We start from the raw sequence: 55,390 nt of genomic DNA, 5'->3' as shown, positions 1-55,390 counted from the left end.
TCTCCATGTGTCAGTCTCTAAATGTTTTAATTATTCAAAAAATTAAAAGATATAATTATCATAATATTTTATCTTTGTTGAGAGACTCAACCATTATACACCACTGCTGATGCTCTAAGTATAAGCATTTGAGATACTTTAAATTGGATTTCTCATAATTTTTAGATATCCAACGCAATAGTTGTATTTTGAAAACCTTTGTTAGATACCCTGAACTAATCATTGTTTCATGTGTAAATAGTCCAGCTTAAAAGTTCACTATAGTCTGAATGCTTAAAAGTTCACTATAGTCTGAAACAAAAAAAATGCTCTTATTCCGAAAATTTTAAACTAGGAATGATTTAATTAACTTCCAAAGCAAGAAAGGTGAAAAGAGGCCAAGGCCATCAAGTCTGAGACACTAAAAAAAAAACTCAAAAGAGAGTCAAGTCTGAACCAAAACAAGAAACAGAAGAACCAAAATCTGCCTAAAATCCAAAAGAAATGAAAACAAATCCCACCCACCCTGCTGTTATGTCTTTTTCTCTAATTCTTCCCACTATTTAGTAGGTCCTATAAGCATTTTTACAGGGTAGGAGGATCAACAGAAAATGAAAAAAAAAAAAGAAACTGAAAATTGTAAAAACAGGGAAAAATGAGAAAATGAAGAGATTGAAAAAACTAGGATTTTAACTTCTAAGGGAAAAGAAACGGATCTATCTCAGGTACCAAAGCTCGTTCCCCACCATGCTTCAAAGCTCACGGCACTTGTTGTTCTCAAGAGAAAGTGTAAATAGGAATGCTCATATCTTCTGCTCTTTTGTTGCCTCTAATGCTCTAGCCGTGAGCTACATGGACTAATCTAGCAACCATTTGCCACCACACCAACTGGTTTAGCAACTGACCCATTCTCATCGACCTTGGTAACATCACCATCACCAGTAGTTTGACCAGCTGGAGCAGTTGAGGATTCCTTTTTCTCATCTGTTGCAGTCTTCTCCTCGCTTAGCTGTTGATTTAGTTCATTTAGATGTTAGACGAAACACTCAAAGTTGTAAAACTATGACCACAAAGATTTATAGAATCGTTATCTTGTTCTTGCCTGTTTCTGAGTCTGCTGCTGCTTGGCTTTCTTCTCCAAGATGGTCTTTTGCCGAACCTCATAGAAGGAAAAGTCATCCAAAATGCAAGTCTTGCTAGTATGCTCCTTGAAAATTTTCACAATCTTCAAACCTTGCTCCAACTTAACCTAAAACACGAATCACAAAAAAAGAAACTTCAACACCGGAAAAACAAAATCAAGGACATGACTTAAAAGATATAAAAACGCTTTACAGGTCTATTACCTCTTGTGTATCTCTGCTGTTGGTTACAGGCTTGTTCTCATTGTTCTCAAGGGTAATATGTTTCAGCAAGCTGTTTGGAACATCCTTCACAATATGCCACTTGAGAGGGAAAGAGCCAGTCCACTTGTCTTGCTGCCAGTACTCCACATTCGTATCAAAATCAACTGGTCCAGTCATTTCAGCAAGCCCAACAAATTGTCCACTTGCATTGACCTGGAAGACCAAAAAAGGTTAATATTGCTCAATATTATCAAACAAAGTGTAATTGATTTTAGGATTATATACACACCGAGAAAAAGAGGAAGATTGGACAGCCTCCAGGCTTCTGCTGAGCTTCCTGGTATGCTGCAGCAAGCTTCTTGTTTCCATTTGGTGTGCTAGCCCAAACATTGTACTTGATGCTCTTGTGCACATCATCCTCACTGTAGGACTTGATGACAAAGAACATAGCGTTCTCATAATCCACTGGGAAATCTTCTTTGTTGTACTGTTCTCTGTCAGGAACAATACAGGTGTTCTCCGTCTCCACAGTCTCAGCTACATCTGAGGCACCAGTCTGCTCCTTAACCTCTAAGCTTTCTTCTGAATTATCCTTCTGGTTCTTTGTGCCCTTTGCTCTAGGTCCCCTGTTGAGTTCATTCAAACCATCTCCGTTGTTCTCATTTCCATAGAAGTAACCGTTACCCCTTCCCCAGCTTCTGTATCGGTTGTCTGTTGTGTTTACCCATCCTCTTCCATTTGTTCTTGAATCATACCCGGAAGAGCCATATCTCCCCGAGCTACCATAGTTGTTGCCATATAACTTGTTTGGATAAATCCTGTTGTACAATCCCTGAGTTGTACCGTAGCCTGCCATTGATGCAGCCTGGTGCACACCCTGCATAGAGGAAACATTGATTGAAGGCCACAAAACACAATAGCGCTTTGTTTACACAAAGAAATTTAGAAAGATATCATACCGTGTAATGGGAATTTGAGCGGTAGTTTTGATTCCTCGATGAAGGCACACTTGTTGCCTTCGAATAGGAGGATGCAACTCCACTACCAGCAGCAGGCCTCTGCACATCTGAATACTTAGGGGCGTCGTAAGACGACACATTGCCATAATACGCATCATAGCTGTATCTAGGATCCTGATAACCAGCAGCAAAACCGCTTCCGGGACCACCATTACCATAGAAATTGCTCGAGGTGTTAAGTGCGGTCTGGCTATTTGGTTTCCCCGGAGCTCCTTTTGCAATACCAGCAGCAGATGCAACATTCTTGCTCTCTGCAGGTAGCGTCTTCACGCCACCAGCTTTGCTTGCAGTGACATCTCCCTGGGCAGGGGTAGCAACAGGTCCAGTGGGGAAAAAGGCAGGGTACTGGTACTGCTGAGCACCATACAACTGCCCATCTCCGCCAACCTGTGGAGCAGGGCTAGTCGCTGGCGAGTAAGGATATGCAGCGTACCCGTATCCAGGATACACAAGAGATCCATTCTCTCCATAAACTCCCTGATAAAAAACATCAAACACGTTAAGAAGAGCATAAATGAAGAGAACGAAATGACCTATTAATCACACACTTACAGCACTCATGTCCACACCCTCGAGATTAGGGTTGTAGCCTGTGAACTCGCTCCAATCTTGACCACTCGCCCCATATCCTGAAAAAATAATAAAAAAAAAAGAGAAACTTGTTAAGCATTCGTGACAAATAAGTAATGATTGTAAATCATATAGGGCTTGGGGATGAAGCTAGTACCATAGTAAAAGGGCTGCTGGTAAGCATTTGGAACATAGCAAACCGAAGGATCCGCAGCATCACTGGGAAGCAATGGCGTCAAAGATCGGTCATAGGAAGGAACTTGACCGTGTACATCCACTCCTCCATACTGGTAAACAGCAGCCTGCACAAAACAAAATCACAAAAGAACACTTCTTGTTAAAAAAAAAAAAGCTTGTAAGTGTAAATGTAAGACCACAAACAAAGCTGATGCACACCTTCTTTGGCTCAGGAATCTCTGAACCTTTTGGTTGTGAATCCAAAGTAAGCTTCTGCAACATATCCGCAGATTCTAAAAAAAAACAATGCGAGTCAAGGAAGCAATAGACCTTTGAGTTAGAAATCAACCGTTAGAATAGTGCAAATCAATCAATCAATCGATTACTTTCCCCACGCCACATGAGAGAATCGATTTTCATCAATTAGTCCGGCGAGAGGGCAGAGAAACCCTAAATCTACGGAATATAATATAAATCTGACGAAAATCGAATCGCGTCACTGAGGGAGTGAGAGAGAAAACGAAAAAAAAGAATCGAGATCCAATTTAAATTAAAAAAAAAAACAGATCGAGAAACGTAAAAGCGAAAGGATACGATCAGCAGATTGAGCGACGGTAGTAGCCATGGTGTAAGAGATTCGGCAACGGAGATTGATAGATCCTTCTCGGGATGCGACCAAAAGAGCGGGGGAAGAAGATAGATAGAAACCTAGATCGAATCTTAGGGTTTAAGGGATTTAGAAGAAGGAGAAGGTGAAGGTGAAGGTGGTGGGGGGTGGTGAGATTGGCCGCAGCCGCCAAGCAAAGGAGACGGGTTTTTCTTACGGGTGGGGGAAGAGGAGAGAAAAAAGGGTTTTTGTGTCTGTGCACCTTCGAGTGATTCAAATAGATCCACGAGCGTCCTCTCTTTTTTTTTAATATTTATTTCTTCCACTTTAAGATATTTCCTTTTTTTGTCACAAAGACAAAGACTTGACCCTCTCCGGTTCTAGTAATTGCCATGAAATTTCACATCCTATATCAATTGGTAATCTTGTAAATAGATACAAATCTTAAATATATTGGAAAATAGAGCGAAATTGGGTAAAGGTTCCCCTATAATTGTCAAGATATTATATTATGGGGACTTTTATACGTCCAGTCAAAACCTTATATACGTAAATAACTAGGGTCGGTCCGCCCTACCGGCGAGAAGTTAAAAAAATAACTATTTTAAATGAATTTACCTTAATTTTATGAAGCATTTAAAAACAAAAATTATAGATTAAAAACGATATTATAAACAAAAATAAATAAATAGAATTCGGATATCATGTTGTTATTTTTAATAAATATAATTATGCAATAATCATGCCCACAGAAATATGTTAAGGAAAAGCTTATATTATATAAGCCAAACAACATTTTGTTAGTGTGAGTAGCTTGGACTGTGTATGTTTTAATTAAAATGTGTATGGTTTTTTCCTAATGAAAGTCATACTTCAACTTCCATGTTACTCTTTAAATTGAATACGGTATATCGTTATTAAATAAGTTTAGAATTTATTAGATATGTTTTACTATTAATTTAGAAGTTATTAATACTGTGAAAACTTGTGTTATGATTTAACAATATACTTAAACTAAATGATACTATTGCATGAACGTTTTTTTATAGAATCCATGTTCGTATGTAATAAAGAGCTTATGCTGCAGATACGTGTAATTATCTTGCAAAATATATTTTTGCATTGGTCTATTAATACTTTGAAATAATGTTTACCGTACAAAGGGAATCGTTCAAAAATTTCAAATAATAGAGTGTTCGTTTATTCAAATAGCTACGTAGGAGTAATATATAATAATATGTTTGCGATATTGTACGAAAAAAGAAGTTAGGAGCACTATTTATCTTGAAATCACGGACTTTAAAAAATAAATTGATATAAATGGGTAAAGCAAATAATTATAGGGGCACTATTTATCATGAAATCATGGACCTTGAAAAATAAATTGATGTAAATAGGTAAAGCAAATAATTATTCCTAAGTTTTTTTTTTGCTAAAACATTATTCATATGTTAAATGCTCAGTATATGTATATCAAATTAGTAAATTCAATTTTGCATTCAATATATAATATTATAAATTTTATATGTGTGTTCACTAATATACTATAAACCTATTAGTTCATCTAGTTTTTGGTTTTTACGGACTATTTTACACATTAAAATAAATAAAACATTTTATTGTATTTTCGACACATGTAAATCCAATTAAAATCATTGTACTCGGTTCTGTTGATTTACATTAATTTGTCATACCGGTATGATCGGATTGAATATCAACAATATTATAAGAGTTGTTTTTATGATGTATTCATAAGACGAAGAACACAACATTATTTATTTACTAAAATTTAAAAGTATACTGCTAAAAGTATTATTTTATTTGATCTAAAACCCACATGATAATATTTTCGCATGTTTATGAGTTATACCAAATGCCTATACGATCTCGAACTCCAAATTAGTGAAACGTCGCGTTTTGGACATGGATATGTATTGGACTCGAATTAGTGACGTGTCCGCCCACGTGGACAGTCTGGGAGGAAATCAAACTCAACTTTGTATATAAAGATTTGTCAGAGAGGACGTTACCGAGTAACCGATAACATACAATTGTAGAAATAAAACATTTACCTTTTAACTCGAAGTTAATGGGCCAATTCTGAAGATTTTAAAGGCTATCACAATTGGGCCTATTTTACTAAGTTATGGATTATTATTTATTAGTGGCCTTCTAATGTCACAACAAATCAACAATGCATGCTCTCAAATTGGGCCTCTTCATGAGAGTCTCATTACTCAGAACCAACGTCCCAAGCAAGACTATGAAAAGCTCTCATTACTCAGAACCATGTCTGAATGTTTCAGGATATGGATACTGAGATAGAACAACCGGGTTTGCTCTTAAAGAGGAGTGTGGTAGATGAACATTCCTAAACGAGAGTAGCTCACCGGATTACTTTAGCTTGCAAATAAAATTTATGTGCAAGTGTAGTGACATTTGAACCAGAGAATAATGTGTTCAACCAATATACACTAGCCTTACCTGAAACATATTCAGTATTAGAGATCTAGAGAGTCTACAAAGCTTGGATTTTTTCTCAAAAACAGTATTGTGGCCAAGAGGAAGGCGGCTCTGCCTTAGGAAGGAGATGGTTTATGGATCCAGTGACAAGGGATTTCTATATGTGATAATAAGACCATAAGTTAAGCAGTTGTAGTTGAATATGGTCTAAGTTATACATTACATGATCAAGACAACCATATGCTAAAATGCTGACGAACTCGGAACAGTGCATATAACTAGATTCAACATTTGAATCTGAATGAGAAAGAGATTCACTAACTGGTCAAAGAAACAATTGTAACAGAAAGCAATTCTTTCCACAATCCTAAAACCATACCAAAATGCTGCCGTGTTATATATAGAAACTTCATATAACCTCAGACAAGCAAATGTAGATTCTACTATATGTACTACTACTTCAATGTATATGGACTCCATAGCCAAGGCCACAAAACCAACAGGGATCAACATTAATCTCCAGCAAGCTTCTTCACCTTTCACCATTGCCTTATCTCCGAGTAAAAAAAAAAACTAAACTGAGTTGATCACAGAATAACGCAAACACAGCTCTGATCTCCATCATATCTGACATCATCTTCTTCACTGCAAAGAAAAAGAGTAATCAAACAAATGCAACTGATTTAAAGATTCAATTTTTAAATCAAGACAAACCTAGACTCGAACTCACGGATCTCAGCAAGTTCTTTCCCCATCAAATCCACCCACTGTACCTTCTTCTTCTTCTTCTTCTCCCTTGGTGAATCCAAAACCGCCTTCTTCAGACTGCTTTTCAAGATCTCACCTTCTTGTTTCTTCTCCTCTACAGCACAAGCTTCTTCCTTTTCCTCTATAGCATGATCTCCATCAACACATTCTGCGGCATGTGCATCAACATAATGATCATCATCATAATCATTGTCATCAACAACCGTATTAGTGATGGAAGGAGAAGACACTTGAGGAGGCGTGTTCTCTACTTTAAGCGAGCCTGATGCCGCGTAGATGTGAGGAGAAGGCTTGCAGAAGCAGAAGAAAGAAGGGCACTGGATCTTACACAGCAAAACCCTCATCAAAACATATGTTTGGTCTTTGAAACACACCCAATCACCAATCAATTAGACAAGAAGACCTCTTTTGTCTTTTTGATAAAGTTTCAAACTTTATGTGCCCAGATTGAAAAAAACCTTAAAACAATCTTTAATTTCTGAAAACAAAAACAGAGCAAAAGGGTTTCCAAAGAAGAGTTAATAACCACAATATATAAATATCCTCTCTGAGAGAATCCAAAGAACATAAATTAAGAGTTGATCAGATGAGGAAAGAGACAAAAGAATAGCAATTGGAAAAGAATAGATTCCAGTTGATAACAATCAGCCATGGGAAAAAGCAGAGGAATTTGAAAATTTCAAACCCTTTTGTTCTTCTCACTCACTCACATCAGAAGAAGAATATAAAGTTTGTCCTCCAATTTGCTTTTTTCAAGTGCATCTAAAGGTGAAGTCTTTTTTTTTTTTAATTTTAACTTATAAACTAGTCTTCCCTTGCTAAATCTCTGTCATGGATAGTATATCGAAAAATTTATGTCTAATAAATATTCTAGAATACAAATAATAACTAACTTTTTGGTAGTTAAAAACGAATGTAAACTGTATATAACTGCATATATATTTTGTTTATATAGTTAATTTTTTCTATCATTTGTACTTTTAGATTCCTGCAAAGGTAGGCATTTATCCATGTATTTTCAATTTTTATAATCTTGATGATAAATGATTTCACAGCCGTTTCTGATTAAATATTCAACAACCTTAGTCCGATATTTCCATTATTTTTTTCAAAATATATAAGAATTAAAATTTTAATAAACCATATTTTGAATGCGATTGTGATGTGTATGTCGACACAACTTTTCGAACTCTAGCAAGGGAAAAAAAAGTCGAGTATTATTTCGTATCCATTACGAAATGAGAAATGCATTTTTACTACATATTCCATTTTATTTTATTTTTTAAGAAAAAATAGAATTTTACATTGAAGATGATTTTCTCAGGCTGCTTAGCTAACTCAAATATCAGATATTTTGTGTGCTTATATACTTTTATCAAGAGAATACATTAAGTGATAATCCGCGCCCTGCGCGGAGTAAATAGATTTCAAAATATTATCAACTTTAATTTGTAGACATAATAAAAGTTAAAATCATAGCAAGAAATATTATATGTTATAAAGTAAGAGTTAGACGAAATTTAGTATATCAATCTAAATTAAGCTGCGGAATTTTTGTTTAAAAATTGTATATTTGCTTGCATAAAATAAATTATAAATATAAAATAAAATGAAACATAAGCAATAAACTAATAAAATATAAAAGAAACAATGTCTTGAATGGTATAAAAATCGGAAACAGAGTTAAAGCTAGCCATTTGATTGCTTGAGAGAATGTTTTGATATGAGCAAAATCGAGAAGAAAAGTGTGGTGAGTTTTCTGAATTATAGAAGCCGTATATTTATACTAAAAAGGAATCGCCATGGGGTCGATCATATGGATTCAAAATAATGGCCGTAACTAAATCGAATATTACACATAACTTGCGCTCCAATCTTAGTCGAGAATTACTTTAATATTGTAAATAGTTAATGCAAACTTCCTTTTATCAATCGCAATTGAACAAATTCAAGAAAGTTCACGATTATTAATTGATTACAATAATTTGAACCTTAATCTACGTTCCTTATATACAAAAGTCAAGTCCTCACAAATCACATATTATTACCATCAATTTACCAAATTTGTAATTTAAAAATATATCAAAGTTATTAGAAGTTTCCTTTTTCCCAATCATCAATCAATTTCGCCTTGCAAATCACGTTTAAATCATGGGCAATTTGCTCCGCCATTATTTGCATTATGCAAGCTGGCGTTAAAATCTTAATTACGAAAGATCACCTAAGGTAAGTTTTTATAATTGTATACCAGAAAATCGTATTGTACCTTAGTTTTTACAATCGCAAGGCGGGGATCATCTAACAATTTAATGAAACGGGGCAAGTATATGCCATATGCATGGTTCTTCTGTTTCACTATTTTAAAACAAAGTTTTCCTCTTGATATATTTTTAAGAGAACAAATATTTTTTCGCATTTTTAAGAAAATCAATCACTTGAACACGTATTGATCATCAAATACTTTTTAGGATTTTTCAGAAAACAAATTTTGATTGATAATCGCACATTAATTTTTTCGCATCTATATTCATTTTGAATAAAAAATTAGACCATTACGTATGTCAGTAATGTTTTTGTATTGAAACAAATTAATGAAAAAACTTCAGTCAAGGTAATTAACATAATTTTAAAATCTTTGATGTAATACGTAGAACTTCGGTTAAGGTAACTAACGCAAGAAATAAATGATAAGGTTTGATGTAATACGTATCAACGTATATATGTGACAAATGTAGACAAAACTAAGGTAATTATAATGTTTTGATCAATGGCATGTTGTATAATTACTCTAGTTAACAAAGGGGTTTTAAATAGAATAAGTGAGGAAGCTTGTGGAGTTGCCACATAAGAAATGACACACTTGTAATAAACACATGAACTAAAGATTATTTATTTTTAATGCTCCTCAAATAATAAAAAAGGGATAACTATTATTTTGTTGGTTAAAATGAAAATTATTATATAATTCTCATTTTTTTTAGTTTTGATAATAACTATGTTGGTTATAATTTCTCAATAGTTTTCTGAATTCAGAATATTATTCTGATGCAAATGTGGAGAGGAAATTAGTACAAATCAGTAGATTAAAATTTTTGCTTGCAGAACATTAGATTATGCAATAAAATAATATGTATCTTGCAACTCTTAGATATATATTAATATTGGATAACTCATGCCAAACTAAATGATTAATGCTTAATGGAATAAGTCATTCCATGTGTTCAGTTCAAAAATAGTTTATATATAAGTTCTATAATTGACAAATCCAGATATGATCTAAATTATATATCTTCACGATGTCATGTAGGTCTACCAAATTTATGCAAATCACTCATATGTATATTCAAATACCCAAGTGTGTAGATGCATATAATGCATGTGCCAATATAGAGAATAATGATGCGACATTGGATGCTTCTGAGTTCTGACATTAGATCTCGAGATCAATCAAACTCAAAAGTCATTCAACTTGTCCCACACATGAGTGAGATTTACTTATTATTGTGTAGGCTCAGTCATTTTATAATTGGTTGGATACATTCCACAAGTAACCTCATCAACCTCTAAGATAGACCCTAAAAGCATTATTATCCCCAAAATAGCGAATCTTCTTATAATCCATGTTTAGACTTTATAAATATTGGCGTTAGCTTGTCATTTTCCAACAAAAATATAAAGTATATCATAGTAATTTAATTAAACAAGTAAACAACATTCGAATCAATTAATGTAGGATAATGATTAAAGTTCCTTTTGTTTTTAGCTTTGTCCCTAACCTAAACAACAGGAGATCAAAAAAAAAAAAAAACAACAACAGGAGATCATGTTTTGTCCACACAGAATCATTTAGAAAATCAGCTAAATCTAAGAGAAGAGAGGGTGAAGCTTCTTCTTCTAACGAGAAAATATAACGAGTGGTTTCTCCACTACCCTCGACACGTGTCTAATACATACATCTACATGCTTGATAAGCATCATCTATTCATCTTCTATGGAGAAGATACACATGACATTTACTGGTGTCAAGTTTATGATGATAAGAAGCTAGAGGCAACATAATGGTTCTACACTTGTGACAAAAGTTGCATCACCATCCACTGTATGATAAACTGGACGAGCGAAACACAAATAACATGATAAAACTGTTTTATTTATTTATTTTGTATGTATTATTGTCTATCTGTTTTGATTTCAAGCACTGATCAAGAATAGAATCATTTACACATGCTTCTTCCAACTTCCTCGGCTTGAGAAATAACCAAAACAATACACACGAATCCTAAAGCTACAACAATGTATTACCATTTACCACGTTGGGCATAAGTGTTACTGCTGAACTTACAGAACAGGAAACGCAATGACGTCTCTTATACTCGCAGAGTTTGTCAACAGCATTACCAGCCTGTCAATACCAAGCCCTTACGAGAAACAAAAAAAAAACAGTAAGAGTGAACTAATATAAGTACCTGAGCATACAAGTTTGGTCATGCTTTTGAACTTGCTCAAATTCACCAACGTCAATACTAATAATCAAATCGTACAGAAGAAAGAACGAATAAATATATAAGTACCATTCCAGAAGCTGGAGGCATTACTTATTCCAAGGCAGTGAGAAAGTCTTCATCATTATCTTTCTTTCAGAAGTGTCAGGTGCAGTCGCTACTCGCTTTGCGTTATGCTGCCTTAGGTGCTCTTCCAACCGCGCCTTCTACCAAAGTTTAAATCAATAGTTAATATTTTATGGTCCAGTGTACACAAAGTTAACTAGTAGATCATTTACGATGTAGAATGTTAGTCAAAAAGACACAAACATGTGGAAGAGTGCATACCTGGTCCACGGGATCAGTCAGTTCAGAGAATGCGTTTGCCATTTTACAGCCACGGATGAAGAGCTCAAATCATTCAGTCAAACCTGCATTTCTGTTACAAAAGAAACGCCATCTAAACTTAGAAAACTTTTCATAACAATTGGTGAACGGTCTAGAAGATGGTGGCAGAATATCGAGCCATCGCCAGGAAACAGAGCTCTAGAAACAACTTTACCCACCGCGATGTGGCTTTGCATGGAAGAAATCAGAAGAAATTAGATTAACTAAGAGTGAACATCATAGTAATTGCATCAAGTTTAAGAGGCTTGCTGAATCAGTTTTTGTTTTTATATAACATGAATAATAAGATTTGTCTCTTCTGTTACTTGAAGGCTGAATCTGCTGAGTTAGGATGTGATCAGTTAGTTTATAACTCCCTCTCTTTTCAAAACCCTTGTAGAGTTGGAACCAGGTTCAAGTGGTTATGAATATGTCTGCTTCTTGTTGATTCTCTTGGTTAATATAAATATATGGGCCGGCCTTTACTAGGCTGCAATAGTGGACTGCTTGGATGTAGCTAGCAAAATTTTATCATATATTTTCGTGGTTACATTTATGTGGGATTGGTTTCACATTTAGACTTCGTTCATTAGTAAGAGCATGTTTAATAGAGGGTTATTGGGATCAAGTACTTAGCGGAATATAAAAATCCGTTTTTTAATTTTTAACTTAAAAAACTAGAAACCGGTTCTTAACTCGAGACGGGTTTTTATATTCCATTAAAAACCTCACTATAAAAACCTTCCATTAAACATGCTCTTACTAAATTGGATTCAAATTTCACCAACGTTCAATTTCCAAAGTAAAAGGCAGTCGAAAAAAGCAATCCAATTCAAACTCCACTAACGTTCAATCTCCAAAGTAAAAGTGAACCAAAACATTTTAGTGTACTGGTCACCAAAATTTTTATATGTGAAACTTTACAAATAAAAAAGATTTTAATTCACGTAATTTTCTTGTGGAATCATATATTAGAAAAGCATTTGGAGGTCTAGTTTTATTCTAACTATAAAAGTATAGAGGACTGATATTTCCACAATCTTAAAAGCATCTAATGATTCGAAATTTCTAACCATTTTTTTTTAGACTCTATATGTACGTTTCGATTGTTTGCTCCCCAAGACTAATCCAAATATAAATTGACTAATTAATATGACGTATGTAAATAAAATTATAAATATAGAAGATCTTTCGCCATAAAAAAATAAAATCTAGAAAATCAACATTCATGAAATGGTTTTAGCAAAAAAAAAAACATTCATGAAATGGTGAAAGTAAATATGTCTATATAGTTTGCATGAGTATTTTTATATTATAAATTTGTTCATAAAAAGGGAAAAGAACAACTCATGTTGGTTTGGAATTGATGAAGAAACAACAATTAGTTTCATTGGTTGGGGCCACATTCTAGTGAGACCTCATGCTTGTAATGATTCATGTTTGGTATTCAAGCTTTACGGCTAGTTTTCTTAATTGTATAACGAAAACAAATAGTATAACATATAATATTGTGGGCTGAATAATTCATTAGATAACTTACGTACAATATTTATAGTGATACATAGCTAACCTAACTATTACATATTGACAAATATAACCTTATTAGGCATATACTCTACACTCTCCCTCAAGATGGAGGGAGTTTGCTCACACCAATCTTGTCCATAAGTTCTTTGAATCTTGCTCGTGGTAACGGCTTCGTAAGGGCATCGGCAAGTTGATCTTTAGTGGAGACATGCGAAACGCGAAGAGCGCCAGACTGAACATTGCCACGAACAAAATGGAAATCAAGTGCTAGATGCTTCATCCTAGAGTGGAACACAGGGTTGGCGCTAAGATACGTCGCTCCAACATTATCACAATATATAGTCGGAGTGTTGGTGAGAGTAACTCCAAGTTCAGTAAGGAGAGAACAAACCCAACGCAGCTCAGCTGCTGTGTTTGCCACCGATCGATACTCCGCTTCTGTGGAGGAACGCGCGACTCCAGTCTGCTTGCGAGAAGACCATGCTATCGGCGTAGAACCCATATAGACAATGAATGCGTTGGTGGAGACATAGTCGTCGCTGTCTCCAGCCCAGTCCGCATCCGAATACGCATGCAATGTGTGAGGCGAGTGTTTCCGTATGTAGATACCATTTGAGAGAGTACCAGCAAGATATCGGAGAATGCGTTTTGCGGCCTTCCAGTGTTCATCCGTGGGACGATGCATGAACTGAGAGAGACGGTTAACACTGTAGGCGATGTCTGGTCGTGTAAAAGCCAAGTATTGCAGACTATCGATCACCATGCGATACTCCTTCGGATTGTCGAGCACTTGACCCGAGGTAAGCGAGAGCTTCGGAGAGGTTGCCAGAGGCGTGGAAACATGCTGAGCTTCCTGCATATTCACTTTGGCGAGCAGGTCAATAATGTACTTCCGTTGCATTATGTGAAGTCCATTTGACGTGCGTGTGACCTCAAGACCTAAAAAGTAGGTCAAGTCCGTCGGTTTCTTCAAGGAAAAACGCTGGGACAGAACATGTATGCAAGCATAGACAAGCTGGGAACTACTACCGGTGACGATAATATCATCGACGTAGACAAGAATGTAGATGATGTTGATTCCGTCTATGTAGATGAACACCGATGTGTCCGCAGTGGAGTTAGTGCATCCCAGCTGACATAGGAACGTCTTGAGTTCTTGGTACCAAGCCCGGGGGGCTTGTTTGAGACCATAGAGAGCCTTCCGGAGACGACACACATGATGAGGACGATCTGGATCCACAAAGCCCAGAGGTTGCGTGACATAGACCTCGTCTGAAAGTGTTCCCTGGAGAAAGGCATTGTTGACATCGAGCTGTTTGATTGGCCAAGACCGAGTGACCGCAAGATGAAGGACGAGACGAATTGTGATAGACTTGACCACCGGCCTAAATGTCTCTGCATAGTCAATGCCATACTCCTGCGTATATCCTCGAGCAACCCAGCGAGATTTGTACCTGTCAACATCACCACTAGGCAAAAATTTAACAGTGTGAACCCATCTCGTATGAATAACATGTTGATCTCGTTCGCGGGGAACAAGTTCAAATGTTTTATTAGCAATTTGAGCATCATACTCGGCACTCATTGAGCGCCTCCAGTTTTCATCTCACATAGCCTGATTCAGGGTCGTAGGAATGGTGGGTTTGAGTTGTGAAGTAGTGGCTACGAGGGTAAGCTTTTTAGTAGGTTTGGTGATCATGTTTTTGGCTCGGGTTTGCATGGGATGATGATTGTCAAGAATTTTTGTGGATTCAACAGAGGTGGTTGCAGGAATGGAGGAGGCAGTAGTGGTAGTGTTTACTGGGTGGGTTTGAGGAACAGGTGGTAGAGGGTTTAAAGAATTACCTGCTGAAGACCGCGGAGAAGTACTTGATGATGTAGCCATTGAATCAATTCCCACAGCAGGCTCGTTACCCGATTCTGCTGGGACAGAACCAGTGGGCAACGGAGCTTGTTGATGTTGCAGGTGAGGACTTCCGCTCGGGGGAGGCAGAGAGGTGGGTTGTACGAGTGATGTCGGGTCGAGAGGAACCAAGGTGGGTGGTGAGAACGACGGTTGAGACGGTTCCACTGCAGGAGCCGGGGAGGATTTATGAGCAGCGTAAGGAAACTGATTCTCCACAAACTGAACGTGGCGCGAGACATAAAGTCGGCCAGTAGGTAGATGGAGACACATGTAGGCACTCTGTGTGAGTGAATACCCCATGAAGATACACGGCAGTGATCGAGGTTGAAGCTTGTGGGTATTATACGGTCTGAGCCACGGGAAACAAAGGCACCCGAAGACTCGTAGCTTCAAGTAGTTAGGAGGTCGTCCAAAGAGCTTAGCGTATGGTGAGATCGCATCTGTAACTTGAGAGGGTAAGCGGTTGATGAGATACACCGCGACAGCAAAGGCATAGGTCCAATATTTGGTCGGGAGTGATGCTTGATGAAGAAGAGTTAATCCCGTTTCAACTATATGGCGATGCTTGCGCTCGGCGATCCCGTTGTGTTCGGGTGTATGAGGAGGTGACGTGAAGTGGGAGATGCCATGTTCGGAGAGAAAGCTCCTTAGCGCCACGAACTCGCCACCATTATCAGCGAAGAGGTTTCTTATCTTGCTGGCAAAATGAACCTCAACCAAGGCTTTGAACGCGATGAATGTTTCTCGGACCTGTGACTTTTGCTTGAGCGGATAACACCATGTGTAACGCGTATAGTGGTCGACCAAGACCAAGTAGTACTTGTACTGATCGACGGATATGATAGGCGAGCTCCACACGTCTGTGTAGATGTATTGAAGCGGTTGTGTGGATGTGATAGAGTTTGTATAAAACGGTAGTTTATGACTTTTATTAATGAAACAATGAGAACATGGGTTTGTTTTTCTGAAGAAGACAAAGGCAAAGAAAACTTAGAAACAAGAGTTTGCAAAATAGGTAAAGAAGGGTGGCCCAATCTGGAGTGCCAGGAAGAGTAGGTTGTTTTTGGTGATGGTGAAGCAAAGAGGGAAATGATGTTTTGGTTTGTAACCGGCCACTCGTACAACTCGTCTCTAGTTCTGCCTTGGAGTGATCTGTCCCCCGTGCTGAGATCCTTCACCTGAAAGTGTGCAGGAAAGAATTCAACGGACACATTATTAGTATTGTATAAGCGGTAAACAGAGATAAGATTCTTGTGTAAATTAGGAACATATAAAACATCATTCAAGGTGAAAGAATTTGAGGGCGTTTTGAGATAAGTAGAACCAGTATGCGAGATGGGAAGACCGGAGCCGTCTGCGATAGTGACCTCTTCGCCGCCGGTATAGGGCTGATGCAGCGCTAAGTTGTTGAGGTCAGTGGTGAGATGGTGCGTGGCTCCACTGTCCAAGATCCAATTATTTGGATTGTATTGTTGAGCAGCGACAAAGTTAGCTCTCGGCTGCCAGAAGTGGGGCTGAGGAGAGGAGTTGCGCGTAGTGGGGTTGAACTGATTTTGCGAGCTCTGGAGTTGGGAGCATCGACGTGCACTGTGACCGTGAACCCCACAAAGCTGGCAACGGCCTTGATAGCCACGAGTTGGCTGATCGGAGCGAGGAAAACTACTGTTGGTTTGCCACGATTGAGTGTTGCGGTTGTTGTTGTTGCGGTTGCCATTGGAGTTGTGGCGATTGTTGCTGTGGCCAGAGGATGAGCGGTGCGAGACAACATTAGCAGTTATCTGTACTGTGGGAGGGGTCTTGCTTTGGAGTTTAGCTTCATAGTTTAAGAGTTTCTCGTGAAGTTCAGCAACGGTGGGAGTGGAGTCACGACTTTCGATTTGATCTACAAGTTGCTTGTACTCCTCGGTTAAGCCCTCCAAGATATGTTCAATTTGATCCTCCAGATCGTAAGGTTTTCCCAGTAACGCAACTTGATCAAATCGGGTAGTGAAACCTTGTACATACTCATCAATGGTTTTGGTACCTTTCTCCCAATGTTTGATCTGCTCCCGGAGTTGTTTGACGTGTCCTCTGCTGGGCTTTGCGTACGTAGCCGACAGTATTTCCCAAATCTGCGAGGAAGTGGTCGTGGTGGAGAGTATCGGTTGAATCGATACAGTGATGGCGCCAAGTAAAGCGCTGTAAACGAGCTTGTCCTGACGTTTCCAGATCGTATACGCCGGATTTGCTGTGAGAACACCATTGGTGTTGATGGTTTCTGGTGGGATGATGACAGAGCCATCGAGATAGCCCGCAAGATCGTAGCCATCAAGCAAGGCTGAGACCTGGCGAGACCACATCAGGAAGTTTGAAGCCGTAAGCTTTGTAACGTTTGTCATGTTAACGTTGAGAAGGGTCTTTGTTTCAGAGACCACAATGGTTTCAGTGGAGGAAGCCGGTGACTGCGACATGAATGGCGGTTGGGGAAGAAGAAGTTTTGAAAAAGGGAGTGGCGGCTTAAAAAATTTCAGATCCCTAGGGATGTTACTCTGATACCATATAATATTGTGGGCTGAATAATTCATTAGATAACTTACGTACAATATTTATAGTGATACATAGCTAACCTAGCTATTACATATTGACAAATATGACTTTATTCGGCATATACTCTACATAACACTTCTGTTTTATAATGATTTTAAACAAAAAAATGGCCGACATTAGAAGACATATTAAACAAGTGTGAAAACAAAGATCTTAGGATCTTGGGAAAAAGGGTGGTTGGTCATTTTCATAGTATGATATGATATGAAAGTTGGGTTAAAGGATTATCATTAGTTCAATGAAAATCTAAAGGCTAAACGGCTATTGATCATTTAGTTACGCTATCACTTTTACAGTTAAGTTCTATGACATTACAAAATTGACAAAGAATAAAAAAGACTATAACTAATTAAGTTAAAGTCCCAATCCCTGACTCCGAGTTCTTGAAATTCATCTCAACCTACGTTTTGAGTGTTCACACGTTATCTTTAGATTACCGAATCATGAGTCGACAATAAGGATACGCAATCTTGATTGAGCTTAATTTTTCCAGAACAAGCCAATTGTTAAACGTGGTGATCATACATAATTATACAAATCATACATTATAATCTAAAGCTCGATACATCGAATACGAAAGGATAGAAGTCATAACTAAAAATAGACAAAGCATATTATATATTTTTCTAACGTAGAGTTTACCATCTGTACTAAACCATGTTGTAAAAAGAATCACATCTGAATCAAGATGAATGCCAAAGACATTTTCTAGAATCTAAATCCTTTAAATAAAATATCTCCGCGAATGTTCAATACTTACGTATGTTGAAAGCAACATTTTTTCTAATCTACCGTATGAATTAGAACAAGATGATTACTATAACCAAACTAATAATATAAATTAATAGTACAATACGGTATGAATTAGAATATGAAACTTTAGTAATGAATGAGTGGTGAGGTTGTAAAGAAAGACCAGAGTGGTTGAGAAAAACAACAATATAGTTTAGGCCAAGAGACAGCCAATCTCTGCCAGCTGTTAAAACTCTTTGGACAACATGTTTTGTTTCTTTCTTGTTCACGAATAATATATACCCCAATTTATATTCACATTTACAAAGTTACATTTCAAAATATTTTATGCTAACTTGCTAAGTGCTTCCTTTGCTAAATAAATTAGGTAAAAAATGAAATAAACTATTTTATAGAGCTGTCTTTATAAACCAACATTCCCACTATTGGCTTATAAATACCCTTTCAAAACCACAAGGCCACCACAAACTCATCACCGCACCAAAACCAAAACCACACAAATAATCCATCTGACTAAATTTCTTCCAAGTGAAAAAAGAGGAGAGATGGAGTCAATGAAGATGAAGCTTATGGTGGTGTTGACGGTGGCTATTGTGGCTTTCTCAGCCGTAGGAAAGGTGGCGGCTCAGACATCAGAGTCTCCAGCTCCAAGTCCTACTTCCGATGCTGCAGCGATGTTCGTCCCAGCATTGTTTGCATCTGTTGCTGCTTTGGCATCTGGCTTTCTCTTCTAAAACCAATCTCTACATACCATAGGGTTTGTTACTTGTTTTGCCTTTACCTCTGTTTATTTTATTTTTTATCGCATGAGCTTTTTTTATTGTTTCCAATATTTGGACTACTTTATATTATATTTCTTTTAATTTAAACTTTGAATATTAATGAAATTGCATGAGAGTGTTTCTGTTTATATGTTTCATAGTTAATACTACAAAATATGCTTATGGGGTTATTCATTAAGTCCGTACAAATGATAATAATAACCGACCTGATCACATCTTCGAGTAGTATGATCAATAATGCGATGAGCTGTGAAATTTTGGAGGGTCTTGGTGTCGTTGAATTATGTGTGGCCACTGGTATCATCATTGTTCTTATCGACATATCACGTTATGGCCTTGGAGTTTACCGAATAAAATCATAGTGGAATAAATTCTCACAGTATATAGAATATAATAAACCGAAGAAAAATTGTGGGTACAAGAAACTCCAAAAGGAGAGACATCTCTTGCAAACTTAAGTGTATCAAACTTGCATTTAAACTCAATCGTGTCAATCGTACCCTAATACACTATTCAAATACTGATTAACTGATATTTATGTAACTAGCTAAGAGTTGAAACGTAAACTAAATTTAGTGTCAAAGACATATCAAATTAATTTTACACAGACCAACTTAAGTTATAGAATAAACAAAAGGTATATATATTCGGAGTATGGGATGATGGTATGCAGACAGTAGCATGTTAAGCCATGTGAGATGCACAAAAGCAATGATGGGACCATGCCTTTAGTTTTTTTTTTTCTCTCAGTTTCATGCTTGTGTACTTCCTAGGAATACCCGGGAAAGCTTTTGTAAGTGGCTGCCACTTTTTTATGGTTTTAATAGTATTTTGCTTTTGTGTTCTTGATGAGACACAGTGTTGATGGAAAGAATCCAATCCTCTTAAGCAAAAGCTAAAGATGAGTACATTCATTCAAAAAAATGAATACAACTTTTCTTTTGATTGGCTGAATATAACTTACCACATAAGAAATTCGGAGCAGCTGTGTGGATGTTGAATATAGAACGCTTTGCTTACAAAATAGCTTCTCCATTCATTTTAAAATATATCACAAATCAAAATCTTTTAAACATACTAATTACTTCAATATATTTCCCCCCAAAAAAAACCCAGAAGCGTTGGCATCTCTAGGTACTAAAACTCTCCAAGAGTGCAACACAAGTTAACAGTTTAAAGTTTTCATTCGCCACCACCTTCAGGTGAAATCATTTTGTAAATGAAGAAGAAGATATACACACTTAAGGGGGTGAACTAGTCTTCCAAAAAAATGGGAGTGAATGTACAGTCCCAAGGGATAATAACTCACAAGACTGTGTTGATGTATAGTGCTTTAAGCAGAGAGGTTGCCATCTGCTTCACCAGAACTTGCCCTCCTGAACTTTGTCCAGCACGTCGTTCTCCTATCAGATTCTGCAGCTTTTGAGGCAGGTCATTCTCTACTATCAGTTGCTTTGGCTTTGGATGGTGCTCGTACACAGCCTGAGAGTCAAAACAAAAAAAAAACACTCAACACACAAGCAAGAACTTAGATAATTAATATCTGATGGTTAATATTAACCTTGATGAGTTTCAGGAGATTAAGTCTAACAATCGCATCTTGGTGGTCTAGCCTTGAAACAAGCAACGAAGTCAATCCATTCACAGCTAGTGTCTTGTTGATCCTATACGATTTCCTGTATTCAAAAATCACAAGAATGAGACTAAAGAAAGCTGCAACATCACAATGTAATCCTAATTACTTACGTTATAATCTTCAAGAACGGTTCCAATATGTGCACAAAGTGTCTCTCAGGACAGCTCTTGAAGAACCTAACTAACTTCTGAACCGCATCCTTCTTGAGCAACGCCTGCTCCACCTTGTGGTTGCTGTCATTGTCATGCGCCAAGCAAACAGCAAGCGAATCCAACGCTATTACAGACCAAGACTCATCATCGAGCAAACTCATGTACACGTCAAGACCGCCGTGAGCTCTCAACTGCTCTCTTGAGTAATGAGATGCATGTGCCATGTCACATAGGAGTGGCAGTGCATATTGTTTTAGAGAAGAGGCTGACATGATGAAATGCATCAGGTGCGGTATGATTCCGTGTTCAGCTGCTTGTTCTTGCCTCCTCTTGTTGATCTTGCACAGGTTGAATAAGGCACTTAGCACCTACATCAATTTTAAACTATTAGTAATCCAAACTATTAAGTTTAATTTTTTTAGTTAATCTATATGCAAATTCTAGGGAGGTAACCTCGTGATGGATCTGATAAACAAGATTCCCTTCCTTAAGGTCAAGGTTAGGGATCAAATGTTTGATTGCATTTGCACGCTGAAGAGTCTCTAAGCAGTCTGGATCAGTGGATAAATGATTGATGCACTCCAGTATCTGCAAAAGGAAGTGTAAGTATGTGACATGAAGATTATTTTAAGGATCTTCACAAGTACCTTTAACAGAATAGGAGATTCTACACGGTTGAACATCTGGAAAAGTAGTATGAGTAAGCTTTGGCTGCACATGTGTGATTTGACTGTTGTATCAGCTCGAGCAAATACAAGAAGCAGATCAGCTACTTTCTCCAAGTATTCACTTGCAACATCTCCAGAGACCATATGGGCAAGTGAACAAATTGATGTGGTACTTCCAGGTCTAGCTTTTTCTGTGGCAAGTGCTGCAACACTGCTCAATCTAGGCCTATCACCATCTGGTTGATGGATATCTGTTCTTTGAGAATCTGAAGTTGAAGGATCATGAGAAGGCTCTTCACCACAACCATGACTTGTTGTCAACACATCAGGCTGATCAATCACACTGAGTGAAGACTCAAGCTGGCCAAGTTGACCAGAGTGTGCTTGTGGAGCTTGACCATCTACACTCAGTGGACCCCCTGATGTAGAAGCAAGCCGGGTTGCTTCATTCAAGCTAACAAGAGTGTTGATCAGCCTAGGAAGAATTCCACTCTTTGCAGCTATTCGGCAGAAGTCATTTATGGGGGTGGACTTTTTGAGTTTGAATACTTGCCACATCCCATCAATAGCTAAGTGAACCATCTCCCTGAAAAAAGAAAAAATCTCAAATCATTAGAAAATTAGTAGCACATAATAGAGCTAAATCAAGAATTTGGTCAGCTACTGAGCAATGTATCCACCATTTTCAATAGAACAAGCACAGACCACAAGTTAGGTAGTAGACAGGTTCAAATTACAAAAACAGATGCTGATGGTATGTTCAACAAATCGTTTTTTTTTTTTTAAAAAATTGTTTCCTTTATTACTGATTTGCCGACTAAACCGATTTTTAGAACACTGAACATGATTTCTACACTTACTATATTGAAACTTGAAAGGATTTAAAACACCACAAGAAGATGGTAGAGAGTACACACCTGTGTTTGGCATAATCTGCTTCAATAAATCCCACCAAAACTGGTATTCCACCACAGGCTATGAACATTTGCAACGTTGAGCTGTTAAAGAAGGTACCAAATCAACTCTATAACTTATAGAAAAAAATGAGGAAGCAAGTAATAAAAATTTAATTAACTATTGTAACCTAGATTGACAAAGCTGCTGCAAGAAGTAAGCTGCTTCCATGCGAATTTCTTGAGAATGATCATCCCTCTCAGGACCGGAACCAGCAAAATTCATTACCACAGGAATCTGCCATATCACTTGGAATAATCAACAAATAAAATAACAGACTCGACTATTTGAGCACTCTGCAACCAAATAGAAGAACTTACAAGACCAACAAGACAAGCATTTTCCTTGAACTCAGTGTTATCTTTAACAGTCTCATTTATTAGCTGCAGCACCGCATATATTACCTAAAACACACAAGAAAAGATTTAATAAATCATAAGCCAGTAAGTATTCATTCACATCAAGCACTGTAAACTGATGACTACTAATGATGGAAGACAACAAGTAAACATACTGGAGATTTAGGAGCATCGAGTAGATCCATCAGAGGGAGGAAACCGTGCTGTGTCACAAATACTGCCTTTTGTACAGGTCTCTGACGAAAAATGACAACAAGTTTCTCAGAGGAAGATACTATTGCATCTTCTGATTCATCTGGCCTTAAGAAGCTCACCAATCTGCTGAACTCCACTGCCTACAAAAAAAAAAATACTCAAACCGATTTATACTAAGGTTTGGAACCACTGAAACATGGAAACAACTAAAAGGAAGCTGAGAGGCAATTTCATTCTCAGAGGATGAAGTGTACCTGCAAAGGGTAAAGATTTTCTGCGGGTACATTTTCATTAAATACCTGTAAAACAAGATAGAAAATGTGTCACCAGTATATATTACTTGTAGTACCAAACCTGTATTCTCTGGAAAAAGCATACCAAACCATCAATGCCAACAACATCATCTTTCAAGACACCCATCATTAAAAGGAAAGGGTCACCACCATCATTCTTTCCACCATCTGCGACAGGAGAATAACCCTTGATGGCATGTGATGGAGGCATTGATGTTGAGGCTTCATTCCCAGGAGTATTACTAAATCCACTCAGTTCATTCCCACCAACTCTAGATGGAGTTTCCACAGCCTTTAAGATAGAAACAAAAAAAAAAAAAAAACCTAGTCAGTTTCCAAGTCTTCAACTCTGTACAAGGCAGCAATGAAAACAATTTTCTTCAAATACAGCTTTTAGTCTGAGCACACCATTCAACAAAGTAAAGAAAATTATTGAAATAACACCATAATTTTGTAAAGAAAAAGACAACAACAACAAACAATACCTGTCTCAATATAGAGGTGTGAAATTTTCCAAAAAAAAAACAAATGTAACTCAGTAGAACTTAAGAGTCAAGAACAAGAAACTTATCAATCAGCTCAAAACATAGTATACTTCCCTGTGACTAGCCATATTATCTAAGAAGAAAGCACTAGAATGAGAATGACACAACACAACTGACCTTTCTAAGCATGTGGTCTTCATCTTTTTGGACAAGACTATGTGATGGCTGGTCCACCTGGATGGAAGCTTCGGTTTCAGGATTTCCAGGTGCTTCATAATGTTCAGATGCCTTCTGCTGTTCATCTCTAAATTATTTATTTGCATCTTAAAAAAGAATGGCTAATGGTAATTGCAGCTGAGGAATCTTACAGTTTTTGACATCCCAACTTTTTCTGCTGAAAGGCTTTCAGTTACATTTTGACTTCCTTCATCATCTTTCTCTGAACTTGCAGCTGCTTCTTTCATATATCTGCAAAGGACATAGTAGTACACAAGGACATCATTAAAGATGAACACTAGTGCGTTACCTAACATGAGATAGATAGTAATCTTCTTCCAGAATTCAAAAGTTAAAGATAACACAGGTTCTCACTTGATAGCTTCACTATTCCTAAGTGAGGACTGCAATGCCCGTCTAGAGTTCCTTATCCAAGGGTGAGAGAGCAATGTTTTTGCATCAGGCCTCTGCCTTGAATCCTGTAATGTGCACAATACAAATCAGATGTACATACCAGTGCAGAGGGACTAAACATGGTTGCATTAAAACTGTACCTTCTTGAAGCACTGTCGTAGGAAGTCTGTAATATCTGGAGAAAGACTATCAGGAATAGGAGGGCTATCATCCTGAATACCATAGAAAGGCCATAGTTTATCACTATTGCCTAAATTTTATCGACTTAACTAAATGCAAACTCATAAAACATTGTCAAAAACCTGAACAATACGATAGAGAGCTGCACTGGGTTGCATATCAAAGTAAGGAGGTACACAAGTAAGAAGTTCAATAACAGTGCATCCAACGCTCCAAATGTCAGAAGCAGCACAAACTCCGATCAATTCAATAACCTGAAAACAATCAGGTAAAAAGTGTTGCAAAAAAAATTAACGTAATACAGAGAATATGGTGGTGATGACGAAGGTCAAAGGTGTACCTCAGGAGCCATCCAGTAAGGAGATCCAACCACTGAGTTAGTGTCAAACTCAGACTCGTTTAGTTTAGTGGCAACTCCAAAGTCAGCAAGCTTAACAAGACCCTGAAGTATCAAACAAGTATTAAGTATCTTGAAACCAAAATAATAATAATAAAAAAAATGGACACATGCCTCCTTTGTGGTCAAAATATTTGCACCCTTGATATCACGGTGTATGACACCTTGCTCATGTAGATATACTAAACCTTCCAAGACCTGTATTCACTAGTGAGTACACAGTGTCATAGAGAAACTTAAGTAGAATATAGACACTGAACCTGAGCAATGTAAACAGCCACCAATGATTCTGGGAAAGGTCCAAATTTATTTGGTTTAACATTGTTTGCAAGAGAGCCATTCTCAACATACCTGCAGAAATATGATTTGAACTTGAGCTCCAGCATAGACCAACAAAACAAACACACGAAAAACAACTTACTCAAGAATGATGTGAAGGTGAGTCTTTGTCTTCCATGACCCAAGATACTTGACAATGTTTTTATGGTTCAAATTCTACAATAAAATTCAAAAAAAAAAAAAACAGTATCTCAGAAGGTGGTTGTAATGATTTTAAGTTCACAGATACTTAACACTATGACCTCAACTTTGTAAACCAGTGAGAAACAGAGTCATTGTTAAAGCTAAAGAAGGTACCTTCAAGAGATCAATTTCTTGCTGGTGTATACGTTCCACATGTAACATCACCAAGATTCAAGTCAATACAGAAGTTGGTAAATGCGAAATACAATGGTCACACTTTAGATAAAAGTAACAAACCATAATAGTGTTGAGATCATCATCTTGAACAACATTCTCCAACGAGACTTGTTTAATGGCAACAAAGTCTCCATTCTTCAAGTCTAATCCTTTATACACTCGAGCATAAGCTCCTTTACCAATTTCATCTCCAAGCATCTATGTACGTTCAGAAAATCATATTTCAACTTTTAATAATTATAACAGAACAAGCTGAAAGCAAAAGCTTACGTATTTGTTGTCGGGAGACTTTGATTTGTTGAACGGAGATGACGTCATCTCTTCTCGTTGCAGATAGAAGGAGAAAGAGAGATATTCTGAGGTTGGTAGTCAGCCAGCTCTGAGATCGCAGTGGTGAAAACAAATAATACTATTGGTAAATTTTTAAATAAACAACAAAATAAAATAAAAAAGGAAAGAATACAAATCAGGTTTTTTAGTTGGAAAGTGACTGTCGTTCCTATCTTTTTTTATGGGGTCCATTCTTTTTTTTCTTTCTTTACGTAATTACCCCACTGTTTCCTCATTTGTGAAAAAAATATCTGGCATTCTGTCCAATTACTGAGATTTTTGTGGTTTTAAAAGTCGTGTAAATATTAAATGCTTATTTCATTAGTTTATGTCATTGTTAATAAATTGTATATATTAAAAATCAAAGTGGTTAGTATTCATTAAAGTAATATCAACAATTAATGTTATATCAAAGTGGTTGATGTAAAAAAAAATCAAAATTAAAGTGGTTTGTATTCATTAATGTAATATCAACAATGTTAAACACTTTGTCTTAATTCAACTTTTTCATTTGGAGGAGTTGGGATAAGCGGATGTAAGACCATGCGCATCAGGGAATGATAAGAGGAGTTCACACGCGTTCCAAAAAGAAAAAAAAATTATAATATGCTACAGTTATGACTCTGTCTCGCCACGCTCTTTCCGAATGAACTCGGATCATTACTGTTCAGCGGGCTCCACGCCACGTGGCGGCCCGCTATTGGTCAATTTTTTTTTTTTTTAAACCAAAAAAATCAAACGAAAAAAAAAAAAAAATCAAATTATGAATCCCAACCGGGGTTCATTAATGCCGGTGCTTTTATATGGCCACTCAAACTATGATTTCATAGAATGTGATCTTTAATTCTAATAATTAAGAAACCATCTTACCTGCGTTGTCAGTTTTGAGCATATTGAGATGAAACATTTGTTTCGGTTGTATGGTTAACATGAATACATCATTTAACATCTAAATTGATTAAAAATATATACATCCCCGTTTTAAAAAGATATATGTTTTCGAGTTCTTACATATATTAAAAAATAAAAATACATCATTTTATGATTAACTTAGATTTAGATATTGGTGGTGAATTGACGGATCACTCATGGCGAAGGGTTGTAACTTGTAAGTTGTATTACCATCTTGAATGGTCTTTTACAAATCTTAAGAAAAAATAAACAGAATTGAAACTAGAAGCGCGTGATCATCAGACACTAAAACTAGAGAGTGAGCAAAAGGTCGGTAGGTTCATTGGTAACATCACTAGACTAAGGAAAAGAGGGAGAGAGAAAAGCTAACCAATCAAGAAACTCAAGAGCGATCACCAAACCCTAGAGAGAACTCTGTTGAAGACGGCGAACATGACGTCATCCGGAGGAAAGAAGCAGGTCGTGAAGAAGATGATCCCGTGCTGCATGAAGATGGGGATGAAGAGAGGACCATGGACGGCGGAGGAGGATGAGATTCTTGTTAGCTTCATCAAGAAAGAAGGCGAAGGAAGGTGGAGATCGCTTCCCAAGAGAGCTGGTTTACTCCGATGTGGAAAGAGCTGCCGCCTACGGTGGATGAACTATCTCCGGCCGTCTGTAAAACGCGGCGGTATCACTCCCGACGAGGAAGATCTCATCCTCCGCCTTCATCGCCTCCTTGGCAACCGGTGCGAAACATACCTATGTAACGTATATACATATAATTATTCATAAAAAAATAATTTTTTCAATAGTTTTCATATATTTAATCAAACGATTAATCTTTTATATACGTACGTGGATGTGTACTACGAATAAGCTAGTTTTTTAAACTAGGGTTTCATTTTTTCTACATAAACATCAAGAATCTGTTGTTCAAAAAAGAAACATCAAGAATCTTTCATTTTATCACATTTTACTTGGGGTCAATTTACCAATATATACATATGGATCTAATCTTCTTCTTTTAGACATGTTAACTGTCAAAACTATATATATGTTGACTGAATTTTGAACAAAAATAATAACCCATTCTTCAGATTCTTATTATTTAATTGAAAATACTTCTACTTTGCTGGTTATAAGGTTATAGTGTCCTAATGACTGAGTTGTATTTTCTATAAGAATATAAATTATGAAAATGTTACAACAATGAGCTATATATAAGATTGTATTACAGGATTAGTTCGCATACATGATCATGCTAATTCAATATAATGTGTGTTGTAAGGTGGTCACTGATCGCGGGAAGGATACCGGGAAGGACTGATAATGAGATTAAGAACTATTGGAACACTCATCTTCGTAAGAAACTCTTAAGTGAAGGCATTGATCCTCGAACCCACAAGCCTCTTGATGCAAACAATGCTCATCATAAACCCGGAGAAGAAGTTTCCGGTGGACAGAATCTTCTAGAGCCTAATTCTAGTTCTCACACTGATGACACCACCGTTAATAGCGGAAATGAAGCTACCAAGATCACTTTCAGTGTCTTTGGTGGTGAAGACAACGAAGACTTTGGTTTCTGTTACGATGATAAGTTTTCTTCGTTTCTAAATGCGCTTATCAATGATGATCCTTTTGATAGTAATATTCCATTGTCCCAGCCGTTACGGACGCAAGATTGTACTGGTGCGATTGCTGGAACGTCGTCTAGCTTAGAACATGGCCAGAGATTAGAAGATATATGATTTGATCGGTCGTGATGTCTTCTATATCTACCATGCTTCAAGAAGTGTGTAGTCATGTGATTTCAAAGGTCGGTATATATATATGTGTGCTAAGTTGTTTTGTGGCGATCTGTGTGATTACAAAATAAATATATACCTCATGTGTAAACATACTCATATAAGTCGGTATATATATATGTGTGCTAAGTTGTTTTGCAGCAAGGTTTGAGTTTTGATTCTTGTTTAGTTTTTAATCAAGTGCAATGTGAAAACAAAATTATGATAGAAGATATTTTATTTGTTTAATCTCCATAATAATTGCATCCGTTTGTATAACGTATCTAAAAGGCTACTTAACCCTATTCGGGAAAAGTTTACATACAAAGAGGATGCACTCCACTTTCATGTAATTCTAAATTTGAATCAAAACTCAAACCTTGCCATTCTTAATTTTGTTAATCACGTGTATGTACTTGCATGTATAGATGAAGTCATATGGGTTGTATAATAAGTTGAATACTCTCATTTCTTAAGTGCTTTACATTATCACATATATCTCTATATATGTTTCTACTTTCTAGTCCAGTGTTTTGATTGATGATTATATATAATTTTATGTTACTAAGATAGTAAGATGTACGTATATACAGACATTTCAATCACACGAATGTATGTAGTTGCATGTATAGATAAATTCACTTAAAAAAAGATGAATTCTCATGTATATATATGGCTTGGTTTGTGTAATAAGTTGAATTCATAGATTATGTAATTCGCATTTAGCTTTATATATGTTTCTACTTTCTAGACTAGTGTTAATTGGTGATTATATTTTCATGTAACTAAAATGCACATATATGCGTAATGCAATGCATTTTATTATGCAGATTCACTGTTTATGTCTACTTCTTCATTATCTCGTTGGTGACTGGTGGTCCATGCGTTATCATTCCGTTAAATCGAAACGAACACCATGCCGTTTACACACTGAGCCTTTACACGTTTCCTCATTTACGGATTCACAAAAACGCCAGGAGACTAGCGTAAGCAAAAGTAGGCCCACATAATCCGTATTGGGCCTAAGTGGCGTTTACTAACCTACTAAAGCCTACGAAACTAGAATATAGACTAAGCTTAATATAATACCACTACATCCAATCGTTACAAGCGTTAGATTAATTGACGTTTACATAAGTTGACCTAAGCGAACTTCGCATGCGAGTGATCTTCTCTTTGACCCTTCGGTCCACATCACAGCAGCAAAATTAAATAACTGTATAACTGAAATCCTCTGGCATAACCAAACGATCTAGACCAAGAAACAATGATATCTTATTGAATAATTTCTTATTATAAGCTGCATTTTTAAAGATCTTTTGATTTATTGCTAGATATAGTCATTTGTAGATTGGATACTGGATTTATCTCCTAGATCTCTCGTTGTACCATTAAACGAAAAAAAGTTATGAAGTTGTGACTAGAAAACTCAAGAACAAGATTTCAACGAAGAACATTATAACTGACAAATAAACCGAGTATATCCGTATATGCATCAGATACATAACATGCATGAAACATATACATTCTCATCTGCATATACACAGTCACATCTAGTACATGCAACTATGTCAATAATCAAAATAAAATAACAAACAAAATGGATGAGCATTGCGTACCGATATGAAGATGCAGACTCATGCCACTCTTCTTGAAGATTTGAACCTTATTATTCAATGTCTCTTCTTGTTGTTTTTGTTAAGGATATTTCAGTTTTTTTTTTAAATGATATGATATATTGATGGATATGTCTTGATTCTTGAGGATTTGTAATATTAAATAAGAAATTAGGTTAAAAGAAATGCAAGAATTGACCGGTAGCTTTGGCCATCCGTTCGTGTGTTTCAACGGAAAGTTTGATCTTATTATTTAGAGATAAATCAAATCATAAATGTTATAAAAATTTGTTAGGTAGCAACTATGCCAACAAATAGTCTTCATCAGTTTAATTATCTCATATGTGAACGTCCATCTCTTTCTCTCTTGAAAGTTATCGCCAATGCATGTGTCTTTCTACGTCCTTGTCACCTTTCTTTTTTCTTGTTTACAAATGAAAACGAACTCGTTTTCTTTTTCTCCTGGAAGAAACAATTTATCAGTTAAGTTAAGACCATATATGGTCTTTGGTTATGGATAAAGAAAAAGTTTTTACACTAAATTGTATAAACTTGAAGTTATTGATGAGGATAGGTCCTACCTCACATTGTTGTGTATTCCCTGAGCAAAAAAATTTTCTTGGTCATTTAACAATGCAGTTCCATTTTAGTGGATATATTGATGATTACAATAACTATGGTGTACCTACAATAATCTATCATCTGTTGTTACCTTTCCTCGTTTCAAAAGATCGCAAGTATGTCCATTTATTTGATACCTCATGCTTTTCTCAATTCGAAAAGTATGATCTCTGTTTCAAAATGTCAAGCAGTTCAAGCCTTAATCCAAAGACCCACAGATAGAAGTTGAAGTTGAATAACTTAATAATCTCTGCAGAAAATAGCTTGAAAGTGCAATTAGGCCTATTGAAAACCAGTGGGTGACAGTGGATGAGAACTAAAGAGATAAGATGACAAAAACACATATGCAACTACATTGTCATGTCTTAACATCATCCACGGATTAAACATAAAACAAAGAAGTATCAAGAGAACCGTCTTTAAACAAAGAAATAAAGCAAGAGGTTCCAACCTAGTTGCAAACAAATATCTGATAACGCATAGCTAACAAACAAGACTGCATAAACTGATGGATAGATAGAATCACTGGCTTGGAGAACGATCTACATTCCTTTCTCCACGAGGGCTTGGGCTCCTGCTCTGCCTAGGAACCGGGCTCCTGGCTTGTTCAGGAGTGTAGCTCCTGTTCCTTCTCGGGCTCACGCTTCTTCTTGGGCTCCTGCTCCCGCTGTAGCTTTTCTTCGCCTTCTCATGACTTCCACTGCGAGCCCTTGAGCCATTGCGTGGTGGTGAACGAGAGTATGACCTCTCCTTCTCGTATCGTCTCTCCTGTGGTGAGACAGACCTGTAAAAAACCAGAGTTGGATCTAAGAGAATGGTTTTTAATCCATGTAAAGACATTCCGACAGAATGAAGTTCAGACAGGCATATACCTAGACTGATGTCTTTTAGGGGGAGGAGAATTATATTCGCGGCTACGTGATCGCGTTCTACCGCCACGTCGAGGGGGTGGAGAACGAGAGTAGCGAGGAGGAGAACGTCTTCTGTCATTGAATCTGTTGCTCCTACCACCTCGATCCCTTGTCCTCATTTCAGTTGGCTTCTTCCTGTTCTCTTCTGCAAATACAACAGTCAGCTCACGACCAAGAAGAAGATAGCCTTCCATGTGATGTTTTGCCTCCGCAGCATCAGCAGGGTCCACATACTGAATGAAACCAAACCCCCTTGGATCTCTGCAACAAATCAAAAAAAAAAAAATCTCAAGACTATGAAGCAAAAACAAAGTGACCATGGAAAATTTATCACTATGACTAGAAAACTTTGGCATTACAATCTCCTGCAATGGAAGCCATCATGAAAAAAGCAATCACTTGCCTGCAAATTTTCAGAATAAAGAAGACTTCTCCAAGACTTGATATATCTTGAAATTGAACTCAAACTCAACTTCCTTCAAAACCTTCACTACCATAACATCTTCCCAAAGAACTCTAATTACTTCATTGGTCTCTTCACTGTTAAACCTCAACAACTTCAATAAACACACTTTAAGAGTGATCGAACACGGAACATATCGCTACATTATTCCCCTAAAATGACTAGAAGACTGTGAAGTTTTAAGGATACTATAAGACTAAGGAAGGATACTATACTTACTAACGCTGAATATTCAAATGTGGACAAAAAGGCTTTTCAAAGCTCCCAAAGAAAAAAAAATGATATAAAAAGGGAGATTTACAAATCAAGGCAATCAAGAACTGCAAATGTGAAGAAGTAGGAATAGCTATGAACAAGCAGGAATCAGAAAAGGTGGTCTATGAAGTAAAAGAAAACGATAAGAAGAGACAAGATCTAGTTGAAGCAAAAGCAAAATAACGCCTTGGGTGTTTTAACATATAATGTACTAACTACTGACTGAGCATGCTCACCCGGTATAATAATCCCTTGGAAGGTAGATGTCCTTGACAGGACCGAACTGCTCAAATGGCCTCCTAAGATCCTCTTGCCTGGAGAAAAAGAGAGAAGGGCAAGCACAAGTTAATAAATACTAATAGCCAAGAAGAAAAAAAAGAGTCAACCTATTGCAAAGAAATCTGAAAACAAAAATCTGAAAACAGTACATCTAATGAGCCACAAAACAAGCATAAACAGAGCCAAACACATCTATCAAACCTATTATGATTAGTCATACAACAGCTTTTTCTTAATCAGACAAGCCTAAATAAGGAGACACAGAATCATTACAAGGCCATGAAAGCATTGCATAGATATCATATAAATAATCTCATTATCAGCGAGAAGAAGAGGAAGAATAAAGAACATACCTGCAATCATGACGAAGGTTGCGAACCAAAAGACTGGTTGGGAGATCCCTGTCACGACCCCCACCGTAACGGCCACGGGGACTAGGGCTCCGTCCCCTCCTCCCATAGCCCCTTGGTGGTGATGGTGTGTAGCTCCTTCCCCTCATTGATTCTAGACTTGAATCTCTTTAAACATCAAGCAAACAAACATAAACTAAGTTAGACAATGTACCACACATGATTGGATGCTTAAGAAATAGAAGACAAAATAAAAGCTAACCAACTTCAAATTCACCAATCCTAACCCGTAAAAACAATAATCCAGACGAAGAACTCAGGAATTACAGAACATGAAAAAACAACTAACATATGCTTACTCAGCTAAAGCCAATATAGTTTTTCCCCAATTGAATTGCAATTAACATTAAAGATTCAACCTTTCAGCTAACATTCAACGAAGATTACAAAATCTGAGAAAAATTTGATAAATTTCGAAAGTTTTTTTACATATGATAAACGTTGCAATCGTTAATCTACGATAAGAAGAAGCAGGAGAGCCTATACAGCATCTTACCAAAGCTAAGAAAGTATTGGACGAACGACGAATGGCGAAGAAACCCACAGAGGAAGCGGCGCGGAAGGAAGTGGAGAAGAGAGACGATGAGAGATTAGGGTTTTCTTCAATCTTTATTTATTTGTTTTTCTTTTCATTATGTTTTGCTCTCAAGTCCTTTCTTTTGTTATCTTTATCAACTTTTGCCTCCAAATCTTTCCGAGACTTTAGTTTTACACCCATACTTTATAACTCTACTTTCCGAGATCCATTATAACAATTGGTAATCTTCCCAATTTTGTTATTAATATTTTGTTATTAATCCAATAGTTTGAGAATAATATTTTAAACGGTTGTGTACAATTTGTCAATCTAGTTATGGTGGGAGTAATTTAGAAGATCTTAATGGTGTTAGTGAAAGTTGGATTTATTTAATGTTAAATAAGTTATCGTAATACATATGTTTCATTTTAATTGTCATTTTAGATTTGTGCAAACATATTATTTTTAATTTTTATATTTTCCACATCATTACCTATACACCTTACTACATTTCAACCAATAGAAAAATATAGAATAGCATGGCCTGGGGCTAAAATAACTATTTGTATCAGCTGTTCTATCATTCCTTACTGAAAGTCCGGAATAAAGAAAGCGGTTACTGGCGCTGTTACTACTCTTCCTAAAAGCCCTGTTGGCGCAAGGAGAATATAAAGAATCATATAATATATAAAACTAATAATTTTTGTATCGAAATTCTAAAACGACACTTGTTTAAAAAAACGGTTGTTCTACAACGACAATTAGAATAAAAGGAAAGGAGTATTGACTATTGATTTATGGATTTTTTTCATGTTCTTACTATAATATAGTGTTTGTTCTGATGATTATAAAATTTTATACGAAACTTATTGTTATTAAAAATGTTCATATTTTAATGATTATCTAAATATATTAAAATTAATATCATTAGAATTTTATTTTAACAACTTAATTCATAAGATAGTATTTTTAAAATACTTCATACATCTCTAAGATTCTTAAAATGGCCATACCAAATTATTTTCATTAAAAATAATATTTTCATAAAAAAATTTAATATACAAAAATTTTGCAAGCTCTTTCCAAATTTAACAATATCTCAACCTTTAAAATTAACCAAATATATATAAATTCAATCCCCACTAACTAAGTATTAATTAAAACTGATTTGATAAATTTTATTTATATAAAATGGAACTTAGATATTTAAATATAAAATGTTATGATTATGTTTTGTTATATTCAAAATCATATGACTATATTATTTATATATGTTATTTGTTATAATCTTTATCCATTGATAAAAAACTGTTCATCTTTGTTTTATGAAATACTCTTCAAATTTAAAATTAATAAAATAATTTTTTGTTTAAAATAAAAAATAATATTAAAAATAAAATGATATTAAATATTGTGACTCAAGGGGTAAAAGAGAAATACTAAAAACATAACAAAAACTCTAGGAACAACCATATCAGTAAATTTCTAAGCTAGAGGTTCTGAACTAATTTATATTAATATTTTGATGTAATTTAGTTATTTGATGAAATTTAAATGTTTTTTAATAGAACCATTTAAAATATGCATGTGTTGCTAGAGCTTTTCTTTCTAACATTTTCTAGTTTTTCTTTCTCACATGCTCTAGTTTTTCTTTATTTTATTACTTAGATATCATATTAAAAACTACATATGGAAAGCTAAAATGTGAAGGATAAAAATTCAAGATCTGATACAAATATTCAAAATTTGACTACAATTTTGAATCGAAAAGATCTTTATAATGAAAAACAGTTAAACTAAAATATTTTATTTAGCACATTTTTATTAGAAGATTTAACTTGTATGAATCACTATTGGTTTAATATTACTAACGAAAATAATTTCAATACGATAAGATTATATGTGTATACATGATTTCAAATTTATTAATTATATATAATATAAGTTAATGTTTATGAAAACAATTGTATTCACAAATATGAGTAGTGTTTTAGATTCAGTATTTATACATGAGAGTTGTTTAATTAATAACATAGATACCAATTACGAGCAAACACATAAATTAATTAATGAGATATCAGGATCTGTATATTTTGTGCACAAATATGGTACTAGTTATAGATGGGATATCTCTCTCCAATGATATGTTATGTATTTTCAGATGGCATATTTTCAAATCAAATATGGCACTCCTAAATGTAGACCCATGATGGGTTGCATGGATGAAACGAATACACTGAGATATTTGAACATTGTTTATAGGGATTTTTGCAAAATTGACCTATAACTTAAAGTCAAACACAAAACTAACCTCCTTTTTTTTTTGAAAATTGGTTTTGCCCTATTCACCCCACAAGTTCATATAATTTACGAAAATGCCATCAATTTTTTTTTTTTTTTTTTTTTTTTTCCGAAAATGACATTTTTACTCTCTCACCCTCATCATCTTCAAGTAATTACAAGATTGTCATTGTCATCAATACCACAACCACCATGAACAACCAATTTGAAACTCTTAATGCTCCCAAAATCGATTTACCCTTCTTCTTTTTCCATTCTTGTGAACTAAACACAACATATCTCTCACTTTCTCTCCACAATGAGCTAAAAAAACCCAAGATTTTGATTCTAAATTTTTTATGGTTCATAGAGTCATATAAGCTAACGATTCTGGGTGGGTTACTTTCGTTTGTGATTATGTGTGCTTGGAGAAGCCTTATGTATGCTAAGGAACTTATCTCACCAATTTAAGGTATGACATCGAGTTTTTTTCCAGATCTGTTCGTCAGACGACTTACTTGGGAAGTCGTCTGGCTGTAGACAACTTACCTGGAAGTCGTCTGGTCAACGCAGATGTTATTTTTGCAATTGACTTTGAAATCTGTAACCTGAGACGACTGAAAGTTAAGTCGTCTGTTTTTGTTTGGTTTCAAAAAAATTTCCAAAGAACCTAGACGACTTACATTTCAGTCGTCTGGCGAAAATTAAAATAATAATATTTTTTTAAAAGTAGACGACTTAAAGTTAAGTCGTCATAGGTTAGTTTTGCAATTGAAAAAAAAAACTTCAAAATTTAATTATACACAGACGACTTATAATTCAGTCGTCCACGAGACGACTTACTTGTAAGTCGTCCAGGATTTTTTTTCCGAGATTCTGGTCAAACCTCGTAAATCCTGGACAACTTACATTTCAGTCGTCTCGTGGACGACTGAATTATAAGTCGTCTGTATATAATTAAATCTTGAAGTTTTTTTTTTCAATTGCAAAACTAACCTATGACGACTTAACTGTAAGTCGTCTACTTTAAAAAAATATTATTATTTTAATTTTCACTAAACGACTGAAATGTAAGTCGTCCAGAAAAGTCAAACTTCTGAAATAATCCAGTCAAATGCAAAACTAACCTATGACGACTGAAATGTAAGTCGTCTAGCTTTTTTGGAGTTTTATTTTTAGCCAAACAATAGTAGACGACTTATTTTTCAGTCGTCCGAAATAACAGATTTCAAAGTCAATTGCAAAAATAACCTCTGCGTTGACCAGACGACGTATAGTTTAGTCGTCTGGACAACTTAGATTGAAGTCGTCCGCGTCTTCTCCGCTAGTTTTTAAGTCTTCTACGTTAGTTTTTGAATAACTTGTATTTTTAAGAGTGATAAATAACTTCAAGATATGTAAAACTCATATTTACAAAATATGTTCTCTCCCTTAGTTTTACTAAATTTGACTAAGTTTTTCAACGCAAACTTATAATAAAATATGATATGCTTTGACTAGTTACTATTGTTTGTTTCCATCTCTTAAGTATTATTGTTATAGACAATAATGATGACTATTGTTATGAGTTGGAAGAAGGGTTAAAATGCTTCTTAAAATGTTGTATCAATATAAAGCTACCGACATTCTTGTTTATTAAGATGAGAAAAAGGTCATTGGAGTTTATTATTGCATATGAGAGATCCAAAGATAAGAAAAAGGCTACTGAAGTCTATTATTTCATTGATTTGTAAATGTGTAAACACATTGTTAGCACATTTAATACATCTTGGAAAACATTATTACTGATTTTACAAAAAATTCACAACTAAAAGAGTAGACATGCAATTCACAAAACAGACCACAAACAAAACTATTATAGATCATTCCTCTACAAAGACAAGCTTGGATTCCACTTGAGTAGACAAGACCACACGACTTTTAAGAAGTCCAAACAACTTCTAAGAAGTCCAGACGACTTCCAGGAAGTTCAGACGACTTTGTCAGAAGACTTTTAGGAAGTTCAGACGACTTCCAGATGACTTTACACAGACGACTTTACAAGAAGTCCAGACGACTTTGTCAGAAGACTTCCAAGAAGTCCAGACGACTTCCAGACGACTAACAGGTAAGTCGTCCCAGAAGTCTTCCAGATCTGAAAAACCTGCATATTAAATCCAGATCTGAAAAACCTGCATATCCAAAAACGTTCAAATGGCTTAAAAACAGAAAAAATGAGTGAAAGATTAGATAAATCTACCTTTACAGAACACACAAAAATACATACACTACAAGAAAAACGCGTTTTTATAGCGGACGAATAACGCTATCTAACGATAGGATAGCGGTTTGTTAAGCGTTGTATCATCGCCCGTCATAATAGGTCGAGGACATTAAATAGCGGTATTTCGTTGTGCTATCTTTTCTTCCGCTACGATAACGCTTTTATTTCTGCAATTAAATACTATTTAATAGCGTCTTTTTACTGCTATTACTAATTTTATAAATAGCATTTTCTGTTTGTTTTAGTTAATTCTACTATAGCACTTAAAATAAAAAATTAAAAAATTAAAATATAAATTGAAATTGGAACTTATAATTAAATTTTATTTATAAATCAAAATTTATTTATAAATTATAAAATTGTATTACAGAAGACTACACCAAAAAAAATTTAAAAAGCCTAAACCCAAATTAAAAAAAAACCCTAGATCTAATTTTCTCAGCCGCCTGTTTGTCTTCTCCGTCAAAGCTGGCGAGGTGAGCAGCGGAAGCGTCGGAGGCGTGACTGGAGTCGCAGTGGAGAGAGCTCGGATCTGCCAACAATGTCTTCCTCTTCCTCTGTCTTCTCCGTGTCAGCGGAGAGAAGCTCGGGATTGTCCTTTACCTCAGGCGCTGCTCTGCTACGGCTACTGGATCTGTTTACCATACAAGCAAATTGACAAAGGCCATTTTGTAGAAACCATATGTTATTTATAGAGTCCGTCGAAGTACCATACCTTCAATCCACCGTCCTCGGCTCAGCCCACAATTGTCATATATCGTCATCCTCCTCAAGAACCGTCTGATTTGACTTTCCCTTAAAGAGGATGAGGTCTGACCTCGATTGGATCATTTAATCGATTCGCTTGTTGATGTCGTCGCCGGAAGGGTGAGATTCATCGCCGCAGGTAGAAGAGGAGGAGTAAGAGCAAGGCTTGATAAGCGTGGAGGGAGTAGCCGTGGCGGAGGAGAAGTCGGAATCGTTGTGAGTGGTGAAGAAGGAGAAAACGTCGTAGAGAGGATCTGGAAAGACTTGATCTGTTTCGTAAAGGAGAAGATAAATGAGAAAGAGAGAGATTGAATTGTGGCCATTTGATTATATTTCATCAATGGCTAAAAATTGCGATCCTCGAAAAAAAAGTCAACCAATAAAAGAGAAGGTTGAAAATTGATAAAAAAAATAATTTTAACCTTTAGACTATACTCAATCAATGGCCATAAAAAAAGGCAAAAAAAATTGTTTTACATTTCCTTTTAATTCTTTTAAAATTTGCCTAAATTTAAAGATTATGTAAATTAGATTTGAATTTTGTGGATTTATGATTTTTAAAATTTTCATGATAGGGTTTGAATAAATAGAGTTATGTTAAGTATTTTTTATATACAAACTTAAGAGTTATATTTTTGATTTTGAATTTATTATTTTGTTATATGCTTTAGAGTATATATGTTTATGATTTAGAAGTTGGTGATTTAAAATTTTTACTGTTTGAAAGTTAAGATTTATGTTTATGATTTAAGGTTTAGTATTGAGATTTTTTTATTACTTGTAGAGTTTAAAATAAATGTATGAGTATAGGGTTTAAAACTTAATGGTTTGGGATATTGATTTTAAGATTTGAGATAAATTTTTGGAAAAAGATTAATTTTTGAATTTATATCTAACATTTGAAGTTAAATTTATGATTTGATGTTAAAATAGAGTTTAAAGTTTGTATTTAGAGTTTAGGGCTTAAAAACTTGTTTTAGGGTTTAGGGATTCAAAAACCAAACATAGCATTTTTAATCATGTTTTGCTATTAAACACGAATGTTATATAAAAACCATATGTTATCATAGCGTTTCCAAATATACCACTTTATCATAGCGTTTCTAAATATACAAACGCTATCTAAGACTAATGGGTATGTCAAACATAGCACAATCGTAAAAAACGCTATTTCGGTCTGCTATTAAAACCCATTTTTCTTGTAGTGATATCTAAAAATAATAGATCTACCTTTAAATTAGTGGAAGATGAGTACCATCTAATTAAAAACCTGCAAAAAAGATAGATTAGTAAGAAAGACATGAGACAAACTGGAAAATTCATATAAAGTTTGGTGTTTTCAAGTCAAAGAGATTAGAGTGGGTTTGGAGAGTTTTAGTTTGGGAAAAAAGTAAGAACTTTATACAACAAGAAGTTACCAAATGAAGAAAAATCAGACATAAGAACTTACCAAAACACTCAGATCTATTATGAAAGGGAGACTTCGTCAGAAGACTTCCATGAAGTCCAGACGACTTCATGGAAGTCCAGACGACTTCCTGGAAGTCCAGACGACTTCCTGGAAGTCCAGACGACTTCCTGGAAGTCCAGACGACTTCCTGGAAGTCCAGACGACTTCCTGGAAGTCCAGACGACTTTGTCAGAAGACTTCCAAGAAGTCCAGACGACTTCCAGACGACTAATAGGTAAGTCGTCCAAGAAGTCTTCCAGATCTGAAAAACCTGCATATCAAATCCAGATCTGAAAAACCTGCATATCCAAAAACGTTCAAATGACTTAAAAATAGAGAAAATGAGTGGAAGATTAGATAAATCTACATTTATCGAACACACAAAATACATATCTAAAATTAATAGATTTACCTTTAAATTAGTGGAAGATGAGTACCATTTGATTAAAAACCTGCAAAAGAGATAGATTAGTAAGAAATACATGAGACAAAACTGAAAAATTCATATAAAGTTTGGTGTTTTCAAGTCAAAGAGATTAGAGAGAGGTTGGAGAGTTTTAGAATGATGAACATTACATTTTTTGTTGCAGCCATTTGAGAGGAGGAGAGAGAATGTGTAAATTTTTCTTTATATAGGGAGACAAAAAATCCAATTAGGTTAAATATTTTTGACTCAGACGACTTCCTGGACGACTTACATTTCAGTCGTCTGGTGAAGAAATTAAAACAGACGACTTACATGTAAGTCATCCAGAAGAGTTTAATATTTTTAGCGGGAATTTAAATATTTTTAGCGGGAAACTAAAATAGAAGACTTTCCAGACGACTTACAAGTAAGTCGTCTGGTTTAAATTATTTAAGCGGGAAAATAATTTTTTAAAAACATTTTAGGCGGAAATATTTGGACGACTTACATGTAAGTCGTCTGTTTTAATTTCTTCACCAGACAACTGAAATGTAAGTCGTCCGAGTAAAATGATCCGGTTAGTTAAAACGTACATTGGTAAAATTAAAGGTTCGGTACGATGTGAACGACTGAAATATACGTCGTCCGAGTAAATTATTCAACAGACGACTGAAATATAAGTCGTCCACACCCTAAACATAACCCCTAAACTTAATTATCTAATTAAAGACTTCGTAAAATCAAATCAAACTTGAAAAGTGTTTACTATACACATAAATAAACACATATAGGTGAAAACTAATTTTTGAAAAAAACATTTTAGTTTTCCAAAATCTAACCCTAACAATACATACAATACTACAACATATGTTTGCCAAACTCCTAAACCAAAGTTTTTCATGATTCACTACTTCCACTCGTATATCTTCAAAACAAATCAATTTTATCATATCTTAATTTATATCACTTAAAACTGTTTATAATTACTTGATTTTTATTTTTCACGCATCAAAATATTTTTTTACAAGATTTATAAATTATTTTTAAAATAAACCGGTACCAGACGACTTACACTTCAGTCGTCCAGACGACTTTCAACATCTCAGACGACTCAGACGATTTACTAGGGCTATATTCGTAAAAATGGCTTCTGTTTTTTTGTTTGGCCACAAGGGGCTGAGCTGTAATTTCACTAGGCTTTTAGGTTAGTTTTGCATTTGATTCAAGTTTGGGTATATGTTTGGGGTTAAAATCAAGTCGTGGGTTAGTTTTGGCAAAAACCCCTTGTTTATATTGGCCAAATATCAATCTCATGCCAGAATCTGGTCTCAAACGAGATAGATTCCAAGTCACCAAAAAAGCCACCCAACATCATAGAATTGTTGTTGCTGCGAAGAGTATGTGCTTGCATATAAAATGATGTTTGCGTGCTTAAAAACTATTAAGGTCGATGATCTGGATCATATGACTGATTGAAACCAAAAGAATATTACTCTCATGAAGAGGAATTTTGATAGGAAGAGACTCTCTTACAACTAGAAGGAAAATGGAAGACAATTGAGAAATCTCTTTGGAACCCCCAATAGTTCAAAAGATTCTTCGGAAACACTCGAAAATTTTCATATTCGGCTGGGCCATGGATTGAAAAAGTAAGGTTTCCACCAAGGAAGCCGGAGCAAGCGAGAGTATTATAAGGCAGAGCAAACGAGAGTAATAGATCCGGCTTAGATATAGCAGGAGCCACAAAGGAGGATGTGATGCGTCTTCAAAAAGAACGGCGAGCCGTTATAATATATCCTTAAGTTTAGCTTCTATTAATCAATATAAAACATTAAATATCATAAGATATGAGAGAACTCTAATAGATCACTCTACTTGAAATGAACCATTTTATCTTAGGGAATGATGCTATGGACCTGGTCATTGGCTACACCTAAGATGACTTAAAAGGGTTCAACCTTTCATATTCTCTTTTTTATTTGTGAGCAACTGTATTAAGGAGGGCGTCAAAAGATTCACGAACGAATCCACTACACGTCAGTAAGCTACATGCGTAACATACTGAAGATATCCTCCTGTCCCAGCATGCGTGTGAATCCCAATTATTGCCACATTCTTATCACGTAAAGATCACCATATATACATGAAATACTTGAAGCTTATCTAACGTTTTCATCGGTTAATCACACTATTTCACTTTCAATTCTGTGTTAGTTAGCTCATATGTTCTAATGCCTACGGGATTCATAAACCACAAACACTATGCTTAAATAACACGGAATTGATTCTGAAAGACACTTATACGGAGTAGCGGAGGCAGAAATTATTTTTGTTGGGAGCATCTATATTAAACTAAAATATTTAGAGTGGGGCATATAGATTGAGCTTAATAACTTTACAGAAATTTTGTTGGGTCCAATGGCCCCCATCTTGTTCTATGTGGCTCCACACTGCTTATACCACACTCTCCAAACTCAAAACCTAAATCTTAAGTATATATTAGTTATTCGGGTATAAGTGTCATTTATTTTTTTTAATTAAATGAATTTTGGTCATTTGACCCTTATATAATATATTTGTGATAAAAATTATTTTTGGGACTATCCTATGATATTTCTTTAGTTGTAATAAGTAGGGTATACTTGCTTTATGAATTATGAAACTAATGTTTTCAAGTTGTTTTTTTTCTTGAAGACATTTCAAAGTTGGTTAATATCTTATTAATGTAGGTTTCTAAATAATAGGAATTTCTCTAGCAACTGATGTTAGGAGTTTTCAAGGCTCCTAAGACAAATGTTGTAGTATAAATGGTTGTCGAACCAATTCTAAGGGATTTCAAGCACTGAGAATGCAAGTACTTACTTAATCTAAGTGCAACTGATGATTTAAAGGGTTTTCTAAACTAATGATTAATACTAATGCAGTTTCATAATAATAAAAACGGTAGATGAGTTGACTTTCTTAACTAAGGAAAATGAGAAGTCATGGGCATAGGAATTAGACCTTGGGTGATCAAGTTTCGAACTAAGGATGACAGACGAACAATCAAACTATCAACCTTAAGCTTAGACACGATCCTAAACAAACTCTATGTCTAGATGAATGTTCATTTACTAACACATTTCAAACAACAAATGTCTTTGGTTAAATAATATGGAAGCAATCATTACTAACAAGTCTAAGACTATCTTAGCACTTCTAACAACAAATGTCTTTGGCAAAATATGCTAAAACCTTAGAAGAGTTGTTTCAGGCATTTCATCGAACACCTTTTGGATGAAAAATGCCTAAAGATCAACTTTTGAGAAGCTAACTGAGAAGATGCATTATGATTACTCTACTAGCAAGGTTTTGGAATGATCTACTCTAAAACATCCTAGCTCTAACCTAATCACCCTTAATCTTCCTAACTCATGAACTCAAATGGTGATTACTCACTACTCTTCATGATTCCTCTTAAACCCATTTTGGATTTCAGATTAATCATACAGAGGGATACAACAACGAATTGGAAACACATAATTGCAATAACTAGATGAACAAAGATGATTCAAGAGATGAACTTCCCAAATATTTTTCTTTAGAACAAAAGATAATCTGTTTGGTGGCTGCTAAAGGTACTTAAAACATAGGTTTTCAAAAGTAAAAACGTGCATAATGAAATGACCAAAAGGCCCTTAGAAAATATGAATTCGGCCAAACAAATAGACGCAGAGCGACCTCGGCACGTCGCTCCGACAAGTCGCTTCGGGCTTCGGGAGCGACCTCAGTGGATCGCTCTGAGAGGTCGCTCCGGCTCCATTGTGTTGTCGTCACGCGATAGACATGCAAGCGACCTCGGGGTGTCACTCTCGCCAAGTCGCTCTGGGTCGGGAGCGACCTGGAGTGGTCGCTCTGATAGGTCGCTCCGGGTCAGTTCTCGGCTTCCACCGGGATGAGATGGCGAGCGACTTCTCGGGGTCGCTCCAGCGAGGTCGCTCTGAGAGGTAGTTTGGAGCGACCTCATGGCGTCGCTCCGTGATGTCGCTCCCATGCTCTGCTCGTTCAATGCTCACCTAGAACACTTCTTTTGAGCTCAAAATGCACCTAAATGCCTCCAAGAACTCCATGTGGTACTCCAACACCTGATAAAGACTCATGTATGCAAAATGCAACCTAAACGTGGCTAAATCCTAGTCTATATGATCAAAATGCACATGGGTGAATGGATAAGACAATGGAAATATGCAAGACATCAACTCCCCCAAACTTGTTCTTTTACTTGTCCACAATTGAACTTTCTAGAACTCATAGGGAGAGAGGTTTGAAGGTGGGAGCTCATAGCCAAAAGAAACACAACTAGCACTCGATTCAACATCTAATCCAACATGAGCACACTCTCTTATTACACTCTAGCTTCTCTAGGCCTATCTCAACTCCTTTTGCCCTTATACTCATCATCAAGCATCCACACATTCAAATCAACCAACTCTCACATTCATTAAGCATAAAACATCAAGTGAATTCTTGCAAATGGTCAATTGGTCCAAATCATTTGGTTGAGTAAGGGAAGGCTTTTATTCAAGTGGGTCAAGAGGTTCAAAATCCATGATCTTTTAAAGTGGTTTACTCTCAAAACAAGTAGCCTTGACTTTGCACATAATATATCTAAGAAATGGACCAACTCATGCATACAATGCTCAATCTCCATTGTTCTACCCTTTTTCCAAACATACAAGTTACACAATCGCTTCATAATGTCAAACCCAACTCACATCTCTCACCAAAAGATCCCAAGAACACTTTGCACATAAAACTCATTTTCTTTGAAATCTATAAAGAATTTTCTCAACTTCTAAGCAAATCTTAGCTCTAAACAACTTTGCTAGCCATTTTTTTATATATATATATATATATATTTTTTTTCTCCTTTATATTCTTTTTTCTTTTTTTTTCGGGGGCCAAGACTTTTCATAAACTCGAGCTAGACGTTTATCTATTAATTCCAATAAGATTATTCATTTAAACACAAAGAGTCTATTCTTTTCCTTCGAACTTTTCATGCTTCCAAACCATAGTCACAACACTCACCCCCACCTATAGCTAGACAATAGAGTGCCTAATCTAGCAAGAATGAAGACCAAGCATTGTCGTTCCCGATACTCTCAACATTATGCACATGTAAGGCTTTCCGAAAAAGGCTTCACTCATCAAATAATGAAAGCTCAAAAGGAGGGAAGGGTTTTGGGAATGGTGTACCACTCGAGTTTGTCAAAAAGATTGGCATAAAGGATGTGACAACTCAAGTGTGTATATCCATGACTCAGTACACAAGGGACCATAAGCAAGAAGCATTAAGTTCGTTCAGTTCAAACAAGGTTGTAGTTGGCTTCAAAGGTTGAGTTTCAGCAATCAACAAGTTTCAGGAAGAGTTTTCAAGGCTCGAAGCATACAAGTCTTTTTGAGAGGTGCATAAGCTACTCAGGTGCAAAGTAATGTTCTTTACAAGGCATTTCAAATCATTGCTCCCAATGCAAGTAGATGCAACCTATATGCTCTAGACTCTCCTAAAAATGCAAATGATGCAAACTAAATGATATATATATATATATATTTTTTTTATGCAAATAGGTATGCAATGCATGACTCAATGAAACAACATCGAAGCAAACATGATCAAATACTTGGTACATCCCCCAAACTTAAATGACACAGTCTCTGTGTTGTCAAGGAGAGAGAGATACCCAAAAAGAGAAAACTAATATGCAAAAACGAAATGGTATATACAAGGGAAAGTAGAGAAGTACCTTCAAGGATAGTAAGTGGGGGCAGATGCCCCAGCATCGTCGTCGTCCGGTGGGAACGTGGTGTAGTAACCTCCATGTTCTGAGCTGTAGTCTCCATACCATTGTTGGCTCTGAACTTCTTCAATCTCAGCTTCACTTTCTGAAGAGGCTAGGGATGGAGACTTGTTTCCAGAGGCGGAAGGCTGAGTGGGTGGGTTCCTCCATTGTCGCTGGAGCTGTCTATCAGTGAGTGGGAAACCAAGATCAGTGGGCTGAGGTGGGGGCTGGGGGACTAATGTGTTCGCGAAGGTGAAGTCCGCTGAGCTACATCCAGCTATTCCTCCTCTGGTCAAGACATCGGCCACCTTCTTCATGAACTTGACTGAAGTCTTTGCTTGCTTCTTCACCGGCTTGCTCAGCGCCTTGCACTTGTCCTTCAGCTTTTCGATTGTTTTGTCTTGTGCCTTGTTCCATCGCTGAAGTCGGCCAATGTGGTCATGAACGTCACGAAGCGCACCAGGGGGAAGGACTCCATCATGTGGCTTGAAGTAGTAGCGTGGAGGTCCATAGATGGGTACAGATTCTTCCCTAGAAGGTTCCGTGAAGTCGTGTCTCGTCGGAACACTCCTTTTCCTTGGTGCAGCAATGGGACCGAGAGACCCGTGTTCTCCAAGAAAGTCTTCTTGGGATAAGTTGAAGCTGATAGCTCCAGGTCTCTCCAAGCTCGTCAGTCTCTGGTTTGGAAGAACCACTTCGACCGGCTTGCCCTGCAAGTAGTAGTGGTAGACGTAGTCCTTCCCATACATCCCACTAAAATAGGTGGCAATCCTCAAGTAAGTGCCATCGATGAACTTAGGCCCTACTGCGTCCTTTCCCAAGGGAACATTCAGAAATTGGAGCAGTGGTGTGATCATCCCGCCTATCCCAACCTTTGGTTGCCAATCAGTTGTGTACCATGCCCAGTCTCTGTAGTGCTCGAGACGATTCACGAAGAAGCTGACCATCCCGAAGGAAGCATAGATGTCGTTGCTTGGAAGGGGCAACATTCCAGGTGGGGCGTAGGGGCGGATAGCCGGGCAGAGCAGTCGCATGTCTTCCTCGGTGACATTACCAGCTTGCTTCCGTGGGTAGAATGCATGGACGAGCATCCTATGGAGGTAGTGTCCAGACGGGTGCCGGATATGTGAGTTCTTGTCAGCCCCGGTAGAGTGCTTGTTTCCAGTGATTAACTTCCAAAGCTGAGCGGGGAGGTTTTCACACTTGGGAAGGGAGTAGTCTGCCAAGTCTTGGAAACCCATGACTCTCCCAATGTCTTTGAAGTTCATGTTGTACTCTCTCCCATTGACCTTGAACTTTATTTTGCCCCATCCTTGCCTCACGTGCGGAGCGTCATGGTAAGTGAACTCAAGGGAAGACAAGAACTGACAGGAGACATCCCGGTAGGCAGGGTAGGCCATGGTGAGGAGTTTGGGCATCTTCAGGTGCCCCAGCATTGCCTCAATATCAGAATCGAGACCCACCTCCTTCAGCAAATCAAGGTCAGAGAATCTGGTTGGAGTCCAAGTTACCCCATTCAGCAAATGATGATACAGCTCTTCCTCAGATGGAGTTTTCGCCCTGTCTCTATCATCAGCAATCTCCTCTTCCTTGGACATCTTGGCCCTCTTTGTAGGAGCCTGCTCATCTGCACTTTCATCGCCACTCTCCTCATCTGTGGCAACTGCTATACTCTTTCCTGCCCTCTTCTCTTGCTCCTTTGCCTTCTTTGCAGCCACAGTTTGCTGTCGAAAAGTCCTTTGTGTCCTAGAACCAGCTCGTTCCGAGGCTAAAGCCTTTCCTCTCAACGAAGACTCTTGACTTTCAGGTTCTTGCCTCTCAGCATCCGACTTTCCCTTAGTTTTCCTAACCATTGTACCTGAGAAATACAAAACTTGGAAAGGGATAAGTCGATTGACTTTGCAAATGTAAACTCAAGAAGCAACATAAAGAATCACAATTCTCAATCTTTTCATCATGTGAAAATTACAAGACAAGTAAAATTTAATAATCAAAGTAATTCTAGAATGAGAGGATTCTCTAATCAAACCTTTCAACACCTTAACATACTAACTCACCCACTAACACACTCAATTAGGATCAATTTCGAAAAGCCCCAAATCCATGAACCCTAATTTTGCCAAAGTTCAAATTAAGCTCAATTCCACCATCAATTCAACAACCCAACTTGATATATAAGCTTTCCCTAGTCTATTTTACCACAATCAAGCAAGAAAATGACCAAATTTCGATTTTCAAATTCTAGGGTTCATGGACCTACGAATTTGAATTTAAAAACACAATACCTTGCTTTGGATGAAAGGAAATGGGGAATGGGTGGTGAGGAATAGACTGTTGGGGCGAAAGCTTGGATTTAGAAACAAGAACTAGGAGACTTGGGTGAAAATTGAGAAAGTTAGGAGATTTTTGGTGTGGGTTTGTTTGAGAGAGTATGAATGTTTGTGAGAGGAAGGGAGAGTGAAAGAGATGAAGGTCGTGGGTATGGGTAGGTCTAGGGTCGTCCGGTTAGGTTTAGGGCTGGTTAACTCGAATTAAACCGGACAAAATCGAAGAGGTACTTACCTGGACCGGCTCGGGAGCGACCTCACGTGGTCGCTACGAGACGTCGCTCCAGTCACAGAAAACGCGAGCGACCTCACGTGGTCTCTGCGAGACGTCGCTCTGATCGACAGAAAATGCGAGCGACCTCACGTGGTCGCTGCAAGACGTCGCTCCGAGAGCGATTCTCGAGCCCCGGAGACCGAAATGTGAGCGACTTAGCCGAGTCGCTCTGATCACGTCGCTCCCAGTCACAGAAAAACGCGAGCGACCTCACGTGGTCGCTGCGAGACGTCGCTCCGAGAGCGACTCTCGAGCTCCGGACACCGAAAATGCGAGCGACTTGGACCAGTCGCTCTGATCACGTCGCTCCAGCTGGAGCGACCTCGTGGCGTCGCTGTGGAACCTCACTCCCACGCTCGATTCTTTGCATTGACCGGATCGATGAACCACCTGAACACTACTTCAACACTTTTCCTTTTTTTTTTTATGAAATATGATGAAAATGAAAATACCAATGCAATATGTACAAGGATACGCATGAGACTTCCTCCCAAGTGAGCTTGTTTTAAGTCTCTAGCTTGACTTTGCCTCTTTTTGGATTAGGCTGGGGTAGGATCAGACAGTGGAGTCTCCATCTTCCTCAGGTGCATCTGCCATGTAGAGCTTAACCCTTTGCCCATTGACTGTGAAGTCTCTTCCATCAGTACTCCACAAAACTATTGCTCCATATGGCTTAACCTCTTTGACCTTGAAAGGGCCAGACCACCTTGACTTAAGCTTTCCTAAAAACAACTTCAGTCTTGAGTTGTAGAGAAGAACTTGATCTCCTTCTTTAAACTCTCTCGTTAGGATATTCTTGTCATGGAAAGCTTTAGTCTTCTCCTTGTAGATCCTTGAGTTTTCATAGGCATCCATTCTTATCTCATCAAGCTCATGTAGCTGAAAAAGCCTTTTCTCCTTGGCACTCTTGATGTCAAAGTTCAGCAACTTTACTGCCCAAAGTGCCTTGTACTCAAGCTCCACTGGTAGATGGCAAGCTTTCCCGTACACTAGGTTGAAAGGTGTGGTCCCCAGAGGTGTCTTGTAAGCTGTCCTATAAGCCCAAAGCGCATCATCACGCTTAACTGACCAATCCTTCCTTGTAATCCCCACAATCTTCTCCAGAATGGACTTGATCTCTCTGTTAGAAATCTCAACTTGACCACTTGTTTGAGGATGGTAAGGAGTTGCAACCTTGTGCTTAACACCGTTCTTCCTGAGAAGTCCCTCAAGCAGTTTGTTGATGAAATGAGACCCTCCATCACTGATTACAACTCTTGGAACTCCGAACCTTGGAAAGATGGTGCTCTTGAACATCTTGATTATCACTCTTGCATCATTGGTGGGACTTGCAATAGCTTCCACCCATTTTGAGACATAATCAACAGCTACCAGGATGTACTTGTTGCCATGTGATGATGGAAATGGCCCCATGAAGTCAATACCCCACATATCAAACACTTCAACTTCAAGGATTGGATTCTGAGGCATCTCATTCCTCTTGGTGATGTTTCCCCTCCTTTGGCATGAATCACACCTTAAAACAAAGTCTTGTGTGTCCTTAAACATGTGTGGCCACCAGAATCCAGCTTGTAACACCTTAGCAACAGTCTTGAAGGTAGCAAAGTGGCCTCCATAAGATGATCCATGACAATGTGTAAGGATCCCATCAATCTCCTCATTAGCAACCACTCTCCTATAAAGTTGATCTTTGCAGAGAATGTAGAGGTAGGGCTCATCCCAGTAGTATCTCTTTACATCCTTGTAGAACTTCTTCTTGGCATAACCCACAAGATTCAAAGGCTCTTTTCCTGTGGCTAGGTAATTCACCAAATCAGCATACCAAGGTTCTTTCTCTTCTGTTGCCTTGACTTCTTCAAGCTTCCTTCCAGTCTCACAAACTGCTATCACTGCTCCAATAGCCATGATCTATTCCTCAGGGAGTACTTCATCAATTGGACTGCCACACTCCACTCTCAGCCTGGACAAGTGATCAGCTACACCATTCTTAACTCCTGGCTTGTCCTTGATCTCTAAATCAAACTCTTGCAGCAAAAGAATTCATCTCAAGAGCCTGGGCTTTGCATCCTTCTTCGCCAAAAGGTGTCTCAACGCAGCATGATATGTGTAGACAATGACTTTAGATCCCACCAAGTAGCTTATGAACTTCTCAAAGGCAAAGACAATGGCTAGCATCTCCTTCTCTGTTGTGGCATATCTCATCTGAGCATCATTCAGGGTTTGGCTCGCGTAGTAGATCACATGGGTCTTGCCATCTTTTTTCTGCCCCAAAATAGCTCCCACAGCATAATCACTAGCATCACACATGATCTCAAAGGGGAGATCCCAATTAGGTGGCTGGACAATTGGAGCACTGATGAGTTCACCTTTCAGCTTCTTGAAGGCTTCTAGACACTCCACATCAAAGCTGAAGGTGGCTTCTTTGCACAGCAGCCTGGTCAATGGTCTAGTGATCATGGATAAGTCCTTTATGAATCTCCTGTAAAACCCAGCATGACCAAGAAAACTTCGGATGTCTTTCAATGTCTTTGGTGGGGGCAAACCAACCATAACATCGATTTTGGCCTTATCCACCTCAATCCTCTTCTATGAAATCTTGTGCCCCAGCACAATCCCTTCTTTGACCATGAAGTGACACTTCTCCCAGTTCAGCACAAGGTTTGATCTCAAAGTTGTTGGCTGCTACAGTTGGTGCTCGGATTCCCAATCTATGACCATGAATGTTAGGGCGGTCATAAGTGCCAATGGGTCGAGCTGCTCGCTGTTGGTTTTGTGGAACGTTGTTGGCATCATTTTGAGGTATGTCTCCCATATCAGTATCCAATCTCTGCAAGTGAGACTGTTGCTCTTCTTCTCTTCTCTTCCTAGCACACTCTCTCTCTCTAAAGCTCTGATGTTTGCGGCTCTTGGAACTAGGTTTGATGGACCGCTGCTCCTCAAGTTCATACAGCTGTAAATTAAAAGGAGGTGAAGAAGGAGAATCAGTAACAAAAAAAAATAAAAATGACTTAGTCTCAAGCAAATGACTAAATCTCAATGTTCAAATCTACTCAGAATTTGGCAACGGCGCCAATTTGATGTTAGGAGTTTTCAAGGCTCCTAAGACAAATGTTGTAGTATAAATGAATGTCGAACCAATTCTAAGGGATTTCAAGCACTGAGAATGCAAGTACTTACTTAATCTAAGTGCAACCGATGATTTAAAGGGTTTTCTAAACTAATGATTAATACTAATGCAGTTTCAGAATAATAAAAATGGTAGATGAGTTGACTTTCTTAACTAAGGAAAATGAGAACTCATGGGCATAGGAATTAGACCTTGGATGATCAAGTTTCGAACTAAGGATGGCAGACGAACAATCAAACTATCAACCTTAAGCTTAGACACGATCCTAAACAAACTCTACGTCTAGATGAATGTTTATTTACTAACACATTTCAAACAACAAATGTCTTTGGTTGAATAATATGGAAGCAATCATTACTAACAGGTCTAAGGCTATCTTAGCACTTCTAACAACAAATTTCTTTGGCAAAATATGCTAAAAGCTTAGAAGAGTTGTTTTAGGCATTTCATCGAACACCTTTTGGGTGGAAAATGCCTAAAGATCAACTTTTGAGAAGGTAACTCAGAAGATGCATTATGATTACTCTACTAGCAAGGTTTTGGAATGATCTACTCTAAAACATCCTAGCTCTAACCTAATCACCCTTAATCTTCCTAACCCATGAATTCAAATGGTGATTACTCACTACTCTTCATGATTCCTCTTAAACCCATTTTGGATTTCAGATTAATCATACAGAGGGATACAATAACGAATTGGAAACACAGAATTGCAATAACTAGATGAACAAAGATGATTCAAGAGATGAACTTTCCAAAGGTTTTTCTTTAGAACAAAAAATAATCTGTCTGGTGGCTGCTAAAGGTACTTAAAACATAGGTTTTCAAAAGTAAAAACGTGCATAATGAAATGACCAAAAGGCCGTTAGAAAACATGAATTCGGCCAAACAAATAGACGTGGAGCGACCTCGGCACGTCACTCCGGGCTTCGGGAGCGACCTCAGTGGGTCGCTCTGAGAGGTCGCTCCGGCTCCATTGTGTTGTCGTCACGCGATAGACATGCGAGCGACCTCGGGGTTTCACTCTGGCCAAGTCGCTCTGGGTCGGGAGTGACCTGGAGTTGTCGCTCTGATAGGTCGCTCCGGGTCAGTTCTCGGCTTCCACCGGGATGAGATGGCGAGCGACTTCTCGGGGTCGCTCCAGCGAGGTCACTCTGAGAGGTAGTTTGGAGCGACCTCATGGCGTCGCTCCGTGATGTCGCTCCCATGCACTGCTCGTTCAATGATCACCTAGAACACTTCTTTTAAGCTCAAAACGCACCCAAATGCCTCCAAGAACTTCATGTGGTACTCCAACACCTGATAAAGACTCATGTATGCAAAATGCAACCTAAACGTGGCTAAATCCTAGTCTATATGATCAAAATGCACATGGGTGAATGGATAAGACAATGGAAATATGCAAGACATCAACAACTTAAGATAACAATGTTTAAATAAAAACAATAAAATCATTACAAAAAACACACTATATTCCGACGGACGTTCCGACGGACAACAAAGTCGTCGGACGCATTTGACGATTTTCCGACGGTATTCCGACGAAAACAAAAAAATACTACTTCGTCGAAAATTCGTCGGAATATACCGACGACTTTCCGACCAAAGAGTGTGCATCGGTATATACCGACGCAATTCCGTCGACATTCCGATTAAATATATAACTGTTACGTTCGACCGTCGGTATATACCGACGACTTTCCGACGACATTGCGATCAATAATATAACCGTCGCTTTCGTCGGTATATACCGACGAATTTCTGACGAACCTTTTGACCGTTGCCGACAAATACATATGACCATTTTATAGCCGTTGAGATAGGAAAATACCGACGAAATTCCGACGGATATGACCGTTAAATTTCTGACGAACCTTTTGACCGTTGCCAACAGATACATATGACCGTTTTATAGCCGTTAAGATAGGAAAATACCGACGGAATTCCGGCGGATATGACCGTTAGGGTCGTCGGAATTCCGTCGGAATGTCGTTGGGTTGCCGTAAGCAATTTCCTATAAATACAACCTCTCCTCATTCAACTCATTCACTCCTAATTCTCTCTTCACTCTCTCTAATCACAACAATTCCGAGAAAATCATGTCTTCAGGAGTTTATTATCGTTCGTGGATGGATAAACCTCATATGGATCTCAACACCAATTTACTTACGGAAGAATACGTTCAAGGGATTGGAGAATTCATGAAGCTTGTTGAACAGCAACCGGATGCAAAAACCAGTATGTTAAGATGTCCCTGCTCCACTTGCAATAATAATAGGATTATAAGAGAATTTGATGTTTGGACTCATTTGTATATGAGAGGATTTTCACGTAATTATAAAGTTTGGTATCTTCATGGGGAAACTGGTTATGAATATGGTAGTACTAGCGAACCTCAGCCTGTTAGCGAACCTCAGCCTGTTAGCGAACCTCAGCCTGATATTAGGTTAGAAGGACCTAGAACATATATAGATTATGGTGTATGTACTGTGCAGATGGTACATGATCATTATAGAGGGGAAGAACCAAATCCTGAATCTAGGAGATTTTTTGACATGTTGGATGCTGGAAAACAACCTTTGTATAAAGGTTGTAGAGATGGTCATTCACCCTTA

The 55,390-nt window shown here is 37.2% G+C and overlaps 6 protein-coding genes across 10 annotated transcripts; 2 read left to right on the top strand and 4 right to left on the bottom strand.

The window, feature by feature from the left end:
* Positions 1 to 321: 321 nt before the first annotated feature.
* LOC106377435 (YTH domain-containing protein ECT2) lies at positions 322 to 4,027 on the bottom strand. The gene is made up of 9 exons (XM_013817672.3): positions 3,686 to 4,027; positions 3,311 to 3,384; positions 3,072 to 3,216; positions 2,897 to 2,973; positions 2,285 to 2,821; positions 1,615 to 2,202; positions 1,326 to 1,538; positions 1,082 to 1,228; positions 322 to 988 (listed from the first exon to the last, which is right to left on the bottom strand). The coding sequence occupies exons 1-9, from the start codon at positions 3,714 to 3,716 to the stop codon at positions 842 to 844; spliced, it is 1,959 nt and encodes a 652-aa protein (XP_013673126.1). The 5' UTR covers positions 3,717 to 4,027; the 3' UTR covers positions 322 to 841.
* Positions 4,028 to 6,436: 2,409 nt separating this feature from the next.
* Positions 6,437 to 7,719, bottom strand: BNAC01G37610D. Of its 2 annotated transcripts, none has more exons than XM_013817673.3 (2): positions 6,892 to 7,719; positions 6,437 to 6,806 (listed from the first exon to the last, which is right to left on the bottom strand). In XM_013817673.3, the coding sequence occupies exons 1-2, from the start codon at positions 7,271 to 7,273 to the stop codon at positions 6,712 to 6,714; spliced, it is 477 nt and encodes a 158-aa protein (XP_013673127.1). In that variant the 5' UTR covers positions 7,274 to 7,719; the 3' UTR covers positions 6,437 to 6,711. The 2 variants fall into 2 exon arrangements, with proteins under 2 accessions (XP_013673127.1, XP_013673128.1); XM_013817674.3 differs by having other exon boundaries at positions 6,876 to 7,712.
* Positions 7,720 to 18,849: 11,130 nt separating this feature from the next.
* On the top strand, positions 18,850 to 19,479 carry LOC106375062 (arabinogalactan protein 12). Its single transcript, XM_013814963.3, has one exon. The coding sequence runs from the start codon at positions 19,115 to 19,117 to the stop codon at positions 19,301 to 19,303; it is 189 nt and encodes a 62-aa protein (XP_013670417.1). The 5' UTR covers positions 18,850 to 19,114; the 3' UTR covers positions 19,304 to 19,479.
* Positions 19,480 to 20,362: 883 nt separating this feature from the next.
* Positions 20,363 to 30,738, bottom strand: LOC106377438 (MAP3K epsilon protein kinase 1). 4 transcript variants are annotated; one of them, XM_013817677.3, is made up of 25 exons: positions 27,612 to 27,750; positions 26,270 to 26,378; positions 26,060 to 26,197; positions 25,937 to 25,957; positions 25,722 to 25,795; positions 25,561 to 25,651; positions 25,415 to 25,498; positions 25,244 to 25,345; positions 25,026 to 25,157; positions 24,864 to 24,935; positions 24,685 to 24,788; positions 24,462 to 24,561; positions 24,271 to 24,387; positions 23,694 to 23,900; positions 23,570 to 23,614; positions 23,435 to 23,455; positions 23,276 to 23,356; positions 23,082 to 23,165; positions 22,892 to 22,998; positions 22,725 to 22,805; positions 21,787 to 22,393; positions 21,593 to 21,727; positions 21,098 to 21,507; positions 20,913 to 21,027; positions 20,363 to 20,833 (listed from the first exon to the last, which is right to left on the bottom strand). In XM_013817677.3, exons 2-25 carry the CDS (start codon positions 26,315 to 26,317, stop codon positions 20,657 to 20,659), a joined length of 3,153 nt encoding a protein of 1,050 aa, XP_013673131.1. In that variant the 5' UTR covers positions 26,318 to 26,378; positions 27,612 to 27,750; the 3' UTR covers positions 20,363 to 20,656. The 4 variants fall into 4 exon arrangements, with proteins under 4 accessions (XP_013673131.1, XP_048600584.1, XP_013673129.1 ...); XM_048744627.1 differs by lacking the exon at positions 27,612 to 27,750 and adding an exon at positions 30,627 to 30,738 and having other exon boundaries at positions 23,276 to 23,455; XM_013817675.3 differs by having other exon boundaries at positions 23,276 to 23,455.
* LOC106377439 (transcription repressor MYB5) lies at positions 27,674 to 29,256 on the top strand. Its single transcript, XM_013817678.3, has 2 exons — positions 27,674 to 27,969; positions 28,512 to 29,256. The coding sequence occupies exons 1-2, from the start codon at positions 27,674 to 27,676 to the stop codon at positions 28,969 to 28,971; spliced, it is 756 nt and encodes a 251-aa protein (XP_013673132.1). The 3' UTR covers positions 28,972 to 29,256.
* Positions 30,739 to 31,574: 836 nt separating the features above from the next.
* Positions 31,575 to 34,177, bottom strand: LOC106377441 (serine/arginine-rich SC35-like splicing factor SCL30A). Its single transcript, XM_013817679.3, has 5 exons — positions 34,059 to 34,177; positions 33,506 to 33,668; positions 33,110 to 33,187; positions 32,117 to 32,416; positions 31,575 to 32,028 (listed from the first exon to the last, which is right to left on the bottom strand). Exons 2-5 carry the CDS (start codon positions 33,649 to 33,651, stop codon positions 31,767 to 31,769), a joined length of 786 nt encoding a protein of 261 aa, XP_013673133.1. The 5' UTR covers positions 33,652 to 33,668; positions 34,059 to 34,177; the 3' UTR covers positions 31,575 to 31,766.
* Positions 34,178 to 55,390: the final 21,213 nt, after the last annotated feature.

Source organism: Brassica napus, chromosome C1 (assembly GCF_020379485.1).
Source record: "Brassica napus cultivar Da-Ae chromosome C1, Da-Ae, whole genome shotgun sequence".
Classification (NCBI taxonomy): Eukaryota; Viridiplantae; Streptophyta; class Magnoliopsida; order Brassicales; family Brassicaceae; genus Brassica; species Brassica napus.
Note: the sequence above shows the minus strand (reverse complement) of the source record. Positions and strands in the feature narration are given on the sequence as shown.

Coding starts and splice junctions, on each gene's coding strand:
- LOC106377435 (XM_013817672.3), bottom strand. CDS start 3,716: ATGGCTACTACCGTCGCTCAATCTGCTGATC. Junction 2,203..2,284: donor GCTCAAATTCCCATTACACG/GTATGATATCTT, acceptor TCCTCTATGCAG/GGTGTGCACCAGGCTGCATC. Junction 1,229..1,325: donor ACAGCAGAGATACACAAGAG/GTAATAGACCTG, acceptor TTCGTGTTTTAG/GTTAAGTTGGAGCAAGGTTT.
- LOC106377438 (XM_048744627.1), bottom strand. CDS start 26,317: ATGACGTCATCTCCGTTCAACAAATCAAAGTCTCCCGACAACAAATAC. Junction 24,388..24,461: donor AAGTTGGGATGTCAAAAACT/GTAAGATTCCTC, acceptor AGAGATGAACAG/CAGAAGGCATCTGAACATTA. Junction 22,999..23,081: donor ATGCTTGTCTTGTTGGTCTT/GTAAGTTCTTCT, acceptor GTGATATGGCAG/ATTCCTGTGGTAATGAATTT.
- LOC106375062 (XM_013814963.3), top strand. CDS start 19,115: ATGGAGTCAATGAAGATGAAGCTTATGGTGGTGTTGACGGTGGCTATT.
- LOC106377441 (XM_013817679.3), bottom strand. CDS start 33,651: ATGAGGGGAAGGAGCTACACACCATCACCACCAAGGGGCTATGGGAGG. Junction 33,188..33,505: donor AACCTTCGTCATGATTGCAG/GTATGTTCTTTA, acceptor CTTTTTCTCCAG/GCAAGAGGATCTTAGGAGGC. Junction 32,029..32,116: donor CCTAAAAGACATCAGTCTAG/GTATATGCCTGT, acceptor GGTTTTTTACAG/GTCTGTCTCACCACAGGAGA.
- BNAC01G37610D (XM_013817673.3), bottom strand. CDS start 7,273: ATGAGGGTTTTGCTGTGTAAGATCCAGTGCCCTTCTTTCTTCTGCTTC. Junction 6,807..6,891: donor GAAAGAACTTGCTGAGATCC/GTGAGTTCGAGT, acceptor TTTTCTTTGCAG/TGAAGAAGATGATGTCAGAT.
- LOC106377439 (XM_013817678.3), top strand. CDS start 27,674: ATGACGTCATCCGGAGGAAAGAAGCAGGTCGTGAAGAAGATGATCCCG. Junction 27,970..28,511: donor CATCGCCTCCTTGGCAACCG/GTGCGAAACATA, acceptor GTGTGTTGTAAG/GTGGTCACTGATCGCGGGAA.